The sequence below is a fragment of the Nicotiana sylvestris genome, chromosome 6, assembly GCF_000393655.2.
Source record: "Nicotiana sylvestris chromosome 6, ASM39365v2, whole genome shotgun sequence".
NCBI lineage: Eukaryota > Viridiplantae > Streptophyta > Magnoliopsida > Solanales > Solanaceae > Nicotiana > Nicotiana sylvestris.
This window is the reverse complement of record NC_091062.1, coordinates 205,704,628-205,776,716: the sequence shown is the minus strand read 5'-3', so window position 1 is coordinate 205,776,716 and position 72,089 is coordinate 205,704,628. Positions and strand designations below refer to the sequence as shown.

Sequence of the window (72,089 nt, the reverse complement as noted above, 5' to 3'; positions counted from 1 at the left end):
AGTTATAGCAGGGATGGGGGTGACATAACCAGCAGCTTTGAGCCTTTTATACAACTGGACAATTGGTTCGGCAATGGTGCTATATTGTTTGGGAGGTCTGCGGTCGAAATTTGGTCGGGGACTAGGAAAGTTTTGGCGAGTGGGAGGTGATTGATAGTGAGAGGGTTGAGTATTGTAGACTTGGTAGACATGTGCGGGTTGGGAATATCTGGGTGAAGTAGGCTAATATATGAGAGGTGGAGGTGATTGGTAAGTAGGTGGTGGAGTTTGGTAAGAGCGCGAGGGTGCTTGGTAATTTGGGGTAGGTTGATATGTGAGTGGAGGCATAGGGTAGGTTTGGTATTTGATAGGGGACTTGGTTCTCTGTGCAACCATCACGGCGCTCATGTCCCTTTTCTTGGTTGTGCCACCAGACTGCAGAGCCTTGTTGGTAGCCTGCAAAGCCTCAAAGTTTGTGACCATACCACATTTGATGCCTTCCTCGATCCTCTCACCTAGCTTGATGATGTCAGAAAATTTCTGGCTTTCAATCAGCATCAACCTTTCATAGTACTGGGGGTCTTGAGCTCGGATGAAAAACCTATTCATTTGTTCTTCCTCTAGAGCAGGCCTGACTTTGGCAGCTTCTGACCTCAAGCGAGTGGCATACTCGCGGAATGTTTCCGTGGGTTTCTTTTTTAGGTTCTGGATGTAGAACACATCTGGCGCATTTTCTGTGTTGAACCTAAACATGTCCATGAAATCGGACGCCATGCTTACCCAGTTCGACCACTTTTTCGGATCTTGGTTAATGTACCAAGACAGAGCATCTCCCTTCAGACTCCTCATGAAGAGTTTCATGCGGATCCTTTCGTCCTTTCCTACTCTGACCAGCTTATCGCAGTATGTTCTCAAATGAACTCTCGGATCTCCTGTACCATCAAACATCTCAAACTTCGGAGGTTTGTACCCCTCGGGCAGTTCAACATCGGGTTGTATGCATAGATCTTCATAGTTTAGCCCCTCAATTCCTTTGCTTCCTTCGACGCCCTGAATTCGTCTAGTCAACTTCTTAAGCTCTTCAGCCAGACTCCCGATGAGTGAGTCTTTATCGTCAGACTCGGGTGTGCTTGAAATGGGTTGGGCAGAGTGCGGCATGGTTTCCACGTAGATGGGGGTGTTATGAGTGTGGAAATGGTCATTTATGGAGTTCACCGGTTCTGGGATGAGCAGTGGAGTATTGTTGGAAGTATGATAAGTGTTGCAGTGGTGGTGAGGAGTGCGATAGTTTTAGGGTTTTGGGATGTTTTGTGGAGGTGTAGGGTAGGGTTTTGAGCGTTAGGAAAATTAACATCTAGGGTGGTGAGGGAAAATTATAAGCTCGCCAAGTTCCGGACCTGATCAAGTTCTTTTTGGAATTTCAGCAGATTTTGTTCAAGTTGGGATGCACTTTCCTTAGGAACTAGAGTACCATGAGTGACCTCTACCCGTTCAGTTGAGTTTTCCTTTCTGGTGTTGTTCAAATCTTCCATCTTTCCTTTGTTCCTGTTTTTGACGGGGCTAGGAGGAGGAGTGGGTGGAGGGCCCTTGGATCTTATGGAATATGATGATGATGCCAGAGTGAACGAACTAACCTTGGGGAGGGGAATAAATAAAAAATAAAAACAAAAAGGCAACAAGTCAGTGAGGATTATGAAAAGAAACGTTGCGATATTTAAACATGTAGTGCAAGAATGTAAGTCATGTACTAATTTGGGAGCCTCGTTGGGCCCGAGGTAGGCCTAGCGACAAGTTGATTTGGAGAACTTATAATGCTAAATGCCTCATTTTATTGATAAAAATAAGACGAATCCCAAAACAACATTAAATAACAGAAGATAAAAATGTCACTAATGGCCATTGGCCTTACAAAAGTTAAATTCCTATCTATTTGGTCCCAAAAAGGCCTTCCCCAGACTTGGCATCTTTGGCTCCATCGAACAGCTTCACCAACTCGCGAAGTCCCAGCAACAGGTAGGCTCTGGCCAGGTGTCCACCCTCGTTTCCTTCAGCATTCTGGTAGTCCTCGATCCTCTTGAGAAACTTCCTTTCCAGCTCCACTAAACCTCGTTCTAGGTATCCTAATCGCTTGTTGGCACTGACAACCATGTCTTTCCACTCTTCAATCAGTTTTTGGTGGGCTTCTTGAATCTCATGGTGCTCGCTTTCACATTCCCGAATCCTCTTGCGCAGTTGGTTGTATTTGACCTTTGCTTCAGCCCTTTCATCGATGATTCTGTGACCTCGAACAAACCCAGGTTGGCCCAAACCATTGTGATTATCCTCCAGCCATCCTGAATAGTATAGGGTGCAGCCAGCATGGTATCTGTCTGGATTGATAGTATCTCTCCCCATGATGATCTTGCAATGCCGCATATGCTGAGCTTGGCACTTATAAGGACCGTCATCAGCTTGGAAGTCGGCCCGGAAATGACTCATTTTGTCGACCCTTGGTATAACCTGTTTCTTACCAGCCGGTCTCATAACCCGGAGAGGGACATAAGGGTAGGTTCCTCTCAAACCAATCAGTATCAGAAATGGTGCGTCCCTGGATCAGGCGATGAACTCTTCAGTAGGGAACCACTCGAACATCCATTATATTTGATCTTCAGTTAGATTTTCAAACAGCTCCACCCATCCCTTGGCATCTTCTGGCTGAGTAAACATGTTGGGCATGTAGTTCATTCGCCTTGGTTGATGGAAGGCTATATGATCGTCCCAGTCTCTACGCTGAATCTCTTGCCGATATTCACCCCTTTGGAGATGCTCCATGAGCCAGAGTTGGAGTAGAAAGTTGCAGCCCTAGAAGTGTGGGACTCCTTGTTGACACTTTTCCAAGGCTCGGTATATCTCTGCGATGATCATGGGCACTATGCTAAATGGTTGTCCACCAATTCCCTCCATCAAAGTTTTGTTGACCATGGCTAGCCTAGAGTGGATCCTTACTTTATTCTTTGGAAACACTATCATCCCCAAGAAGCAGAACATGAAGACAAAGACCCTTCGGTGAATATGCCCCAACGATGTAAGGGCGAACTCATCCGGATATGTACGGTAGGATTTGCTGTGACCGTACCTCTCGTAGAAAAAATCAAAGGAAATGTAGGACTCCTTCAAACATATCAAGTCTGGATTCTTCTTTAGGCCCATCATTTTGAGAAAACCTCTACCCTTGCGATTTTCCGGCATTAACAAACCTGGGGTCTCCCATGGTATACCAGCCAATCCTCTTATTTCCTCTAGCAGGGGTGTCATCTCAATCTCTCCGAAGCAAAACACAGACTTATCACAATCCCAGAACAGAGTAGCAACTTCTATGATTTTATTGTTGGGTTGGACCTCTAGGAGGGAAGGTATATTTCCTAGGTATTTCCGGACAAGAATCTGATCACTGGAATGAAGATACTCCCACCAGCTTAGCAACCTTGGGTGGATGTTTGTGACCATGCCGAATCTGGGCACTTTGTGCCTCATGTTTCTGCAAGACAAAAGGGTTAGTCCCTTACCCCCACCAGACTCGACTATTAAATACCAATAATTGGCATAAAAGCATTTAATTCTCCAAATAAATGCACAGAATGTGTTAGTGTCCGTTTGAGTTTTTGGAAAACCCAGTGGACTTTGGACGAGGCTGTCTTAAAGAGTCATTATGCTGACAACATAACTGACTTGGCTAAGTTTGACCATGATGCATGCACAACTAAACAAAGTAAGGTTTCTATGGGGTATTAGACTAGTACCCTTGAGTAGACATCTCAAGAGGAAAAGTCACGGAACCATCGACTACACCGTTGATCGACTGGTTTTACCGCAAATACGCCTTTGCCGAATTTAAAGGGTGATAATATCAGAAGAGCGCAACCACTCATTATAAGTGTTGTTGTGGTATTTGTTTGGCAAGAGTGGAATAAGATGTTGAAAGCATGTTTATGCAATAATTAAAACAAGTTGTCACATATTTTACGTTCATAAAGTGATAATTACAATAATTTAAAATAGTAATAAAGGAGTGCAGTGAAAGAAACAAGGGAAAGAAACAAGAGACAAGTTAGTTTTTGCAGTAGAAGAGGGAATTAAATGCTTAAAGGTATTAAACAAATAAAGCGGAGAAGAAAGGTAAAGTCACAGTAATAGCTTGAAATGGTAAAAGCCTAAAAGTATTTCCCCAGCAGAGTCGCCATGCTGTCGCACCCCCTTTTTCTCGCGAAATTGGGTTTATGACATTTGGGAGGACAACTCGTTCCCTTTTTGGGAATTGGGTTTGAATTGAAGAGTCGTCACCTAATGATTAAAGTGCATCAGGACACTAGGAAGGAATTGATCTAGAAAACCAAAGATTGGGTAAGGGCTAGAAATTATCACGAGGGAAAGGTGTTAGGCACCCATCAGGATCCACTAGTGTGGTTCCTGTCCATGCTACAATTGTGACTTTAAGTACACGTAACAAGTAAGCAAATAAAGGTTTCAAATATGAGGGATTGTCACATTATGGCTACAAATAAATTAAAGTTTGAAGAAACAAAGAAAGCTGAAATTTTGAGGAAATAGTTTGAACATTCTGAAAAGTAATAAAATACACAAGTAAAGGGAAGGGAGTCCTAGGTTTACAAATAATATGGATCACATCAATGCAATACCAAGTAATCACTCCTCAGAAGAAGGGTTACACGTGGTATTAGTGCACTGGTCATTATATCCGTATCTACCCTTTTCCATCCCGTTAAGGTATTAAAACGCGGAATAGTTTCGTTACTTATTGCATGCTCTTACCCATCCCAATCCTATCAGTCCCGGAGGCATTTGAGACTACTATCCTAAAGGGAAGGGAGATTGTGCTTTTATGGTTTAAAGGACAAAATTTAGGGCGACAAACAAAACACATAGAGCAGATATGGGAAAACACATAACATTTAAAGGCTCAACATGCCTCCTCAACTTAAAGACAGATTGTTTAGCATGTATTGGATGTACTGGATATGGTCTGAATTAAACTTAAAAATGTTAAAGCAGGCTGATTTATCACATATTTTCATATAAGAAGTCCAAATTAGGCTTGCCCGCTGGTTGTATATATCAAAGACTAGTGCAGTTATAACCTTTACCCTAAACCTTGCCTAGGTGAAACCTATAGGCATGATATCTATGCATAACAGAAATATACTGATTTTAGAGAAAAGGACTTATTAATTGCAGGAACATAAGTTCTGCAAATATTAAGCAACGTTACTACTATTTTTTAGACTTATAAGCGAGATAGATGATTTAGATTTAGTTGATTACTCCTATAGGCATGTTTTCTAAGCGTTATTGATTTAAAAAATGTTTATAGTCAAAATAAAAATGCAGGAGTCCTATAGGCATGGTATCTAAAATGTTGTTTGTTATTAAAACCTGTGAACACGTTTGTCTAGTGATAGATGCATATGCAGAATTCAAGAAGTCCTATAGACATGTTATCTATATGATATGCAGCGTTATGAAATGTAGAACCTATAGACATGTTTTCTAGATAATACAGAAATGCAGAAATTTATAGACATGGTTTCTATATGAAAATGCAGGACCTGTAAACATGATTTCTATATGAAAATGCAGAACCTATAAACAAGATTTCTATATGAAAATGCAGAACTTATAAACAGGATTTCTATATGAAAATGCAGAACCTATAAACAGGATTTCTATATGAAAACGCAGAATTGAAAGCAGGACATGGTTGCAGAAGTATAATAAATACCTATGAACATGATATCTACCCCTTTTGCATGCATGATTTAGCCTCCCTTTTTCGCTAAAACCCCATAAGTTATTACAAATTATTACAGCCCAGAATGAATAAGAAAAGAAAATTACATCAGAAATTAAAGTACAACCAAGGGGAGCATAATTCAGACTCCAAGTCTGAAATATGAAATGAACCAACTCCAAATATCAAATATCCAAAGCCTTTCTCTTACTTAGGATGTGTCAGAGCTCCCTAAGAGTCTCAAATGGACCCTGGGCAGTGCTCACACCCAAGTATATTGCAGAATATGAGTCATAGTGTAGTGTGGAAGGGCCAGCCCTCAAATGTCCAAGTTCAAAGGGAACTCAAGGTCCCCAAGCAAGGCTCATAGGAGGGGGGCAGAACTTAGAATCTAAGAGAGAGTGTAAGTGAAGAGAGGGGATTTTAGGGAAAGCCAAGACAAACTAGTGGTCATACCTAGAAATTGGAGTGCCGGCACACCCCAACCATCCTGTTAGCCACATTGTTTGAGAGTTAGAATCCCCTAAGGGATCAAGTTCAGACATAAGCAACAACTTGGATGTTGCCATATTCTGAACTTCAACTCAAACACATAGAAGGGGACAGGGGTGCAGGGATTCACAGTAGAAACATACGCTAATTAACATTAAACATAGGTAGTAAAGCAGATAGAGGTGTAGAAGCTGCAAAATAAACACATTGGGATGAGGCTGAAAATCAAACTAGATCATACCAGTTTCAGGGAAACAAAAAAAGAAAGTAGTAGTATTGTGAAGCCAAAGTGCAAGCAAATAGTCAGAATGCTATGATTAGAGAACTATGATACTTGAGTAGTATAAAAGTGTTAAATTGAGAGTGTTAAAGTGCAGAAAGGTCGTGCCCTTTTATAGTGTAGAAGGCAAGCAGAATAAGGCAGGAGAATGGTTTGAAAATCAATTACAAAAATTTCCCTTTGATTAAGGGATTCTAATTTCAAACGTAAAAATAATTAAGGAAAGAGATTGATCAAAACCTTTTCCAAAGCAGTACAAGAAGGGTAAATACACAGAGATTTATTTAAGGAAAAAGTCTGATAGCACACGGTTTGCACAAGTAAGGAAAGGAAATCAGTTAACAGCCAAGACATCAAAATTGAAGGCTTTGTACGAATGAACCAAGTCAGGAAAAGTGAGGAAAGATTTTACTTAAGGAAAATCAGTAAAAATTAATCAATCCTAAAAAAAGATTTTGAATCAATCATAAGTTGGAAAGCCTTTTGAAGAAAGGTTCAACACACATATAAAAGCATACAGACATGCTTAAACAAGAAAGAACTGTCATGCCTTTGTAAAATCAGTAGAAAGAAAATGTTCAACATTGTATGAAAACAAAGATATCCAAACTCATTCAGAGGTTTAAAACCAGTCTGAAAGAGCTAAGGGGTCTTTGAAATAAAGCCCTAGTTCGAACAAACCAGAAAACATAAAGGAAAGGGCAAGCAAGTTAAGTCAAGACATGTGTAGAGGTTTCAGAAGAGAACTGAAGCTTCTAACATGCTTCTTTCAGAACTCATGAGAGAACATGATAGCAAAGTAACATGCAAACAGTAGCAGTATTTAGAGGATAGAATGGAAAATGCTGATAAGAATAACATCGGAAACATGCTTAAGAGGATCTTTTAGAAGAACTCAAACAAAGTTCAATAGAAGAAAAGTAGTAAGCACACTTAAGAACGCGGTAGAAAAATACAGTAGAGAGATTCACAGAACATAATGGAAATACTAGTAGGAATAGTAGAAGAAACATAATTAAGGAGTTTCTAAACGGAACTTAAATAGGGCTCAGTATAAGGCAAACAAAGAACTTTAAGAACTTAGTAGGAAAATATAGTAGAAGAACACAAAAACATCAGAAAATTATAGAAGAAAAACACATATAGAAGAATACAGTAAGATAGTCATACAAGAGCATGGTAAAAGGAAGAATACAAGAACGCAGTAGGAAAGTCAGAATTCACTTAAACATTTTAGAAAACCCTAGATCGGAAAAGAAAGACCTTAAAAATAATTTTTGAAAGAAGAAATTGGGGAAATGGTTTGAAAACTCAAGTAGAGCATAGATATATAACATATCTAAGAAAAATCGGAGAAAACCTCAAAGGGTTAGGGTTTCAGAAGAACCCTAGAATGAGAAAGGCTTTGAAAAGGTCTCCGATCTGAGTCGGAGAAGTCAGAAACAGGCTCATAGGAACAGGATACGCTGGAGCAAAGCCGGAGATGGCCGTGAAACCTCGAGCCGACAAAGATCTGAGTGAGAACCTTCGAGGTCAGACCCCGAATGTTCAAGTACCAAGTGTACAAGAGCAAAGGGAGGTAAGTTTAAGACTCTCATGGCCTAGGAATCCATGGATTCCGGTGATTTTAAGGTGGAAGACGGTGAGAGGGGGCTAGGGTTAGGGAAGTTTTAAGAGTGTTTGAGAGTTTGAGAGTTCATAGGCGGCGGTTGCTGAGAAATGAAGTAGGGTTAGGGGGTGTTTGTGAATTAAAAATGAAAGGGAAAATCGTGGTCGTTGATCAAAATGATCAACGGTCTAGATCAAAAAGGAAGGTCGGGCGGTTTAAATTAGTTGGGTCAAGGGCGAGTTAAATTGAAATTGGGCTGGTACGAAATTGGGCTTGAAATTGGGTCAATTAAGGGGATCAAATTTGGCTATAATTGAAATAAAAATGGGTCAGATTTTAAATAGCCAGTTTTTTCCTTTCTATTTTATAAAAATAGTAAAAATGATTTTGAAAGTAAATTAAAAGTACTGGATCAGTTAATAATATATAAATATTAATTTAAAAATATTGGAACCAATTTCATAATTATAAAATGCTATTAGTCTTAAAATAGGCTAAAATTGCAATTATATGCAATTTAGCTTTTAAAATACCAAATAAATTTGTAAAAAAATGTATAAAAATTAAAATAGCTATATTTTGGTATAAATATGAGAATAAAGTAAGTTATTCACCAAAATAATAATTTTGGAAATAATTATTGGTTTTGTGCTGCTAAAATGGGCAATAAATCAGTTTAAAAATCTTTTAGAAATTAAGAAAATTATTGAAACACTTGGACATACTTATATATGCATATATATGCTTTTTTGAAAGTATTTGCATGTAAAATACATATGGAAAAATTGGGTATCAACAGGGGTCACCCTGGGGCACATTGGCTCTACTTTGCCAAGCAGGGGAAGTGTCAGCCATCTCGTCAAGAATGTCACAAGCCTCATCATAAGACAGCTTCATAAAGTTGCCCCCAGCAAGTTGGTTCACTATGCATTGGTTTGTTGTGTTAATGCCCCTGTAGAAAGTCTGTTGGATCATCGCCTCAGTTATATCATTGTTAGGGCATTCCTTCATCATTGTTCTATAACGCTCCCAAATCTCATGCAAAGGTTCCGTGGGCTCTTGCTTGAAAGCCAAGATCTCATCCCTCAATGCTGCCATATGCCCTGGTGAGAAACATTTTGCAATGAACTTGTCCGTCAACTCATCCCAAGTAGTGATGGAATGGTTGGGAAGTCACTCGAGCCAATCCAATGCCTTCCCTCTAAATGAGAATGGGAAGAGTCTCAACCGAAGTGCATCTTCGGACACATTAGTTTGCTTGCTCCCCCAACAGGTATCCACGAATCCCTTGAGATGTTTGTAAGCATTTTGATTGGCAGCGCCCGTGAAATACCCACACTGCTCCAGCAATGTCAGCATCACATTGGTAATTTGAAAATTGCCTGCCCGAATCTGGGGCGGGACAATTGCACTTGCATAGCCTTGGTTTGGAAGCACTCGAGGATCCACTCTTGGAGGTGGCGAGGGAGGGTTTGGAATATTATCATTGGTCTGGCAGCCTCTCCTTTGTCCTTGAGGCACAATAGGGACCTCATCTTCAACATTGTCATCTACTTCCTCCCCCGGCGGAAGATCTGCAAGAGGTGCATTGTTTAAGTTTGCTGCCATTTTGTACCAGAAGTTGTGACACAAACAAATTAGTAACACAGAAGGAAAGAAGAACAATATACAAAACTATTTAGATAGATAGCCAAAATCGTTAGCTCCCCGGTAACGGCGCCAAAAAGTGATCGAGGCCAACCCTGCACTACTATGGAGTAGCGAGAGAGGTCGAAGTAGCTTTTACCCGATTAAGGTCGGGATCGATTTCCATAGGGAGCTAGATATTGGAGTCGGGTGTCTATCTAAAGCGGAGTTGTGTATTTGCTCTTAATTGTATTTCTACACATTTTTGGTTTGATTTATAATTCTAATTTTATAAAACTACAATGCTTAATTAAACTAAATAAAGATAAGGTTTAAACTATTGCGAGTTGTTCAAATGATTAAAAGGCACTAGGGAAGAGACTTTCACCTAGGTGGTCAATTGACAGATTCTTGAGTCTTAAGCTAGATTGTCGCATTTGGGGAGTATGATATAACCATTGCACGATTCTACTCACTCTACATCTCTCGGTAGTTCGAGTGATTTTGCCCGAATTGACTTTCTCAAGACCAATTGGGTATGCAAATTTGTGCAAGCAATCAAGGTTCAAGACGGGTATTACTATCTCTAGGTTTAACCCTTTAATTAGGGCTATCAATCTCTTGAGTACGCCCCAATTCCTTGTTGGACTAATTTCATGGACTTAGGCTCTCTTTCTCAAGAAGAGCCAAAGTCTATTAGGCATAAAGTAGTGTTTGCAACCACTAATTCACAATTAAAATCCTAAATTATCCCAAATATCAAACACACATAGACAATCAAGCATCAAAACACAAGACCCATCAATTACCCACACTAGGGTTGAGCCACAACCCTAGCTAATAGGTCTAGCTACTCATAATTAGAGAAGAAAACAAATAAATAGATGAAGAAAAACCCATAATAATTAATTGCTAAATTAAACTTGAAGATTCAATGTTGAAATCAAGCTAAAACTACTCAAAATAGGCAAAAGGAACGAAGTCACAAGCGCATCTCTCAGTACAAAACTATTTTATGACCTAAAAATGAAAAAAAAATCTATTTATACTAGGCTAAAAATCTTGGACAAAAATACCCCTGCGGGGCTAGTGCGGACCACACAAAATCAAGTGCGGCTGCACTAAGGCTCTGGACTTGAATAATCAGCTCTCGGAACTTAGGCAATGCGGACCGCACAAAATCGAGTGCGGCCGCGGTGGCTTCCATTGGAGTCTGCACGAAAAGGACCACGGACCGCATTGAGCTTCATCCTCCAAAACACCACCTCTCTAAACCTTGGCTCTACGGTCCGCACAAAATCGAGTGTGTCTGCGATGAACTCAATGCGGACCGTACAATACCTTTTGCAGCCGCATTACCTGTTGGCCTGAACAGCAACCCCTCTGAACTTCACTTGTGCGGACCGCACAGAATGGTGTGTGGCCACACTGGCCCTGTTTGACTGAGCTTTGTCTTGTCTTGGTACTTGTGCAAGGTTTCACTCCTTTTTGAGCTAGTTTTTGACGACTTGTCACCTTGTTGATCAAACCTACAATCAAGCATAACTTGTGAGCCTTTGGGGCTATTTTGTACACAATTCTAACAAAACTCGAGTAAGAAGAAGTGTAGAATGCATCATATTCCCTAGTTGTCACTCCTTCCTATATATATGATACGAAGCGATTGCACGAGTCCCAAGTTAAATTTGTAGAATATACCTTAACTTGGTTGATGAGTGGAGGAGAGTGACCACGTTCTCCTTGGGGATATTTTTAGTTACTGCGGCCAGCTTGGCGAGACTGTCTGCTTCGATGTTTTGTGCTCGCGGTATTTGGTTGAGTCGGCATTCGTCGAATTCTGGCAGCAGTTTGTGGATTTTGGTTTGGTATTTCTTCAACCTCTACTCCTTAACCTGGAAAGTCCCAGTAACTTGGTTTATGACAAGTTGAGAGTCACAACAGATGATGACTCGTCGAGTACCATACTTGAGGGCAAATTTTAGTCCTGCAATTACGGCCTCATACTCGGCCTCATTGTTAGTCATTTCAGGGCATCGTATGGATTGGCAAATTACTTCGCCCGTTAGGACTTCGATTACGAGTCCCAGTCCAGATCCCGACGCGTTGGATGCACCGTCGATGTGGAGGACCCAGAGGTCGGGTCGTTCAGGTGAAGTGCGGAGCGCTTCTTGCTTGACTTCGGGTAATATTTCTAAACTGAAGTCGAAAACGAAATCGGCGAGCACTTGCGACTTTATCGCAGTTTGTGGTTGATATGTTATATATTGCTTACTCAATTCTATAGCCAATTTGGCCAACCTACCCGATAATTCAGGTTTGTACAGGATGCTCCTGAGAGGAAAGGTTGTCACCACCTTTATAGGGTGGCACTGAAAATATGGTCTAAGCTTTCGTGAAGCTATGACTAGTGCTAGAGCTAGTTTTTCAAGGTGGGGGTACCTTGTTTCGGCGTCGATTAAGGTTTTGATGACATAGTAAATTGGGGATTGCGTAACTTTGCTTTATTGGACTATAACTGCACTTACCGCGACTTTAGAGACAGCTAGGTAGACTAGGAGGCACTCGCCTGGATCTGCCTTGGCAAGTAATGGTGGTGAGAACAAGTATAATTTCAGTTTTCTCAGGGCGTCGACACATTCTGAATTCCACTAAAGTCCATTGTCCTTCCTTAATGCATTAAATAATTTATGGCATCTATTTGATGACCGTGAGATGAACCTCGACAGGGCGGCTATCTATCCTGTCAATTTTTGTACCTGATTTTTGCGGGTCAATGTTTCGGGTATTCCTTCAATAGCCTTAATCTGATCTGGGTTGACCTCGATGCCTCTTTGTGATACCAGGAAACCGAGGAACTTACCCAAGGTTACGCTGATGGCACATTTTTCGGGGGTTTAGTTTCATGTCGTACCGTCTTAAAATGTCGAAGGCTTCCTTCAAATGACCGATATGATCTTCCTTCCTTTTCGACTTAACCAGCATGTCGTCGATGTAGACTTCCTTTGTTTTACCGAGTTGGTCTTTGAACATCTTGGTGACAAACCTCTGATACGTCCCCTGCATTCTTTAGTCCAAACGGCATGACCTTATAGTAGTATGTTCCTTGGTGAGTGATGAAGGTGGTTTTCTCCTAGTCTTCGTCTTCCATGAGGATCTGGTTATAGCCCGAGTAGGCATCTAAGAAGCTCAGCAACTTGTGTCTTGTTGTTGCGTCGATGAGTTGGTCGATGTGTGGTAGTAGAAAGGAATCTTTTGGGCATGCCTTGTTTAGGTCCGTGAAGTCTACACACATCCGCCACTTTCTATTTTTCTTTTTTACCATTACCATATTGACGACCCACTAGGGATATTTTGACTCTTGGATGGAGCCATTTGCGAGCAGCTTATTGACTTCTTCGCTGACAGCTTCATTGATTGCAACATTGAACTTCCTTCTCATTTCCCATAATAGTGGGAATAGGGGGTCGACATTTAGTTTTTGTGTGGAGATATCATTTGGGATACCTGGCATATCTGCATGGGAGAAGGCAAACAGATCGGCATGGTTAGTCAAGAATTTATGAACCTTACCTGGTTCCGAGAGATTGTGCCCGATATAAGCCTTTTTTGTGATGTTGTTGCCGTCTAGTAGGATGGGATCAAGGTTCTCTATCATTGACTCAGATGCTTCCACGATGTCGGGGTCCTTGATAACGTCTATCCGTACGTCAAGTTTGGCTCCTGACATCGCTGATTGCTATACTTCCGCATTTGCCCCTTTGAGTTGCTGGGTATGGGCGCAATCCTGGGAGATGCGATAGCATTCTTGTGCGGTGCGGTGCTCGCCTTGGATGTTGAATACCCCTTATAGGGTAGGAAACTTGATCACTTGATAGAGACTGGAAAGGACCGCTCACATGGCATGTATCTACGGGCGCGCTATGATGGCGTTGTAGGCTATTTCTTGGTCCATGACGTGAAACGTCGTTTCCAGGGTGACTCCTCCAGCTAGGATGGATAGCATTATCTCTCCAGAAGTCCATTCGACTGTATTATTAAAACCTGTTAGTGTTATGCAGCACAGTATTATTTTGTCTTCGAGTCTCATCTATACGAGGACTCGAGGATGGATAGTACATGCGCCACTCCCGTCATCTACCATTATTGTTTTTACATCAGTATCTGCAATACGTAAAATGATAACAAGAGCATCGTAGTAAGGGAAAGACAAACCGTCAGCATCTGACTTATCGAAGATGATACCTTCTTCAAAGTCATCATACTGTTCAGGGGTGATCGACAGTTTGAGTTTATGTATGGTGCTGAACTTAACATGATTGATTGTTGTGCCATCGCCTCTGCGAGCAGGAGAAGACGGTTTTGGAGGCCCTTGGGGTTGTTCGCGTCTGCGGGCGAAGTTAGCCCATCCTCGATCGCTCAATAATTCTTTCAGGTGTCCCTTATTTAGAATTTGCACTACCTCCTGTCACAGTCCTATGCAATCTTCGATTTTGTGACCCTTTTCTTGGTGAAATTTGTAGAAAGCGTTCGACTTCCGAGTGCTGGGGTCGGACCTCATCTTTTGTAGCCATTGTACCTTTGTACTGAGTTTCTATAGTGCGTACATTATTTTTAAAGGAGAAACACAAAATTGTGAGTAGATAGGAGCGGAGGCATACCTTTCTCATGTTGATATGGCGATGTATGTCGAGAAGGAGAATCTGTGTGACGTGGTGGAGGCGGGATAGACGTCCTGACATAGGGCTGATATTGTTCTCGACCAAGATGGGGCCCTGACTGATCTCTTCGACTGTCATTGTGATGATCTTTCCTCGCTTCAGTTTGAACTGACGTCAACCATTGATTCAGACCGTTAAGGTCATCCTCGTCGGCTCTTACCTCGGTGTAGTAGGCGTTATGGATTTCTTCCCAAGTGGTTGGAGGATATTTCATAAGCATGCTTAGCATTTTTATGGTCGCTCTCGACCCGTTCCTGTTTAATCCATGACGTGAAACGTCGTTTCCAGGGTGACTCCTCCAGCTAGGATGGATAGCATTATCTCTCCAGAAGTCCATTCGACTGTATTATTAAAACCTGTTAGTGTTATGCAGCACAATATTATTTTGTCTTCGAGTCTTATCTATACGAGGACTCGAGGATGGATAGTACATGCGCCACTCCCGTCATCTACCATTATTCTTTTTACATCAGTATCTGCAATACGTAAAATGATAACAAGAGCATCGTAGTAAGGGAAAGACAAACCATCAGCATCTGACTTATCGAAGATGATACTTTCTTCGAAGTCATCATACTGTTCAGGGGTGATCGACAGTTTGAGTTTATGTATGGTGCTGAACTTAACATGATTGATTGTTGTGCCATCGCCTCTGCGAGCGGGAGAAGACGGTTTTGGAGGCCCTTGGGGTTGTTCGCGTCCGCGGGCGAAGTTAGCCCATCCTCGATCGCTCAATAATTCTTTCAGGTGTCCCTTATTTAGAATTTGCACTACCTCCTGTCACAGTCCTATGCAATCTTCGATTTTGTGACCCTTTTCTTGGTGAAATTTGTAGAAAGCGTTCGACTTCCGAGTGCTGGGGTTGGACCTCATCTTTTGTAGCCATTGTACCTTTGTACTGAGTTTCTATAGTGCGTACACTATTTCTAAAGGAGAAACACAAAATTGTGAGTAGATAGGAGCGGAGGCATACCTTTCTCATGTTGATATGGCGATGTATGTCGAGAAGGAGCATCTGTGTGACGTGGTGGAGGCGGGATAGACGTCCTGACATAGGGCTGATATTGTTCTCGACCAAGATGGGGCCCTGACTGATCTCTTCGACTGTCATTGTGATGATCTTTCCTCGCTTCAGTTTGAACTAACGTCAACCATTGATTCAGACCGTTAAGGTCATCCTCGTCGGCTCTTACCTCGGCGCAGTAGGCGTTATGGATTTCTTCCCAAGTGGTTGGAGGATATTTCATGAGCATGCTTAGCATTTTTATGGTCGCTCTCGACCCGTTCCTGTTTAATCCATGACGTGAAACGTCGTTTCCAGGGTGACTCCTCCAGCTAGGATGGATAGCATTATCTCTCCAGAAGTCCATTCGACTGTATTATTAAAACCTGTTAGTGTTATGCAGCACGGTATTATTTTGTCTTCGAGTCTTATCTATACGAGGACTCGAGGATGGATAGTACATGCGCCACTCCCGTCATCTACCATTATTCTTTTTACATCCGTATCTGCAATACGTAAAATGATAACAAGAGCATCGTAGTAAGGGAAAGACAAACCATCAGCATCTGACTTATCGAAGATGATACTTTCTTCGAAGTCATCATACTGTTCAGGGGTGATCGACAATTTGAGTTTATGTATGGTGCTGAACTTAACATGATTGACTGTTGTGCCATCGCCTCTGCGAGCGGGAGAAGACGGTTTTGGAGGCCCTTGGGGTTGTTCGCGTCCGCGGGCGAAGTTAGCCCATCCTCGATCGCTCAATAATTCTTTCAGGTGTCCCTTATTTAGAATTTGCACTACCTCCTATCACAATCCTATGCAATCTTCGATTTTGTGACCCTTTTCTTGGTGAAATTTGTAGAAAGCGTTCGACTTCCGAGTGCTGGGGTCGGACCTCATCTTTTGTAACCATTGTACCTTTGTACTGAGTTTCTATAGTGCGTACACTATTTCTAAAGGAGAAACACAAAATTGTGAGTAGATAGGAGCGGAGGCATACCTTTCTCATGTTGATATGGCGATGTATGTCGAGAAGGAGCATCTGTGTGACGTGGTGGAGGCGGGATAGACGTCCTGACATAGGGCTGATATTGTTCTCGACCGAGATGGGGCCCTGACTTATCTCTTCGACTGTCATTGTGATGATCTTTCCTTGCTTCAGTTTGAACTGACGTCAACCATTGATTCAGACCGTTAAGGTCATCCTCGTCGGCTCTTACCTCGGCGCAGTAGGCGTTATGGATTTCTTCCCAAGTGGTTGGAGGATATTTCATGAGCATGCTTAGCATTTTTATGGTCGCTCTCGACCCGTTCCTGTTTAATCCATTCTGGAAGGCTGATACTGTCATTCCTTCTAACACGTCCAGCAAGCTCATCCTCACCTTGTTGAACCGAGCTAGGAAGTCTCTAATTCCCTTGTCGTGCATCTGTCTCACAGCGAAGATGTCGTTTACCATGGCTTCTGCCTTTTGGATCATGCATGGGCAGTGACAAATTTGTCTGCCATTTCCTCGAACGTTGCTATCAAACGTGCCGGTAATTGAGAGTACCATGTCAGGGCTCCCTCTGTTAGGGTTTCGCCGAACTTCTTCAGTAGCACCGATGGTACCTGCTCTTTTGAAAAATCATTACCTTTTACGGTTGTGACATAGTGGATGATATGATCTTCTGGATCGGTAGTACCATCATATATCTTTATGTAGGGCGTCATTTTGAAGGTCTTTGGAATGGCGTAGGGGGGTGCTTCTTCATTGTATAGTTGCTCGATGAATCGACCAACGTCCCGTTTTGGCAACAACTTTGCGGCGCATGGTATCTTGTTAACCCTCTCTTGGTGTTCCTTCATCTGGTCACGGAGTACCTTATTCTTATTTTCCATCTCCTCCATTTTCTTTAGAACGGCTGCGAGCATGTCATTGCCTTCGTCAACCGCAATATGAGCGTTATCTGTACGGGGGACATCTCGCTCGCCAGCGATCATCGTGGCATCTATATGTGCAATATCTCTGTCATCCATTTGGGCAGGTTTGTCAAGTATATTGTTCAGAGCACTCGTTAGCCACTCTTCCAATTGCCTTCTCACTACCGGTGATGCCTCACCTGTTGTAGATGTGGAGGCTTCCTTCTCGCGCTTATGCTTACACTTTCATGCGGGGGAGGTGAAGCTTCTCCTCTAGGTGTGGTGTTTGGTGTTCCGTTTTTGTTATCTTCCCTATTGTCTTCGTTGATGGTGTTCAGGAGGTTGGTTGAGACACCTACTATTGCTTTCAGCCTTGTATCTCCTTTCCCTGCCATTGTTAATTTGTGCAAAGCTAGGAAGAGGCGATAATCCCTTTTAAGGGTCTAGATGAAACTAAAATCTTAGCTAATGAAATCCCCACAGACGGCGCCAAATTGTTTGACCAAAAGATATTGAAATCTTTTTGATTAAATCAATTAATGGAGATGAAGAAGTAAATCTCAGCCAAGTATAATTAAATCTGGATTAAATGATACAAGAGAAAACAAAAAGACGAATGATGCCTCCTCGTATGTTGGAACCAAATGATTACTCATAAATATGAGTTACTTCAAAAGTAGAAGAATTTAGCAATGAATACAATTGACCGAGATAAGGGATGATGTATGGATTTCAGATCTGTAGTAAGCAAAGTTGTCTTTTTCGTATTCACTTTTTGATCCCTTTTTACAAAGTCTTCCCCCTCTATGTATAAGGGACAATCCCCTCTTGAACCTTAAAAAGGTATAACATAAAGAATATTCGAAAATCATATTCCTACTGTCTCCTACTACGCCTACACAACTGCAAATGTTGTGCATTCGCTAACCGATGTCGAACGTCACCCTTTACAATGACCAAAGACGATGCGTCGTAAGGGCCTCGTCCCTCGCCGTACTCGGTAGTGGTCGTGGTCGTTCCAAATTTGAACCTATATAGTAATTGGTTATTTGTGGTTCTAGACTTTAGTGGTCCTAGGCGGATCTAGGATTCAAACTCTATTGGTTCAGCCTTTGAAGTTTTTATCATTGACTCATTGTATTTTTTAAAATTAAGGGTTCATATATACTATTTGTTACAATTTTATTAGATTTTTTCACATGAATTCATGCACCGCGTCAAAAGTAATGGGTTTAGTTAACCTGATATTAGAAGGCTAGATACGTCCCTGAGCAGGGGCATATCTATGTTAGTAAATGTGGGGCACATGCACCCATCCTCTTGTCAAGTAAAAGCAGATTTTATGTATAAATTTTTAATGATTTAGCCATATAGAGAAAATGGCACCCATGCTCAAATTTTGGCGTTGGTGCCTCCGGTCGAGACCACACGGACACACATTAATATAATACTGCGTATCTAGTTTGTACTTCGTAGCATCTTTTTTGTATTAGTTATATTTTTTTCTTCTTATCATTTTTTTCCATTTTTATCTCCTTCTCCAAGTCTTCATGGTAAACAACAACTTAAGGAGTTATATTAAACTACTTATTACTTCCACTGAGATTTGTCTAATCTTGAACTACTATAAATTAGTTTTGACAATAAGATCTAAGTCCATGATGCGACTTGTTTAAATATTTTTATCCCAAATTATTGCTTAAACATTTTTGAATTTCAATCAAATTATTGAAATTCCTTTTCAAATTTTTAGGATAGAATATACTTTTTTTTTGGATAAACAAGTCACATACAAAGAACTCGTCATATGCTTTAAGAGTTTTTTAATATTTTCATTCTTCTTCTAGCTATAAAATTTGTAAAGTTTTAATTTTTACGATATTAAATTTTCATTAGTATTCTACTTTCCCTTTTTTATTTTGAATTTTATGCTAAAATTTGGACAAGTTTTAAGATAAACATTATGCAATGATTGTCAGATTATAATTGATAATATTAATGATAAATACAGATTTATAAGATTATAGTTTATCTGGTTAAATAATGTATAGAATTATTAAAATGTCACAAAACACTAAAAAAATATACATCACTTGATATTATGACAAGTATTGTGGTGCACCCATGATCTTAAAATCCCGGATCCGCCTCTACCCTTCAGGTAGCTGTTTAGTTAATAGCTTATTGAAATATTGAGTGATGTTATTGTAGTTGAAGAGCACAGTTATAAAAAGAGGGAAATGACGTGACTTCGTAAAACATAAGGTGTTATTCCCTCCGGTCCCAAATATAAGTCAATTTAACAAATTGGATTTGTTTTAATTAAGACACTCAACGTTTTCTTTCTTTAAAAAAACATTTTTTTTTCTCTTCAGATCTGGCCTTATTATTTCAGTTAGAGGAATTTTAATACGGTGAGATATGGGCGGCTTTCCAGCCATGCCCCATGACTCCTCGGACGCGCCCGTGGCATCTTAGCAAGCTTCCCAACGCCTAGCGCCACAGATGGCCCTGTGATCTTGGCTACGCCAAGTGACAAGCGCACATGTGCCTCTGTCGCCCCACCAATATTCCTCGCCAGCACCCAGCCGCAGGCAGATGCCAACAATGCCACGTGCGCAGATAACGCTGCGCGCACAGACCGTGATGACAAAGACAAGGTTGCTCACAATGGACCTATTTCTACCTTGTAAAAAACTAAGTCCTTTTCATTGTAAATATATAGTAGTTTTATTTCATGTACTTTCATTTTGTTTCTCTAGCTTAGTTAGGTCTACTCTTGTAACTTTGGTTTTTTTTTTAAGCACTATTAGGGGGGATCAAGCAATCAAACTTTCTAGCAAGCAAACAATTCTCTATACTGGTGTCTCTCCCCCTCGACACCGTGTTGCTTTTCTGTAGTAGCTTTCATTAATTCAATCAAGCTTTCTTTCATTCTCAATTCTCATTTTTGTTCTCTCAATTACTCTTGACATTGGTTTTCTCGTACGGTACAGACAATCTCGTCTAGCATACGGAGGGGACCTCAGTTGGCGGATAGTAACTGCACTGACACCAGTTGATTAGCCTTACGTCGCCCTTCCAAGGAATATCAGGAAGGCGCCGCGTAACAGTTGGTATCAGAGCGTAGGTTCGACATCGGACGAGGGAACACATTGCCATTACCACTATTTCTGACAATGGTGAATCATGGGGACCGCATTGGGGTCCTTGAAGACACGGTTGACGTATTACAGCCCATCATGAATACAGTTCCTAAACTAAGAACCAGCCTAGTGCAAAGGTTGGACGACCTGGACCGCAAAATGCTCCAGGCCGAAGTTGACATAGAAAACATTAGTCGCGACTCTGGGGGAGACCAGCAAATGGTAGCCACATAGGCAACCGAAATTTTTGGCAAATTTGAGGGCCTCCAACAGGAGCGTACCGGGGATTTAGCCTACAGGTCACAAGAGGCAGACAGGGGTGACTGTCATGCAACAAACTATAGATAGCTTGACAGGCTAGCTCAATGTTGTCAATGCTGCTTTACAAGGCCTTCTTTGAGAGGCGGAAACCCAATCGGGGGTGTTGTGAACCTCGCCCCCGCGACACAATAATTGAAACTTCATGCGCCAAAGCCATACAGTGGAGTTCGGAACGCCAAAGAAGGGAAAAACTTCATCTTTGACATCGAACAGTAATTCGATGCCGTGGGGGGACCAGAATAAGCTAAGAAGGTAACAACTGCTGCCATGTATCTTCCGGGTGATGCTAAACTCTGGTGGCAGGTGAAGTATGAAGCTATCAGGGCCGATGAAGATGCTCTTGAGACATAGGTAGAACTGAAGGCATCCATACGCCTACAGTTCTTCCCCGAAAATGTTGAATACAATGCAAAGAGAAAGCTACGGGAGCTTCACCAGACCAAATTAGTATGGGACTACGTGCGGGAATTCTCCGCGCTCATTCTGAAGATATGTACATGGGGTACAAAGACAAACTCTTAACCTTCTTTGAAGGGTTGAAACCTTATGCTCGTATGAAGCTGCAAAGACAAAGGGTAGATACCTTACCCAAGGCGATCCAAGCAGTTGAATGCCTTGGGGACTATAAAGTGGAAGCTCAGAAGGATAGGCCTCAACCGCTTGCCCGAGCGGGATACAAAGGGGTCCAGCCTAGAAATGGTGGCCCTAGCAGAAGTGGGGGAGATCGGAGTGCAACCAAATCTAAGGCTCCCTCCTCAGGCAACAATATTGTCATGTCAAACAACAATGATCTAGGGAGAAAGCCCCCTTTAGAATGTCGTCATTGCGACAGACCATATTGGAATAATGAATGCCCACATGCATAGATGAACGCCCATCAAGCTTTTGATGATGGGACCGATGATGACACAGATGATGCAGACTAGACTAAACTAGTAGGTGCCTTCAATGCAATTGTTGGCTCTATTTCTGAGCCCTTAGTCGAAACCAATGTTGGTATCCATAAGAAGAAGGACCCCTGTCCAATCACCAAGAAAGGGAAAAAGAAGGCGGATGAGAGGACTTCTCTTAAACAAGAGAGGACCTTAATGTTCGTCGAGATGAAGGTAAATGCCAAGCCCATTCAGGCAATGATAGACACGGGTGCTACCCACAACTACTTAGCCTTGACTTAGGTAGAGCGCATTGGTCTAGTTGTAGGAAAGGGTAGAGGTCGTGTCAAGGCTATCAACGCATCTCCTCAACCAGTGGGTGGAATAGACAAAGAGGTACTAGTGAAGCTTGGACCTTACGAAGGAAAATTCAACATGCAAGTGGTGATCATAGATGACCTCGAGTTGATAGTTGGGATGGAATTCCTAAGCAAACCAACACTATGCCCGTATTGTATACAGACATGCTACTGATGATGGGAGAAAACGGGACCACTGAAAACATCTCGGCCTTGCAGTTGAAGAAGAGGGTCAAAATACATGAACCTATGATCCTGGAAACCCTCTGTATTAAAGATATAGAACGCTCATCAGGTCCCATTCCTGCACCTGTGAAGGAGCTGCTACTGGAGTTTGAAGATGTCATGCCACAGGACATGCCAAAGCGACTCCCGCCTAGGCACACTATGGACCATGAGATTGAGTTGGTGTCGGGCGCGAAGCCACCCACCCAGGCGCCTTACAGAATGTCACAACCCAAACACATGAGCTTCAGAGACAGTTGACGGAAATGCTAGACAAAAGGATCATCGTTCCCTCCAAGTCCCTATACGGGTCCCCTATGCTATTCCAAAAAATCATTTTGGCGGCCTGCGACTCTGTGTGGATTATCGGGCTCTAAATAAAATCACCGTGAAGAACAAGTACCCTATTTCACTGATGACGGACTTATTCGATAGACTCGGTGGTGCGACAATTTCACCAAGATAAACATGAAGATAGGTTATTGGCAAGTTCGGATTGTAGAAGGTGATGAGCACAAGATGACCTGTGTGACAAGATATGGGTCGTACGACTTCCTGGTTATGCCGTTCGGCTTAACTAACGCTTCAGCCATATTTTGCACCCTGATGAACCAAGTCTTCTGAGAGTACATTAACGAATTCGTGGTGGTCTACTTGGATGAAATTGTGGTATATAGCCAAACACTTGAAGAACACCTGGAGCACTTGCGGAAAGTCCTAGACCGATTACGGGAGCACGAACTATATGCGAAGTTGTCCAAGTGCCCCTTTGATAAAAAACAGATTGACTTCCTCGAGCATGTCATCGAGGAAGGGCGGATCAATATGGACCAATAGAAGATTCAAGTTATCACAGATTGGTCGTCGTCTAAGGATATCCACGCCTTGAGAGCGTTCCTTGGACTATGCAACTTCTATCAGCGATTTGTGAAAGATTGCTCCCTCATTGCAGTGCCATTGACAGAACTCCTCAAGAAGGTCACACCTTGGGATTGGGGACACAGGCGAGCGGAGGCCTTTAACGCATTAAAAGTGGCTATATATTTTAGCACCGTCTTGGCCCTTCCTGATTTGGACAAGCCATTCGAGGTACAAACGGATGCCTCCAACTATGCCCTTGGCCGAGTCTTGCTACAAGAAGGGCATCATGTAGCGTACGCGAGCCAAAAGTTGAAGGATGCAGAACAGCACTATGCCGCACACGAGAAAGAATTATTGGTTGTCGTCCATTGCTTACGCCTTTGGAGGCATTATCTGCTGGGAACCCCGTTTGTGGTCAACACAGACAACATAGTTGTTAGCCATTTCATAACCCAGTCGAAGCTGAATGGTCGACAGGACAAGTGGCAGGAACTCCTAGCGGAATTCTACTTCAACCTGGAGTACCAAAGTGGGAAGACCAATCATGTTGCTGATACGCTCAGTCGGAGAGCTGATCTAGCATTGATGTGCCTACTCACCACCCTAAGGGGCAGCGAAGTAGCCACCACCATCAAGGACCAGATACATGATCTACTCATCAAGTATCCTACTGCACAGTATTTGGTTGATTTGGTAGGACAGGGCAAGACTTGCCAGTTCCACATGGAAGATGGTTTCCTAAAAATGAAAGGAAACGGACTTTATGTTCCTAAAGGAGGAGATCTGCGAAGGACTCTTCTAGCGGAATGTCATGATACTTTATGGGTCGTCCATCCCGGTGAAGACCGCACCATGGCATTACTTCATCGTGCATATTATTGGCCTCAAATGGCCAATGATGTCGCTCAATATGTGAAGACTTGTCTAGTATGACAGAAGGATAAGCCGGACTGCTTGACACAAGCGGGACTCTTGGAACCACTAGTTGTCCCAAAGATACCTTGGGAAAGTGTTTCCTTGTATTTCATCACCGGATTGCCCAAGGTCGGAGATCTCACAACTATCTTGGTGTGGTGGATCGGTTTTCCAAGTATGCTACTTTTATAGCAGCCATATAATACATCTCAGCAAAGGATACAACTCGACTGTTCTTCTCTCATGTCATCAAATATTGGAGCCTGCCTAAAGACATTGTTAGTGATCGCGACTCACGCTTCACTAGTAACTTTTGGACCCAACTCTTTAAGTGCCTCTGGTCAAAACTGAGTCCCACCTCAAATTTTCATCTGCAACCTGATGGCTAGACGGAGCGGTTCAATGGCATGCTGGAGGAATATCTCTGCCACTTTGTAATCGGATCGCAGAAGAACTGGGTGAAGCTTATGGATGCTGCTCAACTCTGTTTCAATTCACAAAAGAGTTCTAGTACAAACAAAAGCACTTTTGAAATTATTACCAGACAACAACAACTACTCCCACACACTATGAATGCACCAAACATGTCAAAATCTCCTCGAGCTGCTAGCTTCTCAAAATAATGGAAGCGAAATTTGGAGATAGTACGGAGCTATCTTGTCAAAGCCCAAAATCGGATGAAGAGGCATGCTGATCAAAATCGTCACTTTGTTGAATATTAAGTAGGAGACAAAGTGATGATCAAAATTCCAAAGTGATACTTGTTTGCAGGGGTCCATGACCCTCGGCTATTACAAAAATACATTGGACCCTTGTCAATTGAAAGGTGCATTGGAAAAGTTACATACCGGTGGATACCTCAGCTTGGTGGAAAATCCATCCCGTCTTTCATATTAGTCTTTTGAAACCTTTTCGGGAAGACATGAAGGATCCTTCACGGAGCCAACTCACAATACCAAGTATTCAAGGACCCAATTCAACGGGAAAAAGGCGTGCTGAAGCTATTCTTGATGATCGAGTGATTCACGCTTCAAGAAAAGATCACCAAGAGTTCTTGGTGAAATGGCAGGGTTGTGATACAAAGGAGAATACTTGGGATAAGGGAACAAACCTCAAAGCATACAAGAGCCTAATTGATGATTATCTTGCAAGTAAGGCATCGAGGACGTCGTTAACTCAGGTGGGGAAGAATGTCATGGGTGGCTTTCCAGCCATGCCCCATGACCCCTTGGATGCGCCCCGTGGTGTCCTAGCAACCCTCCCAACGCCTAGTGCCACGGACGGACCCGAGGTCTTAGCTACGCCAAGTGACAAGCGTGCATGTGCCTCTGTTGCCCCATCGATATCCCTCGCCAGCGCTCAGCCGTAGGTAGATGCCAACAGCGTCGCGCGCGCTGACAACGCCATGCGCGCTCACCGTGATGTCAAAGACAAGGTTGCTGACAACAGACCTATTTCTACGTTGTAGAAAACTAAGTCATTTTCATTGTAAATATAAAGTAGTTTTATTTCATGTACTTCCATTTTATTTCTCTAGCTTAGTTAGGTCTAGTCTGGTAACTTTGGTTTATTTTCTTTAAGAACTATTAGGGGATCAAGCAATCAAACTTTCTAGCAAGCAAACAATTCTCTATATTTGTGTCTCTCCCCCTCGACACCGTGTTGCTTTTCTGTAATAGCTTTCATTAATGCAATCAAGCTTTCTTTCATTCTCAATTCTCATTTCTGTTCTCTCAATTTCTCGTGACATTGGTTTTCCCGTACGACATTGACAATATCGTCTAACGTACGTAGGGGACCTCAGTTGGCGGATAGTAACTGCTAACATCAATTACTTAGCCTTATGTCGCCCTTTCAAGTAATCTCAAGAAGATATCGCGTAACAATTCTTATGATTAAGACTATTAAATACTCTTTGTGATGACTCAAAAGGTCATCACTTGTTTTAAAATGAAACTCCGTGTTTTGAGTCCTTGAAAACCTCATTTAGAGTCACCTCAATTTGCGTGCAAAGTCCAGGCACGTAGCCGGAAAGCTTAAATATGATAATCTGTGAAACACGATAAGTTTTGATTATAAATGAGTTAATTGACTTCAGTCAACGTTTTGGGTAAACAGACCCGAACCCATGATTTGACGGTCCCGGAGGGTCCGTAGGAAAATATGGGACTTGGGCGTATGCCCGGAATCGAATTCCGAGGTCCCGAGCCCGAGAAATGAATTTTCAAAGAAAATTGTTTTCTGAAATTGTTTAAAGAAATTTGAAATGAAATTTGATTAGAACATGATAGTATCGGGGCTGTATTTTGGCTCCGGTACCCGGTACAGGTCTTATATATGGTTTAAGTCGTTTCTGTAAAGTTTGGTGGAAAACGGACGTCGTTTGACGTGATTCGGACCTAAATTACTAAATTTGATACTTGATGAAGTTGAGAAAAAGTTCTTGATTTTGAGGTTTGATCCATTGTTATTGAGGTTATTTTGGTGATTTGATCGCACAGATAAGTTTGTATGATGTTGTTGAGTTAGTACGTATGTTTGGTTAGGAGCCCCGAGTGCTCAAGTGAGTTTCGAGATGGTTCTGGGATGCCTTAGGCTTAGAAAATCAGATGTTGCAGGTTCAGGAAGTTGCAGGTCTCTGAACCCTCTAATGCGGTCCGCGAGAAATCACGTGCGACCGCAGAGGGGCCAGCGCGGCCGCAGTCGCCTTTGTGCGGTCCACGCAGGGTGCTAAACTGCAGGTCTTCAGGGAGGCCTATGCGGTCGCGGTCCATTTTATGCGGTCCGCACAAGGGGTCTGAGAGGGGTATAAATAAATGGGAATTTCAGTTATTTTTCACTTTTCAAAACCCCAAAAACATAAGAGGCGATTTTTCAAACAACCTTTCTTCTCCAAAACGTTGGTAAGTGATTTCTAACTCACTTTCTTCACTCCTTAACATCTTTTAACACGATTTCAACTTCAAATCAAAGATTTTCATGGGGGAAATTGGGAGTTTTGGGTGGAACCTAGGTTTTTCTGAAATTGGGCATTTGGACCTCAATTTGAGGTCCGATTTCAAAACAAATGATATATTTTGATTCGTGGGGGAATGGGTAATTGGGTTTTGGTCTGAACCTCGGGTTTCGACCACGTGGGCCCGGGGGTGATTTTGACTTTTTGGATAAAACTTTGGAAAACTCATTTTCATGCATTGAGGTTGATTCATTTAGCATTTATTGATGTAATTATGTAATTTGTGACTACATACGAGCGAATTGGCGATGGAATCAAGGGGTAAAGCTATAATTGAAGGTTGAGTTGTGTTCGAGGCATCGAGGTAAGTGTTTGGTCTAACCCTAGCTTGAGTGATTAGGAGTTGTGTCCTATTTGCTATTTGTTTCTTGTCGAGTACGACGTATGGGCATGGTGATGAGTATCTATACGTTGGTGTTAAGCATGACCGTGAGTCTTATCTTGTAATTTTCATGATCTCATTGTATTATTCATGCCTTGGTGAAGATTTCTATTTGTAGTGGAAAGTTGTGGAAAGAATTGTGACCTATGAACATTGAGGAGCGTTGGCTCCGATTGTATAACGAATTGTGAAGATAAGTGATAATCAAAACTCTAGAGCATTGGCTCGAGTTGTGAAGTGAATTGCGAAGTAAAAGTGAGAAAGAGAAGAGCCCATTATGTTACCCCTTGTCGGGCTATTGTTGAGTTGAGGTTCCCTTGCATTGTGTTCTTAATTGATATTACAGACATTTAGGTTGATGATTCTTCATGTTAGGTGTGGTAACAAATTTGGTTATAGCTGGGTAGTTAGGTGTTGTAACAAGTTTAGTTATAGTTGAGGTAGTTAGATGTTGAAACTAGTTGAGTAATAGATTAGTTATGGTTGTTTCTCCCTTGCCAGGACGTGTATACTTGTACTGTTGAGTTTCCTTGCCAGGATAGTGTAGTCTATTGTTAATCCCTTGCCGGGACGGTTAATTATAATTACTGTTGACTGTATATTTGGAACGAGTTGCGCGCCGCAACATTTTTAGATATTATATTGGATCGGGTTGCATGCCGCAACAGTTATATATGTGGATCGGGTTGCATGCTGCAACAGATATTATATTGGATCGGGTTGCACGCCGCAACAGTTATATATGTGGATCGGGTTGCATGCCGCAACAGATATTATATTGAATCGGGTTCCACGCCGCAACAGTTATATATGTGGATCGGGTTGCACGCCGCAACAGATATTATATTAGATCGGGTTGTATGCCGCAACCGTTATTTATGTGGATCGGGTTGCACGCCGCAACAGATATTATATTGGATCGGGTTGCACGCCACAACAGTATTGTTATCGTATTGATTGTAGACATCGAGTGTTCTTTCATACTTTATTAAGTTTCTGCTAGAATTGATATGGTTTCCCCGAAGCATGTTTCCCCCTCCCTTTAAAACTGTTATTACCTGTTTATATTTATGTTGTATATTATATAACTGCACAGGTTTATCTGGAGTCTGGTCCTAGCCTCGTCACTACCTCGCTGGGGTTAGGCCAGACACTTACCAGCACATGGGGTCGGTTGTGTTGATACTCCACTCTGCACTTTGTGTAGATACTGAAGCGATACTTGATCAACAACAGTAGCTCAGGAGCCAACCATCAGTCCACTGAGACACTGAGGTAGCTTTGCAGGCGTCCGCAGGCCCGACGTCTCCTCTATTTTATTATGTATTTTGTTATCTCAAGTATTCGAGATAAACAGTATTATATTTCTTTCAAACGGTTGTATTGAGTACTCTTAGTAGTCTGTGGATGTTGTGACACCAGGTTCTGGGTAGAGGCATGTATTGACTTTCGAAACATTCTAGTTTTATATTTATTTAAGACTTCCGCTTAATCTCATATTTCGCTGTTATTTAACTGTTTATTTCCTTGTTAATATAAGATGTAAAAAGGATTAAAACAAAAGAGCTAAAGATTTCTAAGTTCGTGGCTTGCCTAGCTTCTACGAGTAGGTGCCATCACGACTCTCGAAGGTGGGAACTCCTGGTCGTGACAAGTTGGTATCAGAGCTATAGGTTACATAGGTCTCACAATTCATGGACAAGCTCAGTAGAGTCTGAGGGATCGGCACGGAAACGTCTGTATTTATCCCCTAGAGGCTACAGAGTTAGGAAAAACTTCACATTTGTTCTTTCATGTCGTGCGGTTCTGTTTCTCAAATCTAATTGAACTTCTACTTTGTTCTTTCGCAGATGGCGAGAACGCGCGCTTCCTCATCTACCGCTCAGTAGCCCGAGCCCCCAGTAGTAGATCCCACGAGGGGCAGAGGATGAGGCCGAGGCCGTGCCAGAGGCCGAGGTAGGGGTAGAGCTCAGCCCCAAGTTGCAGACCCAATAGCGGAGCCTCAGGTTGACTTTGATGACGAGGTTCCGGCTCCAGGACCTCCGGTGGGCCCAGCTCAGGCCCCAGAGGGGTTTATTCCTACCTCAGTCCTTCAAGATGCTCTCGTCCGATTAGTGGGACTCATGGAGAGTGTCACCTGAGTGGGCTTGCTTCCTGTAGCACCAGCCGTCTCTCAGACTGGATGAGGGGCTTAGACTCCTGCTACTCACACTCCAGAGCAGGTAGCTCCTTAGATTTAGACTCCAGCGGTTCAACCAGTTGGTGTAGTTCAGCCGAGTGTGGTAGCTCAGACCGGTGATGGAGCGGCTATGTCTGCCGATGCTTTATGGAGGCTGGATAGGTTCACCAAGCTCTTCACTTCCACTTTCAGCGGTGCATCTACTGAGGATCCCCAGGATTATCTAGACAGCTGCCACGAGGTCCTTAGGAACATGGGTATTGTTGAGACCAATGGGGTTGCTTTTGCTACATTTTGCTTGTCTGGATCCGCCAAGAATTGGTGGAGGGATTATTGCTTAGTTAGACTAGCCGGATCGCCAGCCTTGACTTGGGAGCAGTTCACACAGCTATTTATGGAGAAGTTTCTCCCCATTACTCAGCGAGACGCTTATCGGAGGCAGTTTGAGAGCCTCCAACAGGGTTCCATGACGGTTACCCAGTATGAGACCAGGTTTATCGACTTAGCTCGCCATGATCTTGTCATACTTCCTACCGAGAGAGAGAGAGGGTGAGGAGGTTTATTAATGGTCTTATTCAGCCGATTCGCCTTCAAATGGCTAGGGAGGCTGGGAGTGAGATCACTTTTGAGGAGGCGGCCAATGTGTCCCGTAGAGTGGAGATGGTCCTGTCGTAGGGAGGTGGTCATGGGTTGGATAAAAGGACCCGTCATTTAGGTAGATTCAGTGGTGCCTCATCTGGAGGAAGATATTCATATGGTAGAGGCCATCCTCCTAGGCTCTTTCAGTCAGCTCTTCAGGTCTCTCACGGCGCTTCAGGTAGTCGTGGTCCATAGATGCAGTATTTCGATCAGCAGTCCTACATTGCACTACCAGCTCCTATCAATGCACCACCGCTCCAGAGTGTTCGGGGTGGTCATTCGGGTCGCCAGGGTCAGTCTCAGTTTCCTCAACCACAGCACTCAGGTGGATGTTTTGAGTGTGGTGAGTATGGTTATCAGGAGGACTCGTCCGAGGTTGGTGGGTACTCAGTCGCAGCAACAGGGTTCCCGTGCTATGGTCTAGGCACCAGGTGTTCCACAGACCGCCTATCCAGCTAGAGGTGGGGGTAGAGGTGGAGGTAGAGGATTTAGAGGTGGAGCTCAGGCCGCTAGAGGTGGAGGCCAGCCAGCTGCAAGCCGTCCTAGAGATGGAGCCCAGGGTGGTGGGGCCCAGACTCGATGTTATGCTCTTCCAGCCAAGCCCTATGCTGAGGCTTCATATGCGGTTATCACTGGTACTATTCTGGTTTGTGATAGAGATGCTTCAGTGTTATTTGATCCAGGGTCCACCTACTCGTATGTGTCATCTTATTTTGCATCGTATCTGATTATGCCTAGTGATTCATTAAGTGTTCCCGTTTATGTGTCTACACCGGTGGGTGACTCTATTGTAGTTGATCGAGTCCATCATTCTTGTATTGTGGTGATTGGGGGTCTTGAGACTCGTGTAGATTTTTTGCTTTTAGACATGGTCGATTTCGATGTGATATTGGGGATAGACTGGTTATCACCTTACCACGCTATCTTGGACTGTCATGCAAAGACTGTGACCTTAGCTTTACCGGGTATGCCTCGTTTAGAGTGAAGAGGGACTCCTGGTAATTCTACCCATAGTGTCATCTCTTATGTGAAGGCTCGGTGCATGGTCGAGAAGGGGTGTTTGGCCTATTTGGCATATGTTCGTGATTCTAGTGCTGAGGTTCCCTCTATTGATTTTGTGCCCGTTGTTCGTGAGTTTCCTGAGGTATTCCCTTCAGACTTGTCGGGTATGCCACCCGACAGAAATATTGATTTTTGCATTGATTTGGCTCCGGGCACTCAACCCATTTCTATCCCGCCGTATCATATGGCCCCGCCTGAGTTGAAAGAGTTAAAGGAACAGTTGCAAGACTTGCTTGAGAAGGGTTTCATTAGGCCCAGTGTTTCGCCTTGGGGTGCACCGGTTTTGTTTGTTAAAAAGAAGGATGGGTCGATGAGAGTGTGTATTGATTACCGGCAGTTGAACAAGGTTACAATCAAGAATAAGTATCCATTGCCGAGGATTGATGATCTGTTTGATCAGCTTCAGGGTGCCAAGGTATTTTCAAAGATTGATTTAAGATCTGGCTACCATCAGTTGAGGATTAGGGCATCCGATGTCCATAAGACAACTTTCCCACTCGGTACGAGCATTATGAGTTCTTGGTGATGTCATTCGGGTTGACAAATGCCCCAACAACTTTTATGGATGTGATGAACCGAGTGTTTAGGCCTTATTTGGACTTGTTCATGATAGTCTTCATTGATGATATTTTGATATATTCTCGCAACCAGGAAGAGCACGAGCAGCATCTCAGAGTGGTTCTTCGGACTTTGAGGGATAGTCAGTTATATGCTAAGTTCTTGAAGTGTGAGTTCTGGTTGAGTTCAGTTGCATTTCTGGGTCGTTTTGTATCAGTAGAGGGTATTTAGGTTGATTCGAAGAAGATTGAGGCAGTCAAGAACTGGCCCAGACCAGCATCAGCTACAGAGATTCAGAGTTTCGTAGGGTTGGCAGGCTACTATCGTCGGTTCGTGGAGGGGTTTCATCTATTGCAGCCCCGATGACCAGGTTGGCCTAGAAGAGTGCCTAATTCAAATGGTCGGATAAGTGTGAGGCGAGCTTTTAGAAGCTCAAGACAGCTTTGACTACGACACTAGTATTGGTTTTGCCCACAGGTTCAGGGCCTTATACAGTCAATTGTGATGCATCTCGCATTGGACTTGGTGCAGTGTTGATGCAGGATGGCAAGGTCATTGCCTATGCTTTGCGGCATTTGAAGATTCATGAGAAAAACTATCCAGTTTATGATTTGGAGTTAGCAGCCATTGTTCACGCGTTGAAGATTTGGAGGCATTATCTGTATGGCGTGGCATGTGAGGTGTTCACAGATCACAAGAGTCTTCAGTATTTTTTCAAACAAAAGGAGTTGAATTTGAGGCAGAGGAGGTGGTTGGAGTTGTTAAAAGATTATGATATCACTATCTTATATCATCCGAGAAAGGCCAATGTGGTGGCCGATGCCTTGAGTAGGAAGTCAGCCAGTATGGGCAGTCTTGCTTATATTTCGGTCGGTGAGAGGCCGCTTGCTTTGTATGTTCTGGCCTTGGCCAATCGATTCGTGAGGTTGGATATTTATGAGCCTAATCGGGTATTAGCTTGCACGGTCGCTCGTTCTTCTTTATTGGAGCATATCCGTGATCGACAGTATGATGATCCACATTTGTGTGTCCTTAGAGACACGGTGCGGCGTGGAGGTGCTAAGCAGGTTACCCTAGATGATGATGAAGTTTTGAGATTGCAGGGTCGAGTGTGTGTGTGCCAAATGTGGATGGGCTTCAGGAGTTGATTTTAGAGGAGGCCACTAGCTCCCGATACTCTATCCATCCGGGTGCCGCAAAGATGTATCAAGAATTACGGCAGCATTATTGGTGGTAGAGAATGAAGAAGGATATCGTAGCATATGTGGCTAGTTGTTTGAATTGTCAGCATGTCAAGTACGAGCATCAGAGGCCTGGTGGGTTGCTTCAGAGGATTGAGCTTCCCGAGTGGAAGTGGGAGCGGATCACTATGGACTTCGTTACTGCACTCCCGCAGACTCGGAAGAAGTTCGATGCAGTATGGGTCATTGTTGATAGGCTGACCAAGTCAGTGCATTTCATTCCTGTGGCAGTCTCCTATTCATCTGAGAGGTTATCTGAGATCTATATCCGGGAGATTGTTCGTTTTCATGGTGTGTCTGTGTCTATCATTTCGGACCGAGGTACGCAGTTTACCTCGCATTTCTGGAGAGCAGTTCAGCGAGGGTTGGGTACGTAGGTTGAGTTGAGCACAGCATTTCATCCTCAGACGCACGGGCAGTCCGAGCGGACTATTCAGATTTTGGAGGATATGCTTCGAGCTTGTGTCATTGACTTTGGAGGCTCGTGGGATCAATTTTTGCCTTTAGCAGAGTTTGCCTACAACAATAGCTACTAGTCGAGTATCCAGATGGCTCCTTATGAGGCTTTATATGGTAGGCGTTGTCGATCTCCGGTTGGATAGTTTGAGCAGGGAGAGGCTCGATTGTTGGTTACGGATCTGGTTTAGGAGGCTTTGGACAAGGTCAAGATTATTCAGGATAGGCTTCGTATAGCTCAGTCCAGGCAAAAGAGTTATGCAGACCGCAAGGTTCGAGATGTGGCTTTTATGGTTGGAGAGCGGGTATTGCTCCGAGTGTCACCTATGAAGGGCGTGATGAGATTTGGGAAGAAGGGCAAGCTTAGCCCTAGATTCATCGGTCCGTTTGAGATTCTTGATCAAGTGGGAGAGGTGGCTTATAGACTTGCATTGCCGCCGAGCTTATCAGCCGTGCATCCAGTGTTTCATGTGTCCATGCTTCGGAAATATCACGGCGATCCATCCCACGTCTTAGATTTCAGCACTGTCCAATTGTATAAAGACTTGTCTTACGAGGAGGAGCCGGTAGCTATTCTAGACCGGCAGGTTTGCCAGTTGATGTTGAAGAGTTTTCCTTTTGTTCGTGTTCAGTGGAGAGGTCAGCCTCCTAAGGCATCGACCTGGGAGTCCGTGCCCGATATGTGAAGCTGTTATCCCCATCTTTTCCCCGACTCAGGTACTTCCTTCTTCTATCCATTAGAGGATGAACGATTGTTTTAGAGGTGTTCTGAGGCCTTGAAAACCTCATTTAGAGTCACTTCGATTTGCATGCGCAGTCTGTGCGCATAGCCGGAAAGCTTAAATATGATAATTTGTGAAACATGATAAGTTTTGATTATAATTGAATTAATTGACTTCAGTCAACGTTTTAGGTAAACTGACCCGAACCCGTAATTTGACGGTCCCGAAGGGTCCGTAGGAAACTATGGGACTTGGACGTATGCCCGGAATCAAATTCCGAGGTCCCGAGCCCGAGAAATAAATTTTCAAAGAAAATTGTTTTCTAAAATTATTTAAAGAAATTTGAAATGTGATTAGAACATGATAGTATCGGGGTCATATTTTGGTTCTGGCGCCCGGTATAGGTCTTATATATGGTTTAAGTCGTTTCTGTAAAGTTTGGTGGAAAACGGACGTCGTTTGACGTGATTCGGATCTAAATTGCTAAATTTGATACTTGATGAAGTTGAGAAAAAGTTCTTGATTTTGAGGTTTGATCCATTGTTATTGAGGTTATTTTGGTGATTTGATCATACGGATAAGTTCGTATAATGTTGTTGAGTTAGTACGTATGTTTGGTTAGGAGCCCCGAGGGCTCAGGTGAGTTTCGAGTAGGTTCCGGGATGCCTTAGGTTTAGAAAGTCAGATGTTGCAGGTTCAGGAAGTTGCAGGTCTCTGAACCGTCTAATGCGGTCTGCGAGAAATCGCGTGCGACCGCGGAGGGGCCAGCGCGGCCGCGGTCGCCTTTGTGTGGGGTGCGGTTGAAGCTGTGCGGCCTCAGTCTCCTTTGTGCGGTCCACACAGGGTGCTGAACTGCAGGTCTTCAGGGGGCCTGCGCGGCCGCGGTCCATTTGATGTGGTCCGCACAGGGGGTCTGAGAGGGGTATAAATAAACGGGAATTTCAGTTATTTTTCACTTTTCAAAACTCCAAAAATATAAGAGGTAATTTTTCAAACAACCTTTCTTCTCCAAAACGTTGGTAAGTGATTTCTAACTCACTTTCTTCACTCCTTAACATCTTTTAACATGATTTCAACTTCAAATCAAAGATTTTCATGAGGGGAATTGGGTAGAACCTAGGTTTTTTTGAAATTGAGGATTTGGACCTCAATTTGAGGTCTGATTTCAAAACAAATTATATATTTGGATTCGTGGGGGAATGGGTAATTGAGTTTTGGTCCGAACCTCGGGTTTCGACCACGTGGGCCCGGGGGTGATTTTGACTTTTTGGATAAAACTTTGGAAAACTCATTTTCATGCATTGGGGTTGATTCATTTAGCATTTATTGATGTAATTAAGTAATTTGTGACTACATACGAGCGAATTGGCGATGGAATCAAGGGGTAAAGCTATAATTGAAGCTTGAGTTGTGTTCGAGGCATCGAGGTAAGTGTTTGGTCTAACCCTAGCTTGAGGGATTAGGAGTTGTGTCCTATTTGCTATTTGTTTCTTGTCGAGTACGACGTATGGGCATTATGATGAGTATCTATACGTTGATGTCAAGCATGACCGTGAGTCTTATCTTGTGATTTTCATGATCTCGTTGTATTATTCATGCCTTGGTGAAGATTTCTATTTGTAGTGTAAAGTTGTGGAAAGAATTGTGACCTATGAACATTGAGGAGCGTTGGCTCCGATTGTATAACGAATTGTGAAGTATAAGTGATAATCAAAAATCTAGAGCATTGGCTCGAGTTGTGAAGTGAATTGCAAAGTAAAAGTGAGAAAGAGAAGAGCCCATTATGTTACCCCTTGTCGGGCTATTGTTGAGTTGATATTCCCTTGCATTGTGTTCTTAATTGATATTACAAACATTTAGGTTGATGATTCTTCATGTTAGGTGTGGTAACAAATTTGGTTATAGCTGGGTAGTTAGGTGTTGTAACAAGTTTAGTTATAATTGAGGTAGTTAGATGTTGAAACTAGTTGAGTTATAGTTTAGTTATGGTTGTTTCTCCCTTGCCGGGACGTGTATACTTGTACTGTTGAGTTCCCTTGCCGGGATAGTGTAGTCTATTGTTAATCCCTTGCCGGGATAGTTAATTATAATTATTGTTGACTGTATATTTGGAACGGGTTGCGCGCCGCAACATTTTTAGATATTATATTGGATCGGGTTGCATGCCGCAACAGTTATATATGTGGATCGGGTTGCACGCCGCAACAGATATTATATTGGATCGGGTTGCACACCGCAACAATTATATATGTGGATCGGGTTGCACGCCGCAACAGATATTATATTGGATCAGGTTCCACGCCGCAACAGTTATATATGTGGATCGGGTTGCACGCCGCAACAGATATTATATTAGATCGGGTTGCACGCCGCAACCGTTATTTATGTGGATCAGGTTGCACGCCGCAACAGATATTATATTAGATCGGGTTGCACACCGCAATAGTATTGTTATCGTATTGATTGTAGACATCGAGTGTTCTTTCATACTTTATTAAGTTTCTGCTATAATTGATATGGTTTCCCCGAAGCATGTTTCCCCCTCCCTTTAAAACTGTTATTACTTGTTTATATTTTTGCTGTATATTATATAACTGCACAGGTTTATCTGGAGTCTGGTCCTAGCCTCGTCACTACCTCGTCGGGGTTAGGTCAGACACTTACCAGCACATGGGGTCGGTTGAGTTGATACTACATTCTGCACTCTGTGCAGATACCGGAGTTGCACTTGATCAGCAACAGTAGCTCGGGAGCCAGCCTTCAGTCTATCGAAACACCGAGGTAGCCTTGCAGGCGTCCGCAGGCCCGACGTCTCCTCTATTTTATTATGTATTCTGTTATCTCAAGTATTCGAGACAAACAGTATTATATTTCTTTCAAACGGTTGTATTTAGTACTCTTAGTAGTCCGTGGCTGTTGTGACACCAGGTTCTGGGTAGAGGCATGTATTGACTTTTGAAACATTCTGGTTTTATATTTATTTAATATTTTCGCTTAATTTTATATTCCGCTGTTATTTAACTGTTTATTTCCTTGTTAATATAAGATGTAAAAAGGATTAAAACAAAAGAGCTAAAGATTTCTAAGTTCGTGGCTTGCCTAACTTCTACGAGTGGGCGCTATCACAACTCTCGAAGGTGGGAACTCTGGGTCGTGACACTCTTCTTAGGAGCATGCAAGAACCTTAGAAGATAATTAAATAACATGAACCAAGTAGAAAAAGTTATGTATTTCCAATGTTCTTAGGTGCGTTCAGTTAATTGACTTGCAGTGCTTATAAACGAATTGATCCAGTTTTATTTTAAACATTGTTATTATTTCTTTTTGGGGATAAAGAGAGGAAGAAGAGACATTTTGAAGTAGGGGTACTGAGCGTTTGGGCAATTTAGACTGAATATAAAATTTTCGGTTTGGATTGAAGAAATGAAAATCTAAATTCAATCCAAATAAACTCAAATTCGATCGGATTTTTTAAGTTCGGTTGGATATTTTAGATTTTCGGTTTTGAGCTAATTATAAATTGAGATGTTTCTTCTTTTTACAAAAATGAATATCCAAACGAATTACTCATGTTAAATTGCCTGAAAAATTCCTCATTCTCACTATAATCATCCAAATAAAATGTTCATGTAATAAAATTAACATCAAGAAAATGCAACATAGAAATTAATACGGTCGATAAGAAGTAGCAATAGTAAAACTACGTCCAAATAGAAAGTATTCTGATAGTAACTTAGTAATTAGTATTAAATATATGAGATAATATCTAATGGGTAGGGTATTTGACGAGGCCAATGTGTATTGAATTTTTCTGCTCGTACTCTGTAATTTAAGATATCGTCCCACAGAGACTGAATAATCTATGCTAAAGACTTGTAATATTTTAACTACTATTTGAGAGAATTAAATTGATAAAAAGTGAGTGAAGTTTAAAACTTATTCATTACTTAAATAACATAAAATATTTTTGGAAGATTTATAATTTAAAAAGGAGTTGGGAATCATTGAATTCACTTGATAATATTACTATAATAAATTCTTAATTTCTATATTTATTTCTCTAAAGAATAATTGCTTATTTTTAATACAATTATATTTTGCTCACTAAGAAATAACCAATTAATAACACTCCTCCGTGAGAATTATGTTAATTAATCAATTTAAGACTTGTGACGTTTAAACCGAAATATTTTTCTTGCTTGAATTGTGTTAAAAGAAAGTAAAAACTTCGTGAGAATATTTTTACCAAGGATCAATAATCTTGCCTACAACAATTTCTCCGTGAGAATTAAAACTAAGGCAAGCAAGATTACTGATCTGGAATAATAGTTTACTGAAAAATTACTTTCACACTACTACTTTATTCATCAGTTATTATATATTAATTTTGCTCTGCGAGAATTACAAAATTAATATATGAATAACTTAGAGATAAAATATGTAGATGTGATGATAGAGTAATTAAAAACCATTATTTCAGCACAGTATAAAATGTAAATAAAAAGTTTCAAGCCAAGAATATAAAAACTAAGATAGTATTATAAAATATATCAAGTTTCATCAACTATCCCAACGAAAAGAGATTACTCCATTATGGAGTAAGAAAAACTAAAAAAGATATTTAGAAGACTAGAAATATTTAAAAGATTAAGGAAATATTTTTATTACAAAAAAAGAAGACCAAGACTAGTTCTTGTCTTACAAAGATTTTATCCTTATACAAAGAGAGCTTGCTATTTATAAAGATGAGTAGCTTTTGTCTTGTTCCACTTTTGCGAATGTGAAATCCATGTATGCGAAGTGACTTTTGTGTAGGTAGATTCAATATATGCAAATATGGCACTTGTGCTTCACTCTTAACTTCATGAGTTATTCTTGCATACGTAGGTTCCAAGTGTGCGAATGTGACCTTTGCAAATAAAGATTCCATGCATGCATCTATGACTCTTGTGCTTCCATTCTTGACTTAATGATTTAGACTTGCAAATGTAGGTTCTATGTATGCGAATGTGACCTTTGCAAATATAGATTCCACGCATGCATATATGACTCTTTTGCTTCCATTCTTGACTTCATGACTTAGACTTGCAAATGTAGACTCCATATATGCGAATGTGACCTTCGCGTATTTAGATTCCACATATGCAACTATACTCCTTTTCATCTCTAATTGTCTCTTTCCATAAGCCCATATGTATATTCCACATTTGCGAATATGACCATGATGTGTGCAACTGTGATTTTGCTTCATTCTTTTGTCTTTTCATAATTTCTTTTTCCTACAAGAATTGTTAGAAAATATGCGAGGATAGGATATTATTATTCATATTTTATTTTAAAAACTTATTTTTTATATATGAAATTACATGAATAATTTATATCCATCAGTATTAAACTTATTGCTATTGGAATATGGATAATGGACTAAATATAAAATATAAAATTTTTAATTTTCGGATATCCAAAAATTTGAAGTACCAAATCCAATATTCAATTTGAAATTCAAAAATTTTAAAAATTAAATCCAAATCCAAACCAAAAATCCAAAAAAATCGGATTTCGATTTGGATTTTGGGTTTGCCAGACTATGTCGATCCCTACTTTAAAGTCATTATTCATTAGAGTACTAGGGGGATCAATGGATATTTAAAATCCAACTAAACCGACCGAACCGTACCATATCGAATCGATTTTTAAGTTTCTTCTAATAAAACAGTAGGTCTTTATATAAATTTATAATCGTACCGATAATTACAGTAGGTCTTTTATTTTATGAAAATTAACCGAAAAAATACCAAACCGTACCGAATAAATTTACATGTGAAAAATATATTTATATAGTATGTTTAAAAATAATAAAGCATTTAAAATTTTCCTTGTGTGTTTGGAATTATGAAAACAGTTACAAGCCAATAAGTAATTAAACTCAAACTCTGAATTCCCAAATCTATTATGCTACTCCAATTGAAACTAAATTATTTTCAGTATATTCATTAACAAGCTAAGACACAAGGTATTGTAGCGATTATGAGTAGCAAACTACAAAGTATTGAATATGTTTCCTTTCGTATGATTTAGATTTATCTTTTTGAATATTCAATCTTCTATAGAATTTATTCTTGAGTCCTAGTCACAACTTGGTTAATATCTTTACGCTCGTGTGATTTATATTTTCTTTGTATAATTTGCTAATTTCTTTTACGCTGCTGTAGAATAGTTGATGGATCTATACTCTACCCATCTTTTATATTTTCTTAATTCATCACCCTTTCAAATGTAAAAATGTCTAGTGAGTTTTGCTAAGTCCTCTAAAAATACGTATGTTATTGCATTCTACTTTTACTAGTGACTTTTACATGATATTTTAAAAAAAAAGAAATTAACCGAATCATACCGATACTGAAAAGATCGACATGATTGGGATGGTTTCACAAAATCTAATTTTGATTATACATAATAAATTAACCGAAAAATTAATACGATACAAATTTTACAAAATAACCGGCCAAATCGAACCATTAAAACCCCAACATTAGAGGGCGCTTTACTCCTTTTAATAAACTTAATCAAAACAAAAATAAGTTATCCGAGTCAGTAAATCGTCAGATAAGAATGATAAAACAGGAAAAATCACAGCAATCCTTTTCTTTTTTTTGGCTTAAAAAATCAAAATAATCCACGAAGTGTGAAAGTGAACTTGAAAAGCTAAAAAAATAAAAATTAAAAATAAATTAAAAAAAAAACTTGAAAATTAATATTTTAATTAAAGGCGACCAGCTGCCTAAGGGAAGACATTAAAGTCCCAATCAGAATGCGATACGTCTTCTTCGATTTTTTCCTTATTTGTACTTTGCTGACGACTCCTTCCCCCCACCCCCACCCCCACCCCCACCCCACCCCTACAAAAAGCGTAAAATGTTACTAGTAACAAAATATCCAGCAAAAAATCAACTGATGTTGCCCCCTCTCAAACTCTAGGTTTTTCCATAGCCATACCTTAATCCCGCGAAATTCAGATCACATCCCCCCCTAAACCCAATATTTCATTCAAATTCTCGTCAATTTAGGGTTCTTTTGTTGATATTGTTGGTGTAAAGTTTGTTTTTTGGGTGTGTTATTGATGATGGCGGGAGTGGGAGAAAAAGAAGTGGAGGAGTACGAGAGCGATCCGGAGGAAGCAAAGATGTCGTTGAAGATGAGGAGGAGAGAGGCAAGTAGTGATGATGAAGAAGAGAGCGAAAAGACAGAAAAGCCCTCAAGGAGGATTGACGACTCTGATGACGAATCAGAGGAAGGACAAGGCGCTGCTGCTGAATACGACGAGGAAGACGAATTAGAGGAAGAAGAAGAGTATGTGGAGGAAGAGGAAGTTTATGATGAAGGTAGTGTTGGTAATGAAGAAAGTATTGTTGTTGAAGCAGAAGCAATATTAGGTGAGGAGGATGAAGTAGTAAAGGAAGTAGTGAGGGAATTGAATTCGGGGATGGATGATGGCGATGGCAATGGCGATGGCATTGTTCCGGGAGAGGCGAATAAACCGAATGAACCCTATTCTGTTCCCACTGCCGGTGCTTTCTACATGCACGATGATAGGTTTCGAGAAAATGCTGCAGCTGCCCCACACAGGTCAGGTTTCCCCCAATTAGTTTGGCATCGAGACATTGTTGTTGTTGTCGTTGTTGTTATATATTGAGAAATCTTATTTGAGAGAATTGGCTTGTTAGAAGTCATATAGAAATAAGTGAGCCAGTGAATATGTTGGGGAAAGAACCTTAATTTTATTTTTGACTTTCGTCTTGCACCTTAAACTGAATAGAATCACTTGCACATAATTTTTTTGGTAATGGATGATATGCTTTCATGAATTTAAGTTTGGTCTATGCTTAAATTGTATTGTCATAGAGGCTTCGGATGCATGTTCTCCCTGGGAATTTGAAATTATTAAGATTTGATATGTTAAAGCAGCTAAACTTTGGTAACCTCAACATTCTTGTTTTTCAATTCTTAAACTTATGTGCTGATAGACGGCCTAGCAAGAGTAATTACTATAGCTGGTACTTTTTTTCTTGTGTACTTTGGACAGTCAAAAAAAGAGAATTAGCAGGGAGGGTGTGCATTGTTTTCTAGTCATTACAATAATATATGCGCCACCTTTCGTCCTAGAACTTGCTTTGCTAAAAATTTTGTGTTGCAAGCAGATGCTGGCGGGAACGACTTATTTTTTTTTTGATAATGGTAACATGTATATTAAAAATAAACAGCACTAGGGCAGTGCCAAGCCATATTTACAAGGAACAAAAACCAGCTATGGCGGGAACAACTTATTATAGAATCTAGGGTAGCAAAGTAGTATGTCTAAAGGTAGAGAAAGAAAGGACTGCAGTTTGCTATTTCTTCTCTTTGTTGAAATATTAGGTCAGACAATAATGTTATCTTTGAACGTAACTGCTTCTTTTGCCCCTTCTAAGAGTATTTTTCTGCAAAGGAGAAAAGAGCAGTTAATGCACTTAAACTATATAAAGTGCTACTAAGTTGATTTACTATACCAGATTAATGAAACATTCTGTTCTCTCTCTCTCTCTCTCTCTCACACACACACACACACACACTGTTTTGCTTGATGTTGTAAGTTGTAGTTTTGACTAACATTTTAATTTGACATTTCACTGCTTATACCTTTTTGCAACTTGTGATAGAAAAATTTTCACTACAAATAAGCTTCTGTAGTAATGAGAGAAATTTATACGGTTGTCCTATGTTACTTGTTTTGTTAGGCGTACATTTGGTGGAAGAAAATTATGGGAATCAAAAGATGATTGGAAATGGGGGCATGACAAGTTTGAAGAGTTGACCATGGAGGAGAGGCATTATGGAGAGGTGAGTGCTTTTAGTGATGTGCTATTTTTTGTGGTTTCTTTCTTTTTCCTTGTTTCCTAGTCTTCTGCGCATTAAATTGGATGGTCTTAAATTGTTCTTTCTAATTTCTCAGGGTAGAAGGACTTCAAGGGGTCGGTATCGAGGTCGTGGTAGAACTCGAGGGGTTGAACGTGGAACTTCAGGGGGGAGAAGACCAGCCACATACATCAACGATTATAATCAGAGTACAGATAATAACCAGAAGATTCAGAACAATGCATCAAAAGGTGTGCGGGGTCGTGGGCCAAGCAGGTATCGACCATTATCTAAGGAAAACATTGATGCTCCTCCACTGAACAAGCGGTGAGTTACAAGTCAGCTAATTTTCCTTTCGTCTCTTCCTCAATTATTCTGTTTAACCTTCTTTCTCATATTGAATTTTTTTCTCCAGATCTGGTCAGTCAGTTGAGAAACTTTCTCATAATAGCAATGGCAAAGCATCTGCTCCTGTATCAAATTTCGAAAATGACGGGATTACATCTGCGAAGCAAGGCTTTATATCAAGCTTGAATTATGCTTCTCCTCCATTTTATCCCTCTGGTCCTTCGACTAAAGAAATTACAGTGACACACAAGAGGGAATTGCAAACCGGGACAAGCAGCCACCGTGCACAGCCTTCTCTTTTGGGCGGAAGTTCTGCTGCTGCACAATCAACTGCAATGTTGCGGGGGAAGGATGTGAGTGGCTCTAGCGGCATAGACAAATATAAAATGGATGGTCCTATTTCTACAGTTTCTGGGAAGCTTCCATCCAGCTTACATATGCCTCCTGGTTCCTCATCAGTAAATTCTAAGCAGTCTCAGCCATTGAGAGGCCAAGGAAGAGGATTTAATACATTGCCACATATGAATTACCAATACCCTGTACCCAATAACCAAGGTAGCAGAGTTACTCAGCCAACCAAGGTCCACTCCACTCAGCAAAATTCTGCTCAAAGTCGAGGACAGCCTTCTTTGCAGGTTACCCAGCAGCTTGTGCAGCAATCTGATACTGGATCTCAATCTTCTCCCCCCAAAACAGGACAAACTATGAATACCTTTCATGGAGAGCTCGAGTCTTCTTCGGAGTCGGGTAAATCAAAGAGTGCTATTGTTGCAAAAGGAAAAGGAAGTCTTCAGGGCACTGGAAGGGGGTCAGCTCTCTATGGTGGAACACTAGTTATGGGCACACCTGGAAGCATGGGTAGTGGTCACGTTGATCAAAATTTATCTGCAACTCCACCGTATTTGCCAGGTAGACCTTTCATATCTAGCATCTATAAATGTGAAGTGCAGAAGGAAACTAGCTCTTTGTTGCGGCCAAACGGACACACAAGTGCACGCGGTCGACAAGTAATAAAGTGATAAGTAGGGTATCGTTCCCATGAGGACTTGTTATGAACTATTAACTAGATTAAACGATCCTAATTATCTAAGCAAGGAATAAACAAATTAAACTAAAAAGAAACAAATAATGAACTTTGAACAGAGGAAGAGCAGATTTTTATGTTATCAATGTCATGAAAACGATCTAGGGTGATGGGCTATCTAACATCCTGGTGTATTCTTCAACTGATTCAACTTCTCAATCTATCTAGTTGAATAGTCACATGGTTAATATTACTCGTAGCATTCTCCCGGAGTACTACTTGCCTATTCAAGTTAATCTAACGCCTATATTTCTATGGAATTAGAGTTAACAAGAACGCTTTTGTAATTCCTATGTAATATCCCTATCCTAACTTAGACTAAGCAAGACTGTTAGTTAACTTGAATCACTCCCTATCAAGACTAAGCAAGACTGATAGTTATATCCCTATCCTAACCATGAATCACTCCCCGAGATACGGGTTCAGAAACATGCTCTACTCAATCCTGTTTGCAAGCTAGAATTCCCTCTCCCGAATTCATCCCTAGATTCATATATAGTATTCAATTGGTGATTAAGTAGTTGAATAATTAAGTGCATGATTGAATAAATAAACTAATACGATGAATTAACAAGCCGAAATCAATATTCAAATAACAACGTTCATGAAAAAACTAAAACCTTAGAATGTGAAGTTTAGCTCCACATAGACATGGTTGTCAAACAACAAATATCCAAAGAAAAAATTATTGGTTTGCCGGAAGAAAGGATGAACTCAAAGCTCATCGGCCGTTCCTTACTCTCCCTAGGTCAAAAGTTGTTTAAAAATCATATTTAGGGTGTATTTATAGGTGTAGGAGACATTTTAGTTCAATCCCAAGTCGGCTAGGAGAACGTGTAGCGCTCGTCTTAGGGGACGCAACACGAGCACCTTGACATCCACCTTCATGGAGGTCTTGTGATGGCCTCACTTCACTGTCTTGCACGACTTGTAAAACCTCTTGTAGGCCACACACGCTTGCGATGCGAGCACTCTAGACGTCCCCTAGTGACTTCAGTTCTTCATGTGTTTCCAGCTCCAACTAGTGCCAATCCTTCACTTTAATTCCACCTTCATAAAAAATCACTCCTGTATCAATTATGAATTAAACCACAACAACTATTCTCAAGGTATGAGTCGGAAATATACTAAAAACATATACTTTTAGCTGACTATCATTCTTGCTCCAAAATGCACTTACTTGTGTTAATTGTTCTGTAATGTTGTTCCGATGAACAACAACAACAAAAACAACCCAGTAAAATCCCACAAGTGGGGTCTGAGGAGGGTAGCGTGTGCATAGACCTTACCCATACCCTGAGGGAGTAGAGAGGTGGTTCTGATGGAAGATTTAATAAATTTGATTTGTATATGTCCTGTACCTTTTTATTGAGAGAAAGTTATTAATATCAAATTAGCTAGGTTTCTTTTCCAGAAATCTTGCTATGATTATATTGAGTCGAGTAGTTTACATTATTAAGAAGGATCACTTTTGTACTTCTGGATTTTCCCAGTGGAAGTTTTTAACAAAGTTATGGAATTTTGCAGTCATGCAATTTGGGGGCCAGCAACCTGGTGGCATGAGGGTGCCTGCTGTTGGCATGGCCTTCCCTGGATATGTTGGCCAGAACTCTGATATGACATGGTAAGGTTGTCTTTAACAACTGTGATGCTAATCAAAATATTTACAAAATGAAAGGGGAGAGTGTGAGGAAGTTGTCGCCTTGTACTGTATGGAGATTTTATTGCTGGTTCTTTCCTAATTTACCCAGTTGGAGTGGCAGCTTTACCTATGCATAGTGGGAATGAATTATCCTTTCTGTCTGAATTCTTGGAATTTAGCAGAATGAATCTATTCATTAATATATCATATCATTGTCATGCCGAATGGGGTAATACTTAAATAATGCCATTTTCCGATCTCCAGGTTGCCAGTGCTAGCTGGGGCTGCAGGAGCATTGGGCGCAACATACTGTTCACCATATTTTGCTTTTGATGGTGGTTATCATGCTCGACCATCTGGTGGGCAGATATCATCTCTTACTGCTGCTCCAAGGTCAGTATATTTGGCTGTTTAGAAGATATTCCAGCTTTTTTTTTGTGTTTCCTTCTGGCTTGAGTTTCCATGTCGTACTTTGGCCAGTATTGTTATTCTCATTCCTTTGGATCACATATAGCAGACTTGAAAGTTCAAGGGATTCATCTTGTCTGTTTTGACATTTCTTATGCATTGTGCTGGAAATTTTTAGTTTCTGGACAGTTTTACTTGAAGAGAGTTCTTGTGTCATTGCTTTGCAAGATTATAGTTAAATGCCTCTGTGATTCATTTTCACCAATAAAAGTTGTTTCGTACATCCTGTTCGCCTTTGGGAAAGTACTTTCTTTTTTTAATATGAATAACTGCAGCTTTAGATGTGTAGAGCAGTATTATAGAAATAATAAGTTGAAACCCATCTTAACAGTTACTTCTGTCTGCAGCAAAGAGGATAGCGCCAGTAAACCAAACCATGAAAGGAAGCCTGAACAGAAGACTGGTATGACTGCTCTTATCATTTCCACTTTTTTGTTCTACTAGTTATGCAAAATTCACTTAGGTGTTACAAAATTTTTGCCTCTGTATCTGATCTTGTCTGCCTTAATTTCATTCTCCAGAGCTAACTAATGATAATCCCGGACAGCGACAGAAGAACCCCCGCAGGCAAGCCTCGATTCCATATTGCTGCATCGAGATATCTTATTCCCGAAGTTCTTTTTTGTACAACTGTTTGTATATATCCTGTTTGCTTAACTTTAACAAAGATTCTGAGTTTCCTTTAATATTCTGGGCACAGATATACAGAGATGAAGTTTGACCAATGAGCCAAAGAGTAATAAGCAGATTAAGATCATGATCTATTGTCATTACCGCACTTCTCAGGTGTTGCAAATCTCCAAGGAAGACTTGTGGTGTTGCAGCCTTTACCCAGGCCCTCTGTTAATTCCAATTGTTGATCTGGAGTATCTGGGGTTCTCATATATGGTAAAGCTGTAGGTAATGATTTGTCTTTGGGACTTTAATATGGCTGCTTTCTGTTGTGCCTTGCTTGCAAGGTGATTTGGTATTTTAAAATGCTGCATACATAATCCTAAAGGCTAAAGGAGTATACTGCTGGTGTGTGGGATTTATTCCCACATCAATAAAAATATTTAACTTACCAAAAAAGATCCTCAAGGATTCGGCATTACTGCAGCAATTGCTCTACCCCAGCTTCTCAGCAATTTTTTTAATTACGTAAGGGGTAGGGGAAGGGAAAGTGGAGAAGGGGATTATAAGGTGGGAAATCGAACCTTCACCAATAGCCAACCAACTTAAGTTAAGTTGGGAGACTGTTGAACTTGAAAGAAGTCATTATGGTTTTTGTGATGTAACTTTATGCTCTCTGTTTAGCGATATTTTATCTTACATTAATCCATACAATGTTTTTTTTCCCTTCAGAACCGGTGTTCATATTTGGAGTTTGCAATAGCCAATCGCAGGTTAACATAACAAACGCCTGCTCATGCTGCTTCGCTTTCAGAGATACACTGCAGCTTGACAGGTGGCAGTTATCTGTTTGAATATATGGTAAGATATCAGAAATCTAAGCGCCATGCTTTGATTGTTGCTTTTTAAAATTGAAGAATTAAGTTTTTTTTTTACCTTATTTTTGAATCTCAGGTTCTTGTGGCTTGGGTTTCTTTGTTCCCCTTTTAGGAAACTAATGGTAAAGGACCAGAACCCAGAAATATTGTGCAGCTCCTTTCTTTTAGTGTGGGAATTTTTTTTACCTTTTAAATCTATGCAACTTTTATTTTCAAGTTTCCATTAGTGGCTTCAATTGATTTCAGTAATTTGGTGAGTTTCTTTGGAACCCGCTGAAATTAAATGCTCTATAGGTTAAATATTTTGGGTGAGTTTCTTTAAGCGAAAATATCATTTCTCTGTCGCTCTATAGAGAAAGGGTATATATTGATCCAACTTCATCATTTTCGCACAAACCATAACAGATTACAAAAGGTTCTTTTTTCTTTTATCCCATGGTGTTATTCTTCTTTTTTAAAGCTAGATATAGGGGGTAGGGGAAGGGAATTACAAGATGGAAAATCGAACACCTCAACCGATTGAGCTACTAAGATTTCCCGTGGCCTTATGAGATCTGCAATTGTGACTACATGAAGAATGACTACATAGGCTGGAACACGGATGCAGTCGATGAAAGTGGTTGTCATCGATATCTTTTATTTGGATTGAGGAAAGAAGTGGGTTGATTATTAGGCTGAAGTTGTTGGTGGAATTGAAATTTCTTTCTTTTATTGCTTCCATCGCGAAGTTTAGGAATGGGAATGTGTATACAAAGATCATAATCAAATGGAAGAGGAATTTCTCTTTTTTTTTTTTTTAATTTTTTATTTTTTTTTATTTTTAAAGTAATGGATATGGGGAAACTCCATCGGTATGAATTTTACATAGCATAACCAGTCTCACTAATAGCATGTTTGGCCAATTTGCAAAAATTACCTTATTTTGAGAAGTGTTTTTCTTAAAAGTATTTTTGGTGGGAATTAGTTTGTATTTGGCTAATTAATTTTAAAAGTACTTCCTAGCAACAATTAGTGTTTGGCCAAGTTTTTAAAAATTGCTTTTAAGTGTATTTTTTTCAAAAGTGCTTTTCAACAAAGTACTGTTGAAAAGAAGCTAGTACTTTTTTCTGGTTCTCCAAAGCTACTTTTGTTTCTCCTCAAAAGCATTTTTTTTCTTCCAAAAGCTTGGCCAAACACTTCAACTTTGAAAAGAAAAAAAATACTTTTTTTAAAGAAAAAAAGTGTTTTAAGGATTGAAGAAGCTTGGCCAAACATGCCATAAATAAGTTTGCTGTTGGGCGGTTAGGATAAAAAAGAAGGTATTTTTCACTTTTTACTCGCGTCAGAAATTATTTACATTCGATAGCCGAAAAAGTGTATAAAATTTGTATAATTATTGTATATAACATGCAGAATGTCTATATATATAAAATAATATACATTTTTTGGCTATTATTTTAAGAGCGGCTATACAATACATTTTTCTTTAAAAAAATAGTTTAATCATAAAATAAATACTCCATATTGGCTAATTGGATATTAACATGTAGTTGATTAATTGAACATTCACGGGTATGACATAGGGTCATTGAAGATATATATGATATTGAGTCAATCAAACTGGTAAAAATTATGGGAGATAATGTTTAAATTTAAATGATATATTTTCATGTGTCTAAGCATTAGTGCACATAGTTAAAACTAGGGGTGTACATGTACCGGATTGGTTCGGGTTTTATCAAAACCAAACCAAACCAACTATATCGGTTTGGATTGGTTCGGTTTTGTTGGATTTTTCGGGTTTTTTGTTACTTAAATATTATTTCAATCTTACTTTACTAAGTTTTTTATAAATAAATATATGTTTAGTAAAAATATAAAAAATTGACAAATATATTATCTATTAAAATATTTTTACGAGAGAATTTTCTTAGTAACACATAATAGTTATTTTTTTAGTCGTCTGACAATAATGTTTCGTTGATGCACACTTTTAAGGTTAACCGAATTTAGTAATTAAACATAAAAATCAATATGATACCTAAATAATAATGATCACTTCACATCCAAAAAATATAACAATTTAATAGATCTTAACATATGATATGAATATGAAAGAACAAACACATTGACGCATTTCAGTAATACTTGATGAGAAAGTGATCATACAATCCATTATTTAAGGTTAATAAATATGGAGCACTTCATATACTATTAAATATTATATCCCACAAGAGAATCCCAAATATTTCTAGGCACTTTTTAAAGAAAATTCAATATAAAATCTTAAAAGTATATATAAAATTATATATTTATATGTCGGTTTGGTTCGGGTTTTTTTTACTCAATACCAAACCAAATCAAACCAAACCTAGTCGGATTTCGATTTGATTTGACTTTTCGGTTTGGTGCGATTTTTCGGTTCGGTTTGTACACCCCTAATTAAAACCCATGCAGCTAATTCAAGTTGACACACCAATGACCAAAGAAATTAAGAAAATGTAGTAGCTGATTAATTGAATGGCGGTGACTTGATGGCATTTAGTTTCAAGTCAAAATTTTCAACAATTATTATTTTTACACCCAAAAATCTAAAAATAAACAGCAGATATCTTCAAAATTATTTTCTTCCATTCAAATGGTAAAGACGTACATGAAATGTTGATTTTTTGGAGTATGTTGAGATTTGAGATCAATTAGGCGTGGGAAGGGTGGAGGACCATAGCTTACTTGCTTTTGAGTTTTGCCCTTTGTCTGGATAAAATTGGATCAATCTATTTTGGACGTAAAAGAATTAAAGAGAAGTATGAGTGTCTGTTACGGTCATCTGTTGCCACAAATGGAAATTATATAACAAATAGATTCTTTAATTCTTCTAGAAGGAAAACCACCACACACAAGTTCAGGGGTGGAGCTAGTATTCGATTTAAGGATCGGTTGAACCCAATAATTTTGATCCATATTCTTGATTTATATTAAAAAATCCGCCGAATATTTTAAAATTATTAATTTAAAAATTAATAACTTAAAAGAACTAAAATTCTGAACACATAAACTTTAAATTCTAGCCTATCACAAAGTCTATCATATATCAACAACATGAAGAGTGATGTTCAAGTGTTGTTTCGTTGTCATCCCTTTAATGGATTCTTGCCTTTGTCTGTTCACAAATGGTGAATGGAAATTTCCGTTTCTTATATATTACTCTATCAAAAGTTGATGGATTTGGCAAATAGGTAAGCAGACAAACATGTGACCTTTTATATTAAGGTTTTCTTTTATATATTGGAGATGTCAAAAGATTTTATACTATTGGTTTATTAATTGTCTTTTAAATCTCTATAGTAAGCATGATGTTAACAACTCGAAGAATAGGTTAAGTATTCTGCCCTATCCAAAGGCGGACCTATGTTATTAGGTGAGGGTCACGACACCCGAAAAGTTCGACAAATTTTTCATGAATACAGTTTTTTGAAAATACTGATATATTAGTAGTGACATCCCATATACAAAGCAAACTTTGGTTGAAAGCCGACAAATCATGTGATTTTTTTTAATTAATTAGGTTTACTTTTATATATTGGAAATGTCAAAAGGTTTTATACTATTGGTTTATTAATTGTCTTTATATCTCTATAGTAAGCATGATGTTAACAACTCGTAGAATAGGTTAAGTATTCTGCCCTATCCAAAGGCGGACCTATGTTATCAGGTGAGGGGTCACCGACACCCGGAAAGTTCGACAAATTTTTCATGAATATAGTTTTTTGAAAATACTGATATATTAGTAGTAACACCCCATATACAAAGCAAACTTTGGTTGAAAGCCGACAAATCATGTGATTTTTTTAAAATTAATTAGGTTTACTTTTATATATTGGAAATGTCAAAAGATTTTATACTATTGGTTTATTAATTGTCTTTTATATCTCTATAGTAAGCATGATGTTAACAACTCGTAGAATAGGTTAAGTACTCTGCCATATCCAAAGGCGGACCTATGTTATCAGGTGAGGGGTCACCGACACCCGAAAAGTTCGACAAATTTTTCATGAATACAGTTTTTTGAAAATACTGATATATTAGTAGTGACACTCCATATACAAAGCAAACTTTGGTTGAAAGCAGACAAATTATGTGATTTTTTTTAATTAATTAGGTTTACTTTTATATATTGGAAATGTCAAAAGATTTTATACTATTGATTTATTAATTATCTTTTATATCTCTATAGTAAGCATGATGTTAACAACTCGTAGAATAGGTTAAGTACTCTGCCCTATCAAAAGGCGGACCTATGTTATCAGGTGAGGGGTCACCGACACTCGGAAAGTTCGACAAATTTTTCATGAATACAGTTTTTTGAAAATACTGATATATTAGTAGTGATACCCCATGTACAAAGCAAACTTTGGTTGAAAGCCGACAAATCATGTGTTTTTTTTTAATTTATTAGGTTTACTTTTATATATTGGAAATGTCAAAAGATTTTATACTATTGGTTTATTAATTGTCTTTTATATCTCTATAGTAAGCATGATGTTAACAACTCGTAGAATAGGTTAAGTACTCTACCCTATCCAAAGGCGGACCTATGTTATCAGGTGAGGGGTCACCGACACCCGAAAAGTTCGACAAATTTTTCATGAATACAGCTTTTTGAAAATACTGATATATTAGTAGTGACACCCCATATACAAAGCAAACTTTGGTTGAAAGCAGACAAATCATGTGATTTTTTTTAATTAATTAGGTTTACTTTATATATTGGAAATGTCAAAAGATTTTATACTATTGATTTATTAATTGTCTTTTATATCTCTATAGTAAGCATGATGTTAACAACTCGTAAAATAAGTTAATTACTCTGCACCATCGAAAGGCGAACCTATGTTGTTAGGTGAGGGGTCACCGACATCCGGAAAGTTTGACAAATTTTTTATGATTATTGTTTTTTGAAAATACTGATATATTAGTAGTAACACCCCATATACAAAGCAAACTTTGGTTGAAAGCAGACAAAACATTGGTTTACTTTTAATATATTGGAAATGTCAAAAGATTTTATACTATTGGTTTATTAATTGTCTTTTATATCTCTATAGTAAGCATGATGTTAACAACTCGTAGAATAGGTTAAGTATTCTGCCCTATCCAAAGGCGGACCTATGTTATTAGGTGAGGGGTCACGACACCCGAAAAGTTCGACAAATTTTTCATGAATACAGTTTTTTGAAAATACTGATATATTAGTAGTGACATCCCATATACAAAGCAAACTTTGGTTGAAAGCCGACAAATCATGTGATTTTTTTTAATTAATTAGGTTTACTTTTATATATTGGAAATGTCAAAAGGTTTTATACTATTGGTTTATTAATTGTCTTTATATCTCTATAGTAAGCATGATGTTAACAACTCGTAGAATAGGTTAAGTACTCTGCCATATCCAAATGCGGACCTATGTTATCAGGTGAGGGGTCACCGACACCCGGAAAGTTCGACAAATTTTTCATGAATATAGTTTTTTGAAAATACTGATATATTAGTAGTGACACCCCATATACAAAGCAAACTTTGGTTGAAAGCTGACAAATCATGTGATTTTTTTTTAATTAATTAGGTTTACTTTTATATATTGGAAATGTCAAAAGGTTTTATACTATTGGTTTATTAATTGTCTTTTATATCTCTATAGTAAGCATGATGTTAACAACTCGTAGAATAAGTTAAGTACTCTGCCCTATCCAAAGGCGGACCTATGTTATCAGGTGAGGGGTCACCGACACCCGGAAAGTTTGACAAATTTTTCATGAATATAATTTTTTGAAAATACTGATATATTAGTAGTGACACCCCATATACAAAGCAAACTTTGGTTGAAAGCCGACAAATCATGTGATTTTTTTTTAATTAATTAGGTTTACTTTTATATATTGGAAATGTCAAAAGATTTTATACTATTGGTTTATTAATTGTCTTTTATATCTCTATAGTAAGCATGATGTTAACAACTCGTAGAATAGGTTAAGTGCTCTGCCATATCCAAAGGCGGACATATGTTATCAGGTGAGGGGTCACCGACACCCCCGAAAGTTCGACAAATTTTTCATGAATATAGTTTTTTGAAAATACTGATATATGAGTAGTGACACCCCGTATACAAAGCAAACTTTGGTTGAAAGCAAAAATGTACCCTTAACCTTCAAATTCTGCGTCCGCCACTGGCCCAACCAATTCTATCATAATGTTAGTATAAAACTTCTTTAAACTATCAGTAAATATAGTTTCAATTTTTATTTAATTATTATCAAATAAAAGTGACCTCAAACTCTTCGTTTGTACGCAATGATTTTTTTTTGCTGCTAAATGCATTATTGACTTTTACATTTACAGGTATCGTAGGGCCATCTTCTATTAAAATTGTGGTTAATATTAGTACGATTCAAAGTAAGCAAAACATATGCTATTGACACTTGAGTTTCTTTCTGCCTATCGTTTTAAATTGGAACGCATTTGCTTTTTAAGTTCCAATTATTCTAAAAACTAGTAGATGAAGTGGGCGTTTGGACATAAGAATTGTAAAATTTAAAAAAAAAAAAAAAAGGTGAAATTTTTTAAGTAAAAATGGTATTTGAAAATTAGAGTTATATTTGGACATGAATATAATTTTGGGTTGTTTTAGTTTTGTGAGTTATCTGAGTGAATGTTTTAAAAAACAGCTCTTTGGAGTTTTTCAATTTTCGAAAAATTCCAAAATTCATATTCAAGTGAAAATTGAAAATTTTATGGTCAAACACTAATTTCGAAAAAAGTAAAATTTTTTGGAAAAAAGGTGAAAATAATTTAAAGCTTTCTTTTTGCATACTTTAGGTTAATTATAGAATCAATCTAATGTTATTTTAGTTATGTAGAGATTATTTTTTAAAATTCTTCCAACTATATATTTTATTATTTTATGTGAAATTTTATGCTAAGATTATTTTACCTAACTCCTTCAACCAAACGATACAGTCTTTAACATGAACCTCAAAAGGTAATTTTAGTAAGTTTCAGAATTGGAAGTAACTTATTCAACGTGACAAAAATTCTAAAGTATAGTTTTGTGGGGAACAACTTTTTCAGCCATTGTATCAGATTCTATATAGCTGGACAAAGCTGCTAAATAAAAAAGTAAAGTGGTCCAAAAGAGACCAGCGGATGTGATTGTTGTTATTTTAATTAGAGGTCTCGAGTTTGAACTCTGAGTATGAAAAAATCCTTGATAGGGAGCGTTTTCCTCCAAATTATTGGTCCTACGCGGTGCGAATCAGGATACGGTCGGACTCAAATATGAATACCGAACACCGGATAGAAAACCAAAAAAAGTTATCTAAAAGAGAAAGGAATAATTAAAGAAGGAAAAGGAAAGGAAAGAAAAGGAAAAGCAACTGATGAATTAAATGGGAATAAAGGGAGAACTTCAATTTTCCTATTAGTAATTCTTAATCTTCTTTTTTTTTTCTTTTCTCTTCTCTCTTTATGTTTGTTCTTTTTCTTGAGTGTCATGCCAAACTCCAATAAATTAAGAAGGATAAAGATTAGCTTTGAATATAAATGGCTAACCACTAAGAAGTCTAGCCTTAATGGCAAAATGAAATGGTACAAATTGCAGCAATGGGTATGTAACATGTTAAATGAGAAAACAAATTCTTAGTTGATAGTAGTTGGCAATTGAAAGATTTATGAGAAACACACCAAACGATATAGTGACAATATAAATGAATTTTACTCAATCAATGCAGTTAAAATCAGTTATATGTAACTCTCTATATCAAATATAGATTGGTAACCTACACATAACACAATATTATTGTAAATGACGTGTTACAACAGGTAAAACTATTGAAAGTGTAAGAATTTATTTATAGATAATTTAAATCCAAACTGAAAAAACATAGTAAAAGAAGACTTTACCAAATAGCCATGCTCTATTTTCATGATATTTGCTTTCATTATCAAGCACTTGAAGGTGGAATGCAACTCATAGAAGACATAATTGGTTCTCCTTGTCAAGCATTTTGACAAGATTAAATTTTCTCAGCTTTTCCTCGTAAGTTGTGGCGAAACCAGGAATTTTCTCAAAAATATTCAAACTTGAAAGAAGTGAAAAAAAATTCCGACAAAGAGTATTCAATATATGTTATATACTTATAAAACCTAATGTTTTACCTATATACTCAGTGTAATTTTTCGACGAAGGGTGTCAGTTGACCAGTGGCGAAGCCATATGGTCACAAGTAGGGGTGTCAATGGTTCGATTCGTCCAGCTATTTTATAAAGTTTTTACCATACCAATTTTTCAGTTATTTTATTATATATAACCAAAATTAGACTTTTCAAAACCGTCCCAATTACGTCGGTTTCTCTTCGGTATCGATACGTTCGGTTAATTTTCGGTAATTATTTTAAATGTCATGTAAAAGTCACTAGTAGAAGTAGAATGTAATAATATACGTACTTTTATAGGACTTAGCAAAACTCTCTAAATATTTTTACGATTTAAAAGGTGGATAATTAAGAAAATATGAAAGATAGCTAAAATATAGATTCATCAACTATTTTACAACATCGTAAAAGAAACTAAGCAAAAAAATATAAAAAATGACTAGAGTATAGATACATCAACGATTCTACAACATCGTAAAAGAAACTAAGCAAATACAAAAAAATATTAATTACACGAGTGGAAAGATATTAACCAAGTTGGGATTCAAGAATAAAGTGTATAGAAGATTAAACATCCAAAAAGATAAATCTAAATCATATGAAAGGAAACATTCAATACATTGTAGTTTGCTACACATAGTCGCTACAATACATTGTGTCTTGCTAGTGAATATGCTGGAAATAATCTAGTTTCAATAGAAGTAGCATAATAGGTTTGAAAATTAGGATTTTGAGTTTAATTATAGTTTGCTTGTAACTGTTTCATAATTCCAAGGTCCAAGAAAAAATTCAATGCTTTATTATTTTTAAACTTAATATATAAATATATTTTCACATTATAAATTTATTCGGTACGGTTCGGTAATTTTTCAGTTTATTTTCATAAAATAAAAAACCCTACCCTAATTATCGGTACGGTTATAGATTTATATAAAAACCTACGGTTTTATCAAAAGAAACCTAAAATTCGATTCGGTATGGTACAATTGAGTCGGTTTAATCGGTTTTTAAATATCCATTGACACCCCTAGTCACAAGGGTGGTCACTTCGTTGAAAAATTTCACTGTGTATATAGGAAAAATATTATGTTTTAGAGGTATATAACACATATTGAACACTCTTTGTCGCGATTTTTTTTTTATTTCTTTCAAATTTGAATACCCTTAGGAAAATTCCTAGCTCCTTTCGGACATGTGGCTTCGCCCCTGCTTGTAGGGGCAAGTTTCTAGAGCAAAAAAATAAAGTCGTTAATTTTAAGTGAATTAGTTTTTTTATATATCTATGTTAAATTGTTATGATTATTGGCAATATACCTGAGTAAAAAAATTCACACATTTAAATCATGAAAGAAACAATTTATAACCACTCTTATTAAACATGCATCCCCATCCGCTTTCAAAACTTGAGAAATTCAATTTTTCCTTTTAATTAATAGTACTAATATTTCTACCACATTAATTCTTATTGTTGATATTTCAACAAGAAGATGTATGACGAATATCTTATATATCAAGTTGATTTGACAAACTCGAAGTCTTTATCCCAATGTGTGTGTCTTAGCTAATCTGTGTACAAAGTCAACTTGAGCATTAATGTAAATACTACTCCATCCGGTCCTTAATAAGTGGTCAATTTAGTTTTTTTTGGGTTCAAAATAAGTGTCGATTTATATAATCAAGAATGAATTTAATTTATTTTTCCAATATTACTCTTATGTAGGTATCCCTAAAAAGTCATTTACTCCTCACAATTGAGAAGAGAAGTGCTACTATAATTATGATGCAATATTTAATAAAAGATAGTTTACTCACACTAACTATTTTCGTCTAGAATTTAATATTTTCTTAATGAGTGTATTCAGAGTAAATTGACCACTTATTATATACCGGAGGAAGAACTCCCGTACTATTATGCTAAAACCAACGCAAGCAAGCACAAGTGATATCATTCATTTGCCGTAAACCATCCAGTTTTCAACTCTATTATTTTGTGCTTACATATATATATATATATATATATATCCCTTTTTTAAAAAAAAATAGTTTTGCAGATATTCATTCAATTTTCAGTTTATTGCATCAAAGTCATAAAACTAAATTCTAAGACGAAAAAAATAATTCAGTCATCTATACATCATAGAAACTAGAAAAAAGGCCAACCAGGAGCGTAGCCATCTTGCTTGAAGCGGTATCACAAATTATAAATAAAATTAAAATTTTGGATATAAATATAAGAAATGATATCGCTTGCCATTATAATAATTTATTCATTTGTTCAATTATTGACATCGCTTACAAAAATTTCTGCGTATTCCGCTGACATCAACAAAATATTAAATTTGAAACATAAGTATTTTTCTAATAGTACCTCAAATAAAGGTAATTTTTCTCTATTAGATTAGCAATAGTGATACAAATAGATCTCTAAGGGCATTTTCATCCTTTACCCCATTTTTGGTCCCCAAAATAGGGATTTTCACAACTTACTCCAACCATTCCCCCATTTTTTCCCCCAAACTTTTTTATATTCTTTTCTCTCTTTTATATTATATTATTATCTTTCATTTTAATTTCCATTAAACAAATTTCTTCTTTTATTTTTATTAATTTGTAATTTCCATTAAAACAATTTCATAAAATTTCAAATAATATAATTTGTAAGAAATTATTATAGATTAACTAATAATTCAAATAAAAGTGAAATTATTGCGATACAAGATTAATTAAATACATATTACATAACGATAAAATTCATTCGAAATACTATATAAATATTCAACTTCAACCTCTAATAAAATTAACTTACAATTTTACGTAAAAATAATAAATACACGAAAATTAATTTATCAAAATTATACGCCAAAGTTATGATGTAAAAAATATTATAAAGACATTACATAAACATAATTATGTATATATAAAGAAATAAATTAAAAGATTAAATAATAATAAAAATATATGAATAGTAAAAATGGAGAAGGATTGAAGCTTCATTACCCCAAAAATTGCCTCAATTATGAAGAAATGGGGTAAGGTTGGAGACAGCCTAACATGATCACTGCAATGGAATGACAATATGGAGGCCAAAACTAGGCTTTTTTTACAAGTAATTTTCAAATAAAAGCTGAAATACAACTGTGCCAAAATTAATAAGAGCAATCACTGCTAGATAGTTGAGTTATACTACGTAATAGAGGAAAACAAAAGAATCAACTAAGAATATAGCTTAAACTCACTCTCATTCTTTTTTCTTTTTTCTTTAGGCCAAATCACTGAGCATCATAGTGCATAAGGTATTGCACATTCACGCCGGGTCCAGAAAAGAGCCATATTTCAAGGAGTGTGAAGTAGACAGTTTAGCCTGATGCAAGCATTAACGGCTGATTCGACCCGTGACCTATATATATAGTTAGCGTTAATCAAATACTCCCACCACTCTCATTCTTTAACATGAGTACTAAATTTGTTAATAATTGATTGCCTTTGAAAATCTCATATCTCGAAATAACAACCGAATTGAACATGACCACTGTACTCATCTGGAGTCTCTACTTTTATCCACGCTCTTACTTTTTCACTCATATCCAAAGCATAAACACTATGGAGTTCATCATATTCTTCATTTCCCACCAATATCAACTTCCCTTGACACGCTGTCAAATATGCCACGTTGGAAATCTGAGCTGGCAACCTTGCCACCATCTGCCACGTAGCATGTTCCTTCACGACCACGTCACCGTCTTGGCACATGTATAATCTCCCATCATCACCTTCAGTGCAAGTATGAGGAGAATTATTAACACTCAAGGAGTCATCTTCAAAACTCCACTGCCACGTGGCAAAGTCGAACACCTCAGCATTTTTCTCAAAGTGACCTTGTGCCCACGTAGGATAACCGCCAATGACGTGGAATTTACCTTCATGAAACACAACCTTACATTCGTCTCTCTGCATCACCATGTCAGGCACTGTAACCCACTCGTCTTTCACGACGTCGTATAACAGAACCGACTTCAGCGCGTTCTTCTCGTCGTCATGTCCGCCGGCGACGAGGATGACCTGATCGGAATCCGAACCGCATCCGAAAAACAACCTCTGCTGACCTGGCATATCCGCTCCACGTCGCCACGTCCCGGATATGAAGTTGTAGATAAAAACACAGTCCATAACCCGCCAAGTAACCGGGTCACACCCGCCAATCACTACTAAATCGGATCCAACTCCAACAATCCGGCAAAAATTCGGCAACCCGTCAATCAACTCCGGTATCGGCGGCAAGTCGTACCAACAGCCGTTTTCCGGGTCACAGATGGAGAGACGGTAAATCTGGGTAGACGAGAGGGTAGTGTCACCCTGAGGCTTTTTTACAGTAGCAACCATAGCTTGGACCATGGCTAAAACGGGTCGGGTGAACCCGGAAGTTTTCCGCCGTTTTCGAAACTCCGGCAGCGTAATCTCGCCGTTCCAGGTCTTGCATATTGAAGCTGCTTTAGAAAACTGGTCAATAGGAAGTCGTATGAGACATTCAATCGCTATGTCATTAGGTAGCCCTGGGATCAGGTCCATGGCTTTTGATTTGTATGATATGAATATTGCTATTAAAACTGTATAGTTTCAGAAGAAATTACGAAGTGAATTTAGTTGGGTTTTTTCAGTGTTGTAATGTGAGTGGATAAATAAAGAAGAAGGAAGGACATAAATTATGAGGCATGGTTTCACAAAACCGTAAGCGGATGTTTTTTTATACTGTTTTGCGCATGAATTGACAATAGGGACAAAACTGAGTTTACTTTTGGAAGAAATAACCTAAATATCCATCCCCAGGCCCCAGCCACTTAAATTAAATATAACTAATGAAGGTATATATATATAATGATGGATCCAGGATTTTGGGTTCGTGGTTGCTTAACTTTTTTTGACATGCAGTTACTATCAATCACATAGTATAATAAGTGCACAACTATTTGAATATGATGGTCAAAAAAATTAATAAAAAAACTCGTATTAATATTATAGATGCGTGTAAAGAAAAATGAGCGGGAGAGATTTTTTTTTTAATGGATTTTGCCACTCTAGAGAAACTATTTATTTGTAGAAGAGGACGAACTATGGAGTTTCTTCCTTTCTTTGTTATGGGGAATTATTAGGTAAAATAGAAAAGGAAAAATTAAAAAAGAGGAAGGTAAAATAAAATTTAGTGAAAAAGTAGTCTGAAAAGGAAATAAATAAAGTAATAGTATTGGATAAAAAATGTAGCTACTGGATTAGATATTTTCCTTCAAAAAAACCTAATTGGCCCGAAAGAAAGAAAGTAAAATTGACCCTGTTAAGAGTACGATTCAATCTCTCAACCCCACACTAAGTAAAAGCACACACTACCCTTGCTTGACCGAAGCACCTATTAGTTCCTTTGTATTATGGGTGATTTCTTATTTAAGGCCTAAAGTTTTTTGTATAATTATACATATTTCGTGGTGGGTTAATGGGTGCTGAAACACCTAAATTATTATATAACATTCGCATATATATATATATATATATATATATATATATAATTAATATATAATTTACATATATCAATTAGGAAAAGTAAACAATAAATTAATTATTTATATAATTTTTTTGAAGCACTAGTAGGCACGGAGAATTCGAGAAGAGATAAAGGGGATCAAGTTGTGCATCTCTCATAGTCGACAAGTAGGGCAACTTGGTTATTACGGTTATAATCAAGATTTAAAATTGCTGTCTATTTATAGAGGATCAGAGGTCTATTTCCTTTGCTCTGATGGTAAGCAACCCCCACTTCCAACCGAGAGGTTGTGAGTTCGAGTCTCCCCAAGAGCAAGGTGGGAAGTTCTTGGAGGGAAGGATGCCGGAGGTCTATTTGGAAACAGTCTCTCTACCCTAGGGTAAGGATAAGGTCTGCGTACACACTACCCTCCCCAGACCCTACTAAGTGGGATTATACTGGGTTGTTATTGTTGTTGTTGTTGTTGTTGTAGAGGTCTATTTCCTTCGGTCCATAATAAGTGATCAATTTATTTTTTTATTTTGGTCCAAAATAAGTGTCTATTTGTATAATCAAGAAAGAATTCAATTTATTTTTACAAAATTACCCTTATGTACATATTCCTAAAAAGTTTTCTTACTCCTCACATTAAATATTTAATTAAGAGTAGTTTAGTCATTCTAGTTATTTTTGTATAGAATTTAGTATTTTCTTAATGAACGTGCCAAAAGTAAATTGGTCACTTATTTTAAAAAATCCAAAGGATTTTATAGTCTCTATTGTTTTCATTATTCCATATTTTTTTGGCAACACATCCCTTTCTGACCCCGTTCGTTACTGTTTACTGCTGGTCACTAATGGTTTCTTATTAATCTTAGTGGGCGTCTGGACATAAGAATTATAAAATTCCAAAAAAAAGTGAAAAAGAATTTCTAGTGAAAATGGTATTTGAAAATTTGAGTTGTGTTTGGACATGAATATAATTTTGGGTTATTTTTGAAATTATGTCAGTAATGAGTGAATTTTGAAAAACAGCTTTTTGGAGTTTTTCAAATTTTCAAAAAATTCCAACATTCATCTTCAAGTGAAAATTAAAAAATTTATGGGCAAACGTTGTTTTAAAAAAAAAAGTAAATTTTTTTGAAAAAAAATGAATTTTTTTTTATGTCCAAACAGGCTCTTAGTCTTTTCATTATTTAATATCTATATATGTTTGCAATACATCCTTTGCTGACTCCGTTCATTGTTGTTTACTGCTAGTCAGAGATGGTTTTTTAGTCTTAGTAGGCGTTTGGACACAAAAATATGATTTTTAGAAGAAAAAAGTTAGTTTCTAGAGTGAAGTTGAAACAAGATATTGATATGCATTCCACTTGAAAAAATATTATAATTTTGTGAGAGGAAATAGAACTTTAAATAAAAAAGTATTTCACCACTTTTTCAAACTTGGAAACTCATCTTCAATTTTTTTTAAGAATTCGGTCAATGTATATCCAAACAAGCTTTGAAAAAAAAAAAATCGACAAATAGGAAAAAAAAAATTGTATGAACGGAGGTAGGAGTCTTCAAATCGAACCAAAAAACTGCATCAAACGAAAAAATCAAACTAAAAAGATTAAAAAACTCGATTAGGTTTGGTCTGATTTGGTTTGGTATTGAGTAAAAAATTTTGAACCAAACTTACATATAAATATATAATTTTATATATTTTTAAGACTTTATATAGAAATTCCTTTAAAACATATCTACAAATATTTGGGATCCTCCCATGAGATCTAATATTTAATAGAATTATGAAGTGCATTCATTTCTATTTATTTTAAATAATGGGTTATATCATCACTTTCTTACCAAGTGTCATTAAAATGCGTCAATCTCTTTGTTCTTTCATACTCATATGTCAAGATCTATTCCATTCTTATATCTTTTTTTCGAATTTGAAATGGTAGTTCGATAATTTTAAAATTAAATAGAATATGTCATTATTTAGGTTTCATATTTATTTTTATGTTCAATTATTAAACTCGATTAACCTTAAGCTTACATCAAAAAAATTATTGCTATAAGACTAAGAAAATAACTATCATGTGTTACTTACAAAATTCTCCCATAAGAATATATTAATAGATCATATGTTTGTCAGTTTTTTTTTTTAATTTTTACGAAACATATATTTACTTATCAAAACTTTATCTATAACTTTAACGAAGTAAGATTGAAACAATATTTATGTAACAAAAAAAAATCGAAAAATCGTCAAAACTGAACTAATCCAAATCAATATAATTGATTTGGTTTGATATTGATAAAACCGAACCAACCGGGTTGATGGACATCCCTAAACAACGGGAGAAATTCAAAAATAGCCAGATTTACAAGTGATCATTCAAAAATAACCATAGTTTCAAAAGTAATCGAAATTTTGCCACTTTTCATGTAAAGATAAATCTGAACGAAAACACTGTTCAAAATTCGAAAAAATACTCCAGCATAATATACTGGAGTTTCAGTATAATATACCGGTTCAGTATAATATACTGGAGCCAACAAATATGTCGGTCTAACATAATATGCTGAAAGTTCATACACAGGTTCATCGAACTCCAGTATATTATGTTGGACTGATCTCTGTTGCAGCAAAATAATGGCTATTTTTCAATGACTTGGCACACGCTGGCTATTTTTGAATGACCAGTCTGAAAACTGGTTAGCCCGTAATATTTTAACCTAAACAACGGGCAGTAGTCTTTTCATTATTTTATTATCTATGTTTGTTATTTTATCCCTTTCCTATCCGTTTTGTTACTGTTTACTCTTTTTTGGTATTTAGCTATCCGAACACGTGCGGCATGAATTACGTTAATGACGTATAACTCATCTAATTTTACTCTAGTGTAGTGTTATATGAGATGAGTCTCGATTGAACGAGTCAATGGTATGACGATTCTCTTGTAGAAACATTTAACAAAATCAGAGAATTAAAAAAAATAAAGGGGATAATAAGTATGAATTTAGATAAAACTTAGCTGAAGTTGACAAAAAAATTGTGGATGTTGACATAATGTTTGAACATAAACTTCCTTATCTAAGTTGATAATTTGTGTGTGTTAAGTTGAAGATTGAAAATTTTCACTTAAAATACAAATTCGAAATGAAAATAATGTTATTTATATTTACAATAATTATTTCACATGAAGTCAAATTCTAAATACAAAACATTATTATCAATTTTCTTTTTCTTTAAAACTTCATTACCAAATTCGATTTGCAAATACAGTCAAACCTCTCTATAACAGCCTCGTTTGTTCCGAATATTTTTGGATATTATAGCGAAGTGGTGTTATAAAGAACATATATTATAACATAACATAAAAATTGGTTCTGAAAAAGCTTGGCTTTTATAGTGAAGTGTTGTTATATAAGAATGTTGTTATAGAGATGTCTCACTGTATTAGTAAAGCAGCATTTGCGCATGAATTTACGGCCTAAATATCTGCAGAAGGCGTATGCAACATTAAGGTGACAGATTCAATTGAACCCATATCTTTTGATGCAGAGCATGGATTTATCTATAAAAATCTATTAAACTTGCAATAAATATATATTAGTAGATATGAACCCATATCTAATGAGTTCAATGCTAAAAATCTTAAAGGTTGAACATCCGCCTCCGAATATGTGCACGTTTATTAAAATGATCAACCCTGCTTGCCTATTTTACATTCTTTCTCATAACCATTTTATTCAAAGGCTAATTAAGGCATGATCTATGAAGTATGAGCATGCTGCTTAGCATTTTGGAGCCTCAAACTGACATAATATAATGATTTGGTTGCTTCAACTTTAATAAGTTAAAAAACATTTTATCGAATTATTTATTAACTTAGTCCAGCTTCTTCTTTTCCACATTACATTCTAATATACGCTATTAGTTTTCAGCACCTTAAGTGATGCTTTCATAGAATCAATATGACTAATATAATCCTTGCTAATGAAATAGGAAAGCTATGCTAACATTTATTTAAATGGTATGCGTACGTTGACAGTATCTTACATCCATTTCACAACTTTGGCGTTTAAAAAAAAAGGCAAACAATTCACATTATTACATCAAAGGCGATATATATTATATATCTGCGTTTTTAAGTTCCAATAGACGAAGATATAGCTTGTTTGAATAACCAATGCTTAGAGTGTTTGAAAATCGATTCAAAGTCGGAGTGGGAAATCAAATTTATTTAAGATTTGATATTTGTTAGTTTATGTAATTCTTATCTAAATAAGATTTATATCAGAATTATATAGGAATATGTTTTTTAGTTTCTAGCTAAAGTACGTTTTATACTATTATAAATAGAAATATTATTAGCTATTTTCTAGTGAAACGTGTGGAGAATTGTGAAGAAAATTCAGAGATTTTAATTATATTATTTTTCCTTTATAGAGGATCTTTGAATTTTTGTGTTACTAATTTGTGCCTATATTTTTTTTAAATTTTAATCAAAGGTCCATTATTATGATGGGAGTTAAGCAGACCCCAACCTGTATATAACGAAAATAATAATTATACAGAGGAGAAGATAAAACTTTACCTCCTATACAAAGTGTAGATTGTGCTCAAGCAATCTAATGAATAGTTGAATAATAAGATATAGTCTCACATTAAGAACTATATATATTGTTGTTGATAGTGCACGCCTAACATCTATCATAAACACTACGTACAAATTCTACAGTAGACTTCTATTCATAGCAAATTCAAATGACGCAACTAGTTTTTCTTTCGCTTGATCCTTAAGTAAGGTAGATCATCTTGTTCTAACTTCAAAGAAGCTCTAACTTGTCTAGCTAGGAAGAGAAATAGCTTCATTGAACATATGAAATGTTCTTATATTTTCTCCAAAAAATAATTAATTGATCTACTACCACATTGCCTTCTCTATATGTATATGCAATACAGAAGGTTCCTATGTCAACATATTCTCTAATCTGCTCAAACATATATATGTTTAATCTGCCAAGAAGGTCTCATATCTTTGTTAATCATATTCACTATCAACAAAAAGTATGATTCCACCAACACATTAAAGGATCCATATTGCCAGCATATTTTAATTCCCTGCAATATAGCCTATGTTTGTAAAGGAAACTCGATATTTATACATCTAGCTTAATTAGTATCTCTGTATTTTCCTTGCAACATTTCGGTAGGAGTACATACTAGAAACTGTACGGGCCAAAAATTATTTTAATTATGAATAAACCATATCAGCATTAAGAGGGCCTTCAAGGGCTGCCACGTGTCAATAGTATAACTTCGACAAAAGGAATGCTCAAGGTCGAAGTGGTCTCACAAGAGATAAAGTGCGAGGTCGAGGAGTTAACATAGATCAAGGTCGATGACGAGCACTCGTCTTAAACAGAGTAATAACGGCTAGTTTTAGGATAAGACTCTAAAGAGAATATTCCAATGGTTATCCTTTGTATCTGTACTATTAGAGTTTTTTGGCACATGTTTCTTATAAATAGAAAGAAACATAGTTATAGGGGACATTTGTAAGACAACACAATGACGTTCTCGTTCTCTGAAGAATCTTGCTTCATTACATACATACAAAATATACCTTTTTCTTGAGATTCTTGTCTAACTTTTCCCCCACAGTTCAAGAAGAATTCAAATATTCAAAGCCTCATCAATCATTTATCATTGTCAGAAAGAATACTAAAGAATCTCACCTTTTTCGGGTAATTCACATGCTTTTATTTACTTAAATATCATTCATTGCTATTTGTTGTTATTTAATGCTACCTCCTTCATTCTTGGATCATTGAATATAACAGTAGTCTCACCATTTATTGCTACATAGATTGAACCCGTACTATCTTCCCCCAAAAACGGTTAATACATATTTTGGATATTAATATTTGTTAAGATTAATTCTATTCTATTAGAAAATCTAATTGTTTAAATCTAGATCTAATTTTGGGTCAAACAGAACTATCTGAGCATGATACTTATTCCTTCCAATTTGATATGCAACATCAAGATCAATCTTGAATATCCTTGCTTCCTTATGCGCTTGGCGATTCCATGAAACATTGCTTGTCCAATGGGGAAACGGATTTTATTTGCTGCTGCTGATTGCGACATTCCAATCGGAATAGAATTTTGGAATATTAAAAATTAAGAGCAAGCCATCTTGAATTTATTACTATACACTATCTTGAACTTGAATACGGTTGAAACTTTGCGTTTAAAACAGAAAATTCTGTAAAGTAAAAGAGAAATAGAAATGCATGGGAAGAACAAAATTAAATCCGAGCCCACTGAATTCACAGTGTGTCCTTAAGGAACTTAATTCCCTTCTACCACCTGAGATTTAAGGTTATTTCCTCCTAGAATAGAACGGATTATCCGCAATGGTGTAGCGGTACCTCAAACCCTAGTATTTTAGTAAACGCAATAAGGCGGAGAAAATCACACATCACACGTATATTTTGTTTTGGAAAAACAATATAAAGAAAATGAGAGAATTTCATAGTTTCGGATGTATGAAAAATGAGGCCAAACCTCTAAATTTATAGATAAGAAAAGGGTGAGATGAAGAGGCGCAATTTAACAGGTGCCTCTTCTATTTTTCGTTCACACCCTTCAGTAAAAACCCACTAATCCCCCCACATGAATGGGAAATGGAATAAAATATGTATTAAAAACTCTGTGATTCGCAATGATTAATCGCATCTGGATAAGTAGGTTTCCCTTTAAATTTTCTGTAGTGAACTTATGTCGGATATACTCGGTCAATCGGTAGATTTGATATAATTGAACCGTAGAAGTTTGGTGTATACCTAGACAACTATAAGTCACACAATCAACCCTTAGCCGTCTTTGATTTACCTAGTTTCATAAGTACGTAGAGAACTCGCTTTACAAATTCTCCTTGAAGCGGCTAACACTTCACACTTACATTGGAGATTCCAAAATGTGTCATCCCGTAGATACACTATTTGATATACCCAGTATCAAACTTAGAAACCATTAAAAAGTCTTAACTCCTTATCCTTGGTACTGGACATTGCCTCATCACGAGAATAGACCAAAATTTTAGTTGACAATGTTGAACAGTCACCAATGACTTTATTAGATCTCCTTGAACCTAGATCTTGGGATATCCAGTCTTCTAGGTTGAGTTACTGCCACAATGACTTGTCTTCGTCCATTGTCCCATTCCCTTCTATGTCCCTCAACTGTATCTCTAGTTAGGCTATTTGTACTTGGATCCGACACATTATCACTTGATTTCACGTAGTCAATTATGATAATTCCCTTAAAGAACAGTTATCTAATATTTATATGTCTTCGTCATATATGATGAGATTTTCTGTTATACATAACGCTCACAATCCTTCTTACTGCCGTTTGACCATCGCAATATATGCATATAGGTACCAATATTTTGGGATAAGAGGGAATTTTTTCAAGAAATTTCGGAGCCATTAAGCTTTTTCGCCGGCCTTGTCTAAGGCTATAAGCTCAGCCTCCATTGTAGAGCGGACAATGTATCTTTATTTGGATAATTTTCAAGACACTGCTCATCCACCGCCTGTGAAAATATATCCACATGTGAATTTCAAAATAGTCCAATCGGTGTCATACCCCTTTTTAACCCAAACTCACTTAACCCTCTTAATAAATAAAAAGATTTAGGAAAGCTTGAAAAATGGTTTTCCAATTAGAACGCGACAAAAATTGTATTCAAAAGGAAAATAACTCAGAGTCGCCACCTTACTTTGATTTCGGTGTGCCAGGTCACCATTTTTTTTTTGAAAAAATAATTTTTTCTTTTAAAACATTTCAGACTCTAAAACCAAGTCCGCACCAGAGATTTGGGTAAGGAGGTTCATTTGACTCGGGGAGAAGGTGTTAGGCACTCCCCTAGTCCCGTAACTAGTACGGTTGCATACTTGATCTAGTCGGCTTTTAAAATATTCAAGTTGAGGTAAAATCACGAAAAAATAAAATAAACACACACGTGGCTCAAGATCGTCCCCATCTAATAAAAATAAAAATAAAAATACTACGAGTTCTATTATCGATCTCCAAGTACAAATACTTCGGGGTATACCCCAAAATAAAACATATACAAATCCTTCGGGGCATTTTCCGAATAAATTTAACTAAGGAAACGACCTCTCGCCTCGAAATAAGAAAGACCTAGGGCTTGCCTACCCCAATGTGGTCGGCCTAAACATGCTCCAAGCGAATGTGAGCACGTGATTTTTGCCCATATGAATTAATCATACAAATTCAAAACAAAATAATTTTTCCATTTTTTGCAATTTCGTAGATTTTTCGTAGCATTTTTGTTAATTGTTTGCATTTGTCTGTGCATGTTAATTTTGAAAAAATACAAAATATGCTGCATTTTGCATTTAGGATTTAATTTTACATTTTTCAGAATAATTAACAAATTAGTTGTTTTATAAGAAATAGAAAAATTACAAAAAATAACTTATTTTGGCACTTTTTAATTTTAGTTTTCGCATTTTGGTAGTTTTTCCTTTAATTTGGTTTTAAAGTAATTATTAATTAGAGTTAATTAATTTAATGTGGTAGAATTAATTTGATTTAGGATTTAGTTTAGGTTTTTATTTTTAATTTTAATTTTGAAAAAAAAAGAAGAGAAAAGAAGGAAAAGAATAATTTTTAAAAGGGACAAGCATTGAATCAGAATTTGGTCCGTTTTTATTTCAATTCTGTCAAGCCCAACCCAATGCTCCCTTAAACTCGTTAAACCCGCCCAATCCAGGCCCAGACCCGTCTCTAATACCCGATCCGCCCCCACCAGTAACCAAACGGCGCCGTTTCCTTGCTTTCCATCACAGCCATTGATCTCATGTGATCCAACGACTGTGAACTGGGCACCGACAAATATAAATTTGTCCGAAACGTTACCCCCCATCTCTCATCTCTCTCACACCCTTCAGAGAACACCCCAGCAAAACCCTAGCCGCCACCATTCCTACCACCCAGAAACCCGGCGGCACCACTTCCTTTCATCCTCAAAATCATACCAGACAACCATCTCCCTCTCCTCATCTCGAATCCCCACCCTGTTTGCTTCAAATTCCCTTGGAGTTTCTCAAATTTTAGATCAAAGATTCAGACACTAAGTCTCCAAAGCATAAATCAGTGGTCGTGTTGAAGATTTGAAGTCGGAAGGGGTTTTATGCATGTGTTTTCATTTGAGAACACGTGATTAAAACCCATTCCGGTTCAAATCGGAGATTGCCGGAGGTCTATCCCAAGCTTGGCCGTTCCTTTAGGTATCGTTGTGTATTTTCTTTGTTTCCACTTTTTGTTTTAGTCACCTCTTCGTCTATTTCTGATTCCTCTCTTTTCTTTCTGTTTTTTTTTTATTTTTATTATTTTAAATCATTTTCTTGCTCGTATGTTAGGATTAGGTCATAGTACTGCCTTTGTTATTAGGCTGTTCGTTGTCATGGTTTGATTTTGTTCAATTTTGTTTAATTTTAGTTTCATGGGATTCGTAATAGCAGGAGTTTATAACTCCGTTGGCTCGTTTGCTTTTAGGTTTGGCTGTTTCAATTTAGGATCTGGGCTCCGCAGGTCAGGAGCCCATAAAAGGGAAGGCTCAAATCTAGCTGTCCAACCCACGGGTTAGGTGTGAGATTTGGGTTGAATTTGACCCATAATCTGAAGGGTAAATAACCTAAATTTTAAGGGTAGTTCAGGGTTTATGGGATAGGGAATTTTTTGGTAACTGAACTAGGAAGCTTCCTAGAAGCTGGGGTGGGGACTATTTTGAAATTCTGAGGTTTACACTAGGGATTTTTAAGCTAAAATAAAAATTTCAGAAGGTTTTAAGTGCAATTTTGAACTCTTTGAGGCTGCCCTAGTAGTTTGTCTATAAAGGCATTGTTACTTAGAGCTCAAGTCAGATTTGATTTTTAGAGTTGGAAATCCAGAAAATACAGAAACTGAAAAACGGTTGAGTCTTCTTCTAAATTTAAAAAAGAAAAATGCTGAAAGTTGCTTGAGTTAGGTTTGGTTTTGGTCATGTGATTCCTTCGAATAATTGATAATTTCAAAAAGCTT

The 72,089-nt window shown here is 38.1% G+C and overlaps 2 protein-coding genes across 2 annotated transcripts; one reads left to right on the top strand and one right to left on the bottom strand.

Moving 5' to 3' along the window:
• Positions 1-41,246: 41,246 nt before the first annotated feature.
• On the top strand, positions 41,247-48,489 carry LOC104227561 (protein MLN51 homolog). The gene is made up of 11 exons (XM_009779824.2): positions 41,247-41,975; positions 43,124-43,226; positions 43,339-43,568; positions 43,657-44,498; positions 46,201-46,297; positions 46,580-46,708; positions 47,131-47,186; positions 47,305-47,350; positions 47,484-47,683; positions 48,128-48,256; positions 48,350-48,489. Exons 1-9 carry the CDS (start codon positions 41,470-41,472, stop codon positions 47,509-47,511), a joined length of 2,037 nt encoding a protein of 678 aa, XP_009778126.1. The 5' UTR covers positions 41,247-41,469; the 3' UTR covers positions 47,512-47,683; positions 48,128-48,256; positions 48,350-48,489.
• Positions 48,490-59,537: 11,048 nt separating this feature from the next.
• LOC104227562 (F-box/kelch-repeat protein At1g80440-like) lies at positions 59,538-61,276 on the bottom strand. The gene has a single exon (XM_009779826.2). The coding sequence runs from the start codon at positions 61,024-61,026 to the stop codon at positions 59,953-59,955; it is 1,074 nt and encodes a 357-aa protein (XP_009778128.1). The 5' UTR covers positions 61,027-61,276; the 3' UTR covers positions 59,538-59,952.
• Positions 61,277-72,089: the final 10,813 nt, after the last annotated feature.

What these genes read in the sequence shown, in the direction of transcription:
- LOC104227562 (XM_009779826.2), bottom strand. Translation starts at nt 61,026, where the DNA reads ATGGACCTGATCCCAGGGCTACCTAATGACATAGCGATTGAATGTCTC.
- LOC104227561 (XM_009779824.2), top strand. Translation starts at nt 41,470, where the DNA reads ATGATGGCGGGAGTGGGAGAAAAAGAAGTGGAGGAGTACGAGAGCGAT. An exon ending in GCTCCTCCACTGAACAAGCG is followed by an intron (nt 43,569 to 43,656) that starts GTGAGTTACAAG and finishes TTTTTTCTCCAG; the next exon opens with ATCTGGTCAGTCAGTTGAGA. An exon ending in TCTCTTACTGCTGCTCCAAG is followed by an intron (nt 46,709 to 47,130) that starts GTCAGTATATTT and finishes TTCTGTCTGCAG; the next exon opens with CAAAGAGGATAGCGCCAGTA.